The following is a 72089-nucleotide window of genomic DNA, read 5'->3' as shown; positions in this document are numbered from 1 at the left end:
GCTTAAACCAATAAAGTCTTCTTCAGACATTACTCCCAGGCTTGTATTAAGTGTTCTGTGAGCTGAAACAGTCACTGTCGCCTCGCTAATACTGGTAAGTTCAACAGCTTATCTGCTTGATCTTTATTATTCAGTTCTAGGAGGAGGCCCCCGCTAGATATTTTGGAGGCTTTGTATGTCTGTCCGATTTTATCTTTCAGGCATTTGGCTACTAGGAATGGAAAGACCTTTCTAACAAGCGTGTTGCTTTCACTGTGGACTCCATAGTATTTGGGGAAAGATGGGGCGTTGCTACGAAAGGAGAATTCGAATGGTACTTCGGTGCGGCATCTTTTCAGACGCCGATCACAGACTATAGAGGCCTGCGCTGCCATAGGAAAATGTGTTTGTTCGGCAACAGCAGCGACCGCCCACCGTGGAGCCCAACGAAGGGGACGTGGCAAATCTTGCGTGCAAGTGTGCATGACGCCAGTCATACGCCATCACTATAACCAAATATGGTGTACCCAAGGTAGGATAGCCACACAAGGTTAACCCTTGCCGCCGTGGAGAAAGGAAGTTAATGGAAGAAAGAAGAAGACAGGAAAGATCCAAAAGTGAGAGATAAAGACGAAGGTTTGAGGAGAGAGAGACAGGAAGAGGCGATTACCGATTTCCCCCGAGTGGGTCAGTCCGGGGGTGTCGTCTAGTTGAAGCAGAGGCCAAAGAGGTATGTTGCCTCCGTCGGGTTGCCTCAAAGGTCCAAACACCCGGCATCGGCTCAACCCCCAGGATCCCCCTTTCCCCGGACACGGCTGAGCCGCACACGGCTACACGCGGGAGGGTCCAAACCTCGTGTGCTCGGGTACGTGGTGTCGCAACACACCAAACGCCTGCTGACGCAGACGCCCCTGCGGGGCACCATTAGCAGTCTGCACGTCAAAGCGCAGTCAAGCCGTCGCCACTATTGGTGAAATGGCAGCAATCAAAGTGAAAATGACAGCCACTGTTGGCAGCTTGCATGCAAACACACATTCATGTAGTCGCATTGTTGATTTTGGCTAACTGGCCCAGGCAAGTAATGCGAATAAGAGAATAATTATCAACCATCATTAGCCTAGTTAGGCCCAAAATACTCAGTCAGGTAGCTATTAATTGCAGTAGTCGAGGGATCGCTTGAAAGGCACCGTTTGCAGTCTGCACATCAAATCACAGTCATGCCGCCTGCATTGTTGTATTTGTTTATCTCACCAAGCAAGTAACACCAATGTAAGCACAATTATTCACCCTGAATAGCTATGCTAGCATTGTTTGTACTAAAAGATGCTGAGAGAAGTTGAATGTTTTTTATTGAGGCAATTATTTAATTCACAAGCCATCGGCATAGCGATCGACGGCCCGGTTCAGACAATGATATTTGTGAAGTAATAAATGGTGAAAGTTGCAAAAGCTCTCAGTGCTCTGCTTTGCTGGGCTGCATTCACTGAAAAATGTCTTTGCAACGACGAAAGCGTCAGACAGGAAATGACACCCCACTGCACAACGTTATTCGTGTTGGAAATTTCTACCGTCGTATGTGATGGGCAGCAAAGCCGAATGATTACTAACATTGATTGCATGAAAAGTGCAACAGCATAGCAAGGTGTTGTTTCGCAATATGGCACCCTTTCATGCGCACTTCTGGCGAGCTGCCACATGCACTGATGCATAAACATGAACAGAGGTAAGAGGCAAAATTACTGTGCAACGCACATGACGCTCTTAAGAAAATGTATCTCTAAATCTTTCTGTTTTCATAGACTATCAAAATTTGTTTTTATCCACTTGTTTAATCACATTGCAGCAACAACACAAGAAGCAAGGACAGAAAACGCAGCGAGTATGCAGATTGAGAAGACAAGGTAGACCAGTGAGAAAGGTTTTAATGAGATGGAAGAGGCCAGCCCTGTAGTGTACAGGAGTTAGTGCTTTGAATGAGATTGGTTAATGAAAATGTGTAACGACTTTGCCGAAAGAAAACTAGCAAAAACAAATGCTTATTATAAAATAAATGGACAGAAATAAGGGGAAGCGCAAACACCATGGAAGCAGGCACGTATACACACACAAACTCGAAAACTACGAAAAACTCAAATATAAAGAAAGGTGGGAAATAAAAAAACTACAAACGCAAGAAAACATACACACATTTACAAGCAGACGCAGGTAGAGGTATTAGAGCGGGTTCACAAGCTGCTGTGCCTACCTTGTCGTATGTTTTTTTTTTAACCCTTCTCTTAACACTGTCTTGGGAATTTTTAATTGCAACATATCCCGACAATCGAAAAGGAGCGCGAAGCTATGTTGTGCGAAACCATATCGAGCGCTGGCAACACAACTTATGCGTGGCTGTGCCACAGCACGCATTCTACAGCTTGCGCGCGCGGTGAGCACTGGTGGAAAACAATCAATCGACGGTGCTACACAACGCTCGAACACCGCCGGTAGACGCTCGGCTATCTCACTGCTGACGGCGATCATTCACGCTAAGTTGACGGCGACAAATCTTTGCTTCTTTTGCAAATATTTTCTGTTCAGACGCTGATAGGTTTGTTTCATGCGCGCACGCTTTTCTCATTTCTCCCGAGAATGGTTGTGCTCCATCACTTCACCCCGTCCGACGAGACACGCAGCGACACATTGCACGAACCCAGCCGCCGCTGACAGTAGCCACCAGACTTTGGCCAACTTTTCTCGTCATAACTTCACTCGGGAGGGAAATAAAAAAAGACATGGAACAAACAGGCAGGGTGTGTGTTTGCAGCGCTCGCCGTGGGATCCTGTTTTCAGGCAAAGCGTAGCGCAGCGTCAGCGATGCTCGCTGCAATGTTTCTTCGCCGGATCATGGCTTAGAATAAACGCACGCGCCACGAATGCCACATCGTAAGCACGCATTAATATTTCCGGCATGATAGATAATCACAAACAGTTTGAGAATTCACTGTGACGAGGCGTTGACGCGCACAGCTGACGCAGCTTGGCCCAGTTCGAAGCCCGGGCGGCCATCTTCTCTGACGGCGGGGTCACCGGCCGTCCGGCACATGACGTCAGTTCAGAGGGCGCGCCCATTGGTGGATACTAGTGTGCATCCGCCTCGGAGGAGTAAACGCCCCTCTTTTTCTAAAGTTGTATCCGACTATAACTGTAATAACGACAGAAACACAGAAAGAGAAACGACATCTTCGTTGTAAAGGGAAAAAGAAACTGAATACCTGGTGGAACAGGAAGATACGAGAAGCGATCGCCGAACGACAGAAAGCATACTGAGAGCACAGGCAGGCAAAGAAGGCGCAGTTGCCGCAGTATAAGTGGCCAGTAAATGGGACATACACCGGGAGAAAAAGCCTATGGTTCAAATACTGCTGCAAGGAAAGATAATAGGTAAACGTGAACACAGGTTGTAAGAAATACGTGAGCAAAAGACGACCGCACCTAGAATATTTTAGAACTAGATAAAATTATTAGGGAGGAAGTCAACAACAATAGAACAACATACACTAGACGAATACTAAAACAAACTGGAAAGGGAAGCGGCATTAAATTCCATTCGAAAAATAATAGCCGAATATTTCCAAGGCAATGACTAGGTAGTATTTGGAGAAAAAGAAGAGCATGAAAGAGAATTAGATGGACAAGTAGCGGGTGCTGACAAATTTCAACTGGAAGAATCTCGAAGAGAAATATGCTAAACTCACCATCACAGGGCTAGACGAGATTTCCATTAAGCTGATTAATGAACTAGGACCATAAAGTAAGGACGCTCTGGTGAAAGCAGTGCAAAAAGCTTTAAAATATAGACGAATACCAAAAAGGTTGCGACAAAAGCAGAATAAAGTTAACTTATAAAGATAAGGGGGAGAAAACATAAAGTCGTATAGACGGTTGACCATCACATCGGTAGTATACAGGTTAGCTATGCAATCAGAATAAAGCGTCAAGCATGGGAAGAGAATAATGGCATTTTGAGAGAACTTCAGAATGGCTTCAGAATAGGTAGGCGTTTTTATGATAACTTATTTGTTCTTACTCCTTGCATTGAAATATCAAGCGTAGAAAACAGAACGTTATATGTGGCATTTTTAGACATTACAGGAGCGTATGAAAACGTAGACTGCAACATTTTGTTGGATATTCTGAAAGTGGAAGGCTTAGGCGATGGTTGTCTATAACTTTTGAGATAGATTTACCTGCAAAATACCGTTTTCGTTGAAAGGGGAGAGATGTGGGGCAAGGAGAAAGTTGACATCAACAAGGGACTGGGGCAGGGATGCCCTTTATCCGCACTGCTGTTTATGATTAACATGGTGATGATGGAGAGGGCACTAGAAGGATGTAATATCGGGTTTAATCTCTCATACAAACAGGTTGGTACAATCGTAGAGCAGCAGCTTCTAGGTTAGTTTTATGCGGGCGACATGGTGCTGCTAGCTAAGCAAAGCAAAGCGAAGCTTGCTAGCTAGGCAAAGTGATTTGCATCGTCTGCATAATATCTGTGGACAGGAGGAAGGCGATAAGGCAGGTCTAAAATTCAGCGTTAAAAATCAGGTGTTACGATATTAAATGGAAACAGCGAACAGACAGCGCCAATACAGGGCCAGGAAATACCTCGAGAAAAAGAATAACAACCAAAGGTCAGTGGGAAGCCTGGCATTGGGCACTCACGGGAATACTGCAATTGAAGCTGTGCAGCGTGATGTGGGCTGAACAAGTTTTTAATTAAGAGAACCTCACAGCAAAACTGATTATGAAGATCGACTGAGGAATATGGAAGAAAGTAAATGGGCTGGGAGAGTGTTCAGGTATTTGTACAGGAGTAATATTTATTCACAGTGGGGGAAAGGAACCAGGAAGCTTACCAGGAAGCTTCTGTGGCCTGTAGGGTGGGCAACACAGCAACAAATAATGTCAAGAGGAAAGTCAAAGAGGCTGAGATAATCTCATGGGTGGCGGCTATGGAAAAGATACCACTCATGAGTAACTACTTAAGAGGAAAACGCGAAATCAAGAAAGAAACAATTTATGATAGCTCAAAGGAAAACTCATTACTCTGCGAAACGAGATCAGGATGCCTTAGAACACCCACCTATAAAGCGAGATATCGAGCTATAAGGACGAGGAAGAAGCATGTGCTTGCTGCTGTAAGGCTAGGTAAACGATGCAGGATGTTTGATTAGAATGAGAAGATATCTGTCCAGCAGATAGAGTGGCAATCCAGACGTCGCGCAAATTCGGCGCTTCGAGAACAGGAAACACAAGCACAGCGCCAGTAGAGGGAAGCTAAACCCCAACTTGGAGAGTAGGAGGCCGAGCAGACACGTCGACGCTGAGAGATCACGGATCAAGGGAGAATAACTCTACCGCGAGTGCGGCCGCAGCTGCGAGGTGCGTGTGCGACTGTGGTTTGATGCAAATCTCACGCAACTGTAGAGTGTGTGCAATCCGGAACTGAAGCTGGAATCTAGCAAAATGACGACAACGAGACAAATAACTTCCATGAAAATTGCACTACATACGAGTTCGAACTTGAGAAAACGACCATCAGCTTCGCTATTTTGACAGCTTTCACTGCCTGGAACTGGCTTTATTTTGTTGCGATATTACAGCTGCTAAAGCGAAATAAAACAAATCCGTGTATTTCGAACCTTAAAATCGCAGTTTCAACACACCATAACATTGTGCATGCAAGGATGTATACAACTGTGGCTGGCTGGCTGGCATTGTACACAACAGTATTATTCTCGAAAAATCAAGTGGTTATCCCAAGATGGCACTGCAAGAACTAATTTACAATCGTTCTGGTGCTCCTGTTAACATATCACAGCTCTTTACCTTCTAAAACATCGACGCAGGGTTCTTATACTTCGGAAGACCAAGATGCTCTTTCGTAGCGCACAAACATTCATTGACTGGTGAAGTGGGTGAGAAGTCAAACTGGCGGAAATTCATGCCATGTTAAATGCCACTAACAAATCAGAGCACAAATGAAGGATTAAGAAAACTGCAAGAACTATTTACTGAGGACACTGCTTAGGGACAATGCTGTGAAGCTTCTATATTTAATTTCGCAGTGGACGCTAGGCATTTGATTTGATCGTTTATATCAGTTTATGACCCTTACTATTTCTCATGTGTAGATCCATGTATTCGATTATAGCAGTATAATTACGTTGGCGGGCTACTTACAGGTAATGGCGGCACTTATCGGCAATTGCTGACCTGACAAAAGAGAAGAGGCAAGTGGTACATACCATTCGTGTTAATGCAAAAAAGCGCTCTGGCTTTGTCATGCTTAAAACCCAGGCGCTAGGGTGCGTTACCAGATTTTGTGCAGATGGATTACAGGACAGAACCACGAGATTTGATTAATTTTGGTTGTATTTACGAACAATGTTTGAAAACGCTTCATAAGGAAAGCAAATACAGTAAACTCTCAGTTGTATGAACGTCGGTTTATCGAATATTTCAGAATAACGAACTTTTTAAAAATCCCCGGCAGTTTTCTTATAGATTCTATGCAAAAATGTTTCACTTAAACGAATTTCGGAAAAGTCAATATTTCAGTTGAACGAACTTGCTCAGAGGACCAAGGCTTATTTTTGTCACCAGCTGGAGGTCGATATCAATACTTTGTTTGAAGACTATGCACAGTGTGACAGTGCACTGATTACCTGTGCTGGACAGATGGATCTGGAGATTGTTTCCAGTGTTTGTCCTGAAGAAGAGTGCGACGAAGAGGCAACTGCCGAGCCAGTTTCAAGCCCTATAACTCTAGCTGAGGTTGTAGGGTACATTGGAAAGTTGAGAGACTCTGTCTCAACAGCAAGCTGTGCCAGAAGAAGTGTACAAAAATATTGACACTTTGGACAGTTTTGTTACTTCCTGTGCTTTAAAAGTACAAGTGCAGAAGAAAATTACAGATTTTTTTCTAAGTGAGAAAGGCAGCATTATAACTGTTATGGACCTTGTACTTGTTGATATGTACAAATTATATTTCACACATTTCTAACACTATGGATGCCATGTCTTTTGCTCCATGAATTGTACTTCAAACTTTTGACTCTGTATGCCATGCCTTATGTTGGTCTAGTGAATATTCAGTTTAGTGAACTTTCAGTTAAGTGAACTATTTCCTTCGATCCCTTGAAGTTCACTCCAGTGAGAGTTCACTGTATATGCACAGGGAAACGATGGCAGGCGTTCAATTCTTAATAGCGTTTACTCGTCCTCATTGCTTCGAAATCATCGATTCCCATTTCTTAGTGAACTAATGCCTGAAGACAGTGCCTCAGTGAGGTGTTCACTGACGCTGCGAAAAATTTGAGGACTTACTGGAGCCTGACTGGCAAAAAAAAAACATACAGGTCTTAGATGTAAAGCGATATTGAGATTTGAAAATCGCAGCCACGGTTTGTTTAGGCGCCAATGCTTCATCGTTTATTTGCACTTTTTATCAAATTACATGACATTTGATTCTAGGTACACACAACTAAAATTTGAGGAACCACTCATTTGGCAAGAATAATTATACAAAATAAGGTAAAATTAATAAGCCGGACAGCCATCAGGCGCCCATTTTTAACCTACCATTCGTGGAATAGGCATAGTAACTGTCGCCTGGGTCTGAAGAAACGGATAAAGGACCTGGTATTGTGGGTAAAAAAATCCAGGTATTAAACACATGCAAACGCGCTACATGTGGGTGCATTTACTGGAGACAAAATTCCTTATTGAAACTAAGTATCGCTTCCACATCCGAGGATATCCTGGTTTGTATAACTCGTAGGTGCAGGCATGGGAACGCACATGTCTTCTGCAATGAAACGGCTGAAAACCATTCGTCGCCAAGTTCAGTAGACACTTATTTGAGATATTGTTTGACGAGAAAATTAGAGGAAAAGGCTTCGGTAGCCTAGAAAGTTTATAGTGCTTGCAAAACTGCGCAAGTGTTTGAAATATATAAATGACACGTAATCAGCAACCGAGTCAGAAACTCCAGGTATAAACCTTTGCGCTGAGTCTAAAGTAGCACCTGAATTTTACGTGTATAATTTGATTTCTTTTCATAGTAGGTTATGAACAGATTTTTGTATTGGTGCTTTAGAAATGCCGGCGTGGTTATCTTTATAAACAGTGGTTCTAGAGCTGCACACGGTCGGGAAGAATTCAGAATTGTATGTTTTGGCCTAAGTAGGGCATCTTATGTTCTTTCTATGATCGAGGGCAGGGGTAGTCGCATAGCAAAGCTGGTGCGAATGCCCTCATACCTGTTTCAATCATTGCCCTGCCTACTTGTCAATGAACTTATGTTGAGAGCTATGTTGGACAGAGTTGAGGTAGCTCTAAAGCCGCTAGAAAGCTTACACCTTGCCCACCTATGTTTTTTTGTTGTTGTTGGTAATGAGAATCGATAGATAGTTGGATATTGCTTATTGCTCTTGCATGTCGACAACTTAACAATATTTGAAACGGTCGGCAGCACTTACGACAAAATCAGACCTAAAAGGACTATCAATGTCCCACTTCTACATTGACTAAAGCGCCTAAATATTGTCATAACGCGGGTTGCCAATCACGCGCGGAGAGTTGCGTCGTGATGATGATAATGACGATGATGATAGTGATTAGTGTTTAATGGCTCAATGTCTAATTGAGACCAAAGAGCGCCAGAACAATGTTATTACTGCTATGAGATGGTGCTATGTAAGATGGCTTTGTACACATATAAACAGCCGAGGTGAAGAGCGTGGCCTGCACTTCTATAGCATATACTAAGTGGTATACATTTTAACAAAAGACCAAGTGCCTCTCAGCAGGTTAAACATATGAAAGAACACGTCCTTCGGGGTTTTGGAATTTTGCGGTGAGCACTTGGACGCATTTTGCTATTCTGGCGCCATTCATAAGTTGTAACTAGCTGCTGCCTTACGGATTATCCAGGTTACCACGCCGGACGTGCGGGTTGACTGTGCGGGCTATAATAATTTGTTACGGCTTGAAGCGATCGACTGCCCCTTCGGGCAACCCCCAGAAAGGAAAGGCCTCATTTGTCAGGATATGTTCGTTTTACTCGATAGCACATACTCCATTTCGTATTAGCTTTGACTTTCGGAGTCAGGCCGACAAGCTTGTTATCTTTTTCTTTAGCTTTGTGCCTCTGATGTGCACACAGCAGGGCACGTTCGTGGTGGTCATCTATATTTTTAGGTCAATGACACGTGCAATGTAAAATGAACTCATCAGTATCGTAGATAGACATGCAATACATATAAGCAGCAGCTTTCCTCATTCTGTTACACATCTAGTTCATGTCTTCGTATCTCACTTATATCTTCCTGCATCTGATGGAGCCTCATAAAGAATTGTACGTTACCCATGGCTTTCGAGGCAGTGGTTTGCGAGCGCAGCAGATGACTCTGCTTCTTTGCCGAAAGCGCGATGATGTACAGCCGACCAAGCACTTGTATTCTTCTTCTTTCTCTACACGTCGTGTTCTTCTTTCTGTGGATTAAGTAACTTTCGTGGGCAACATTCTGCAAGAAATTTCTCGAAATCTGCAATATCTTATTAATTCACGTCATGATGTTGCTTTTTTATTTTAAAATATACGTGAACTATTCTTGTTCTGATATAACTTTTGTTTGTTCACAAAATGCGCCTTCGTTTCTGTTCGCTACTACCCAACCAAGCCTTGTGCAATCGCCGGTAGTTTGTTATTGTAGAAAAATAAACAAACAAACGAAAAACGAAAACAGACTAATAAACAAACATACCAGCTTCTATGTTTTTGCTCTGTAAGAATATACCGTTATGTCTATGTGCCACAAACCATACGGAATGTCATCAGCTAATAGATTTGTGCGGTTATATGGAGAAGTAGTTTCGGTTTGAGACATCAAAATAGTCTGGCGTCCTGGAATATCTCAGACCACGAGGGGTTCTATGAAAACCAATTGAAAACATGGCCTTTCAGATTCTGCTGCCTCAGAAAGCGGTTGCCGCCACCGGGAATTGAACATGTAGCATCCTTCAAAGCATCAGAAAGGTACGACGTTACCATGACTTTGAGGCAGTAGTTCTGCGGAAACCCGCAAGGTGGAGAGAAGTAATGAATAAAGAGAAAATCAGACATCCACCCGTTCGCAGCAATTGCTACAAAGAAAACCCACACGGGTTCCTCGAAAGAACAGCCTCATAGCTGAAGAAAAATTCGTCCTGGTCCGGGACTCGAACCCGGGACCAGCGCCTTTCCGGGGCAGCCGCTCTACCATCTGAGCTAACCAGGCGGCTAGCAGATAGCAGGGCGAAGTCGAATTTGTCGACAACAAGAATCAAAGGCAAGAGTTTGAGGTAGTAGTTCTGCGGAAATCCGCAGAACTTCTCTCCACCTTGCGGGTTTCCACAGAACTACTACCTCAAACTTATGCCTTTGCTTCGTGTTGTGCCCCCCTGTTCCCCTGCTCTTTGTTTTTCTATATATTGCAACAGAGACAACACTCCGGCTTAAACACTACGCTTTATTAACAGTACTAGCCGCCATTTTTCAGCTTCTCTCATTTTTTCTTTCTCCTTGCGTCCGCATATATTCACTTGCAATGGAGTAACTACGATGATAGTAATAATGAACGTGGCTTAGCCGTTCGACCTATACCCGTAACATTAAAGCGACCGTCCGTCAACTTGCCTTGGGGGTCATTGCCCCTTTCTCCGGAAATGCAGTTTACCTCGCCCTACTTCGCCGTGGCGGTCATTGCGCCCTGGCAACGACTGGCGGCAAAATTGACGACCAACATTGGCGCAATCATTCGGCTTCACAGTTTCGCAGTGCACCTAACTACCCCCAGCGGCAGTTGTGCTGGTACCACCAACGCTTTCGCGCACAAGCAAGTCGCTGCATTCAGCCCTCTTCGTAGACGGAAAACGCACCGGCCAGTCGCTAATGGCGGCCTGCAATATCAGCCCTCGAGCAAGCCGCATATTCTTCGTAGTCGACCGCATCGCCGGCAACCAGCTCCTCGCCGATACTGGAGCCGAATTACACGCGAGCCAACCGGGCAGTTACACTCCCATAGCGTAGTATGGGCTCCACTCAATACCGCTAGGTATTGGACTCCGGCGCTTGCACAGATGGGTGTTTGTGATCGCCCACGTCAACTTCGCCATCGTGGGTGCGGACTTCCTTAGCCATTTTAACCTAGAGTTCGCGATCGGCACCTAAAGGATAACGTGGCATCCCTCGACGTAATTCGCCTGCAGTCCAACCTCACCTCATCTGGAATCCATAAGTTTAGGCCGGTCTCAACGCACAACAAGATACTTGCTGAGTACCTGCAACTCACGAAGCCCTGAAATGATGCGCTGTCCGCGAAACATAAGGTAACGCACCATATAATCACCAGACGCCCACCTTTTGCCACCGGGCTGTAGAAGCTCGCCGAACGGCGGTTGGAAGTCGCCCGCCGTGAATTCGAACACATGCTAACGCCCGGCGTTATTCCCCCGTCCTACCTCCAGCAATTGGTCTTCACCTCTCCATCTCGTTAAAAAGCAGGACAGTGGCTACCATTGGCTTTGTGGTGATTACCGAGCCTTCAATGCCGTCACTACTCTGGACCAATATCCCCTATCCCACATACCTGAATCGGCGCCTGTCTCGCAGGAACCAAAATATGCAGCAGGATCGATCTGATGATGAGCGAATACGACCAAATTCCTGTGATATCCAGCGACACACCAAAGACGGCAGTCGCTACTCCATTCGGCCTATTTGAATTTCTCCGTATGCTTTGTCGTTTGAGGAATGCGGCGCAAACTTTTCAAAGGATCATGGACGAGGTTACGCGCAGACTCCCGCTCATTTTCGTCGACCTTGACGGCACTCTTGTTGCATGCCGCAGAGACGAAGACCACAAAAGCACTTTCGCCTTCTATTTGAGTGACTGGATGAACACAGCCTAAAGCCTCAGTAACGCCTTTTTGGGAGTTGAAGCTCTCGATTTTCTCGACCATACCATTTAACAACAACGCATCAAGCCGCTGTAATCACGCGTACGGGTGATCGAGGACTTCCCCTCTCCAATGTCCTTCCGAAAGTTGCGCGAGTTTCTGGGGCTCATAAATTTTCACACGTGCGTCATACGATCATGTGTGCAAGTTTCTCAGTCGCTTACCAACGTGCTGCATCGCGACTTTAAGAAAAAAAATCCTGCCTTCCACTAGGCCTCAGAGCACAAACGCTCTTTCCAGGAAGTCAAAACGCGATTGACGACTGCAGTGTTTCTGGTTCATCCATTGGCCGACACGCCAACTCGCCTTATGGCAGACGCGTCGACCTCGACAGTGGGTGTAGTACAGCTGCAGCACGATCGCACAAACTGGAGGCTGCTGGGCGTCTACTCATAGTGGCTCAAACATACGATGCTCGATAAAGCACCTTCGGGAGGGAGATGTTGGCCAACGATCGCACTGTCAAGCATTTCCGTTTTTTTAAGGCTTATAGCTTTTACGTTCTGGTCGACCACAAGCAGCTAACCTTTGTTTTAAGAACAAAAGTTGCTAGTACAGAGAACATGAACTTCAACAACTTTGTCTACGACTTTTATACGGACAGCCGCCATATCTCTTGGACCAAAAATCAGGTTGCTGACGCACTGTCGCGCATCGGCGCTGTGCCTGATAGCCCTGGGGATTTCCGAACTCTAGCGTCCGCCCAGCAAATCGACCCTGATCTACGCCAATAGCGCGAACAAGGTGCCTCGCTCCAGCTGGTGGAGGTACCGCTTCCCTGCACAGCAATATGTGTTACGTGCGACAATCGCAGGCAGCTCATCGCCCGTTCGTGTCCCATCTGTTTCGGTTGCCTATACTCGATTCGCTGCATGGGCTAAGCCTTTCCCGCATAAGAGCAAAACAGAGGCTTTTCACAGACCGCTTCGTCTGGGCAGGGATCAATAAAGGTGTTCGATGCTGGGCTAAAACCCTCCAAGGCTGCGTTGTCAAGTTGTGAAATTGACCCGGCATACGCCTTTCGGTGGTGCAGCCGTTTCCACCACCAGAAAGCCATTTCGATCTTGTGCATTTAGACTTGGGGGCTTCTTCCGCCCTGCCATGCTTTCAGGTACCTCCTCACGTGTGTCGACTGGTAAGCAAGGTGGCCTGAGGCTGCGCCTCTACAAGACATCTTGGCCGAAAGAGTGGTGGAAGCATTTGTTGCTGCCAGGGTGTCGTGGTGCGGTTGCCCTTTGGGCATTACTGACCCATGGCCGACTATTCCAAACCTCGCATTTTTCTGCCCTATTGAGAAAGTACGGCATACACCTTCATGAAACCACGGCTTGCCACACCAAATGCAACGGCGTGGTCAAGCGTATTCGCCGACAAATCGAGGCTTCATGGAACGCCACGTTCGACAGACAGCAATGGGTGGTAAGGCTGCTTCTAGTACTACTGGCGCTACGAACAACAATGAAGAATCACCTCGTAGTCAGTGCAGCCGAAATGCTTTATGGGTCAGCCATCCGCGTTCCAGGCCAGTTTTCTTGCACGCAGCAAATCACTCCACCAGCGGCCGCGCAGCACTTAGAGAGGCTGCATTCCTGGCTCGATCAGCTTCGACCTACACCCCCAGGCATCGCCGTCGGGTGGCCTGTGTGTAGTTTCCCGACAATGGACGCAAGAACGCACGTCTTTTTAGAGCGCAGCTCTTTGGCGTCCGTTCCTGGGTTTCGCGTCGTCGTCGGCGTCGTCGTCGTCGTCGGCCTCGTAACCAGCTCCGCCCCCCTTTCATCCCCCCAGCGCTAGCAGCGACCGACTGATACCGCTGGATGCCGCTGACGCCGCTAGAGAGTCAAGATAACGTGACTGCATAGAACACCGTCGCCGCCATGCAGAAAGAGTATCAGTCAAAGGCATCAGTCAGTCGCTGCTATCTCTTCCCTCCTCCCTTTATCGTGTTGTCCGCTTGCTGCGCGCGCTTCTGCCCCCATCGTTTGCCGCTGGGTGTACACGCCGCCCCCCTCCGCTTCCGCTTACTGCTGGTTGCTCTCGACGGCGGCGATGAGCCTCCGCTTCGGCGGCGCGAACTGCAGGGTCTTCTCGGCGGCGGCGATGAGCTTCTGCTTCAGCCTCGCTTACTGCTGGTTGCTCTCGACGGCGGCAATGAGCCTCCGCTTCGGCGGCGCGAACGGCAGGGTCTTCTCGGCGGCGGCGCTTAGCCTCTGCTTCCCCCACGGCTGTGACAACCTCGCGAGGCACTTGTATAGATCTCGTCTTTGAGAATCAAGCATTGGTGTACCAAGTCGAACATATATCAGTCTATTTCTCCGACCACAAAGCTTCCTTCATGACTGTCAAGAACTGTTAGTGGAGTCTTTGTTAAAGGAATACGTGTGAAAAATAAAAAAAAAATTCTGTGATAGCGCATACATGTGTTGCTCGATTTCTTTGCCTCAATCTATCCAAAAGGTGAAACAGCTTATTTGCTGCGCTCAAATTTCGCATTAGGAAGTAACGTAATCGTCGGTAAATTTTTTTTTCTGTGCGACTCTCTCAATCCACCATTGACTCCTTCCTAGGAAGGCCCCTTTCGCGTGGTCTCGTGTTCACAGAAAACCTTGAAGATGGACGTTCGTGTCAAAAAAGAGACTATATCGTCCGAGCGCTTGAACCCAGCTTATCTTGAACAATAACTCTTCATTCCTTCCTCCATTCACACCTAAGTCTCCCGCATATTAGGGGGAGGGGGTAGTCCTTGTAGCAACCTTCCGCCACTTCGCCGTGGAAGTCATTGCCCCTTGCTCCGGAAATCCAGATTACTTCGCGCTGCCCCGCCTTGGAGGCCATTGCCCCCTGCTCTTTCTTGGAAGCGAAGTGGCGATGCTCGGTTGGAGTGCCATCACTGCCACTCGGGAAATCTGTGTTTCATTTAAAATAACGCCAGTCGACTCTCCGTTCTCAAGCTGGCAAAACGTGTGTTGCTTGTCTCCACTAAACAGAGCTCCCAACGACATAATGTCCTCCTTTGGAGGCTGACTGACTGTGCCATTCACCATGAACTGTGTTGTTGGTATTGGTCAATGCACGAGACATTGTAGAAGGGTGGCTTCGGAAAACAGGTAGTGGTGGAAGGGAGAGTAGCGTAGCAAGTAAAATAGTAGAGCGTCTGCGTCAGATGCGGAAGGCAGCGCATTCGATTCCCGGTACCACCGGAAAGCCGCTGGCTTTCTTGTAGTGCGTAAAGGTGTAATACGGCCTGGCGCTCCATTGTTTATCTTGCTTCCTATCTCGAAAGGGAGCCCTGTGGAGATATGTGGTCTCAGGGGGTCCCTCGTGCCACCACATCTTGGGTGTAGTAGTCGAGCATTATCCTCCGATGTGGTAGGTAGGTAAACTAGTCAGGCGCCTAACGCTAAAATGTGCACAAGCGTGCTCCTAGCACGCTGCTCGGCAACTGTGCCAGTTTCAGACGCTTGGAAGGACACTCCATTGACGGCATATAAGTGGCTAGCATGGGGGCGCCAGGATCGCCTGCACTCATAAACAAAACATTTACGCCATTTTCGCTGTTGAATTGAAGTCTACAGATATTTCTGCAATACTATTTTCACACGAGCCGCCCAGCATACATACATCTATAGAAATATCCGCACCCTCAACCGTGAAATTGGCGTATCTGGAATATATTACGCTATTTCGATCCCTCTCTAACAACCACACATAAGTGTCACAAAATTTTCTCGGTGTTTTCACGCATATGATGGCTTCGAAATGCGAAGGTAGCTAACATATGTTTGTATACACCTGGATCTCAAGGCGAGGCTGATCAAGACTTTTGCACATCTCTGTGTCGTCTCATACGCGCGTGCTTAATGGGGCTAGAAGTAACAACTTCTAGCTTAATTATTTACAATTATATTAGAGAATGAAACATCAATAATCGCAAAACTGTTCGCTATTAATTGACATATATTCACAATTCGTCGGATCAACTTGATAGCAAGCATGAAACTAGCTGTCATTGATTTTGATAACAAATCTATTATGTAAAAAAATTGGAGGACGCTTAAGCTTCGCCTTCAAGAGTGGAACGTGATAGCGTTATCGCACCTCGTTTGCACCGCCTACTCAAACTATCTACGCGAGCCAAACGCCGCGATCGGCACGCGAAGGGCCGGGCCGCGACGCGCCATGAAGGCGGACGCGATCATGGGGCGAGTGGCGCGCCACGTGTCGGGGCAGCGCCGTACATTGAAAGGAGGGGGTCTTCTGTGTTTGCCGCACGATGGCTCTGCGTGTGCGCAGAGTGCAGAAGAAATGTAGCGGAAATGTACTTCGCTACTCGTGAAACTGCGACTTCTGTAATTTACATGGTCATAATTACCGATATACACCGCAGTATAACTTTCAACGGCACGTTTCTAAGGCAACACCGCATTCACTAGAGGCGATTTTGTCCAGTTTCGAGCGATCTTACTAGTGGCTGAGTAGTAGCGTCTCACACTCCGGATACCCTGGTTCGATTCCCACCGGCCGATCTTGCAAGAAGTTTTCTATTTATGAAGTGCCTTCCGGGATTTATTGCTCACGGCCGACGCCGACGACGCCGGCTTTTCTGCGACGCGAGCTCCTTAAGGCTCTCGCGTTAAAAAGCAGTGTAACTGTAGTTCAAGCAAGGCTATCAGTAACATTGGATATCTGCTAGCATTAGAGCATCCTTGCACCATATCTGCTTGCCCATAGAAGAGGGATAACGATAGGCACATGACTGATGATTCTTACAGCGTGACCGTGATGCCATATAAGACTGGCAATGCGTGCGAAATTTTATTCTGATACAGAGAAAATACGCGATAATTAGGCGGTTTTCATGTCGATGATCTTTTACGTACCGGTCGGGTCATACAGTTAAAACGACTCATGGTATGCATTAGATAAAATAAAGATCAGTCTATTGACTCCGGAACTGCATGAACCCGAGCGCGATTCGTTGTTTCGTACTAGCAAGCCGGTCATCTCAGGAGTGAAAAGCCGTTTAAGGGTGACGCTACTAATAAATTCCGTGTGCGATTAGGTTGTTCTTACATTTACCGAGGAATTCCGGTCGCATTGCTGATTTTGGTGGGAACTTAATTATTCCGCAGCAGTGGTAAGTCGCCTCAACATTCTGCATTTCCGGAACCGTTCTTGAATTCCTTGGTTCACGCGTTTCGATCAAGCCATGAATAAGAACAGACAACTGATTGTTTTGCCTAAAAGCTGAAGTTAATTGTCTTGTTTCCATTATTATTCGTGTAATTACTGCCTCGTGTAATGGGATAATGCATACTTCTCTGGTAAAAGTAATCCGACTGAAGTAGCTTAGAGAGCTTTAAAGTTAGCTCTGGAGCTCTAGTACCCAAACACATAAGAACGGAGATGTCGTTTTTTTCTCGTCCTATCGCGCATATTTTGGAAAGGTTCGTGTCGTTTCAAAAAAAAGTTAAAGGCGACCTAACGACTGCAAGAAGCGAATTTATATTTACGGTATCAAAGCGAAATTCTTGAAAATTGCATAACTAAAAAAAACATCAGGTGTACAGCTCTGTAACTTAGCAATGAAAAACGAACTTAAAATTATGTAAACTGCACCCAATAAGACATATTGAAGAAATTTTATGTATTTTACATAACTGTACAGCCCTAAATTAATTTTGCGTAGAAATCCTGCGACGCCCTCCATAACAATGTGACACTTTTCTGGCAGCTGTAAATTTATATACCAACTTTATGCACTTTAGATGCTCTTACATATTCCGTACACAGAATTAACTGCAACAACTATTATACTGGTCCGTTATACGGGTGTCGATTACCTACGATTACCTCCGTCGCGCAGCTTGCGCAAAGGAGGTTTATTTCATGGTTTATTTCACAAGAGGAAAAAATACGGCTATAAATTTACAGGAGCACGTCCCAGAGCACAGAAGCGTAGACGAAATCGCCATTCTGGCAGCTGGTGAAGAGCAGTTCAAGTGCGAATCAAATGCACATTTCGGAAAGACACGTTCACTTAAGGTGTTGCAATGTCAGCACACGTTTATGTGACACGGGTGTTGGCCATTGTCCCCGTAAGCCTGCTAATGTTCATTAAGTGTGTTCTCATTGCATCAGGCATCTCAGAAAAAGGAAAGACAAAAGCATGCAGATCCAGCGGAATGTTGACACCTAAACGCTGCGAAACTTGAGCGAGTTGTTAAATTAACATTATTGGGTTTTACGTGCCGAAACCGCAATCTTTTTTATGAGGTCTGCAATAGTGGGCCAAAACGGATGAATTTCGGCTGCCTGATGAACCATTAACTATAATAGTCAAAATGACAATTGCACACAAGTTCTAACCAGCCGTACATTTTGCAATAAAAGCGTAATGTTTAACAAGTATGAACTTTGTTTACAGTGGAAAAGCCGAGTCACATTGTGAGCGCACACTGGTTTTGCGGTGGTTGTCATAATGTTTATTTTTCGGGAGAGCTATGTAAACCCAGGATGCCGAATAACCTGCGGGGGAAGCCTGCTTCTCCTCATGGGCCACAGCCTACGCCACTGTACCAGCAGGGAGGCAACTGAAAGCCTTCTGCGAGCACATTTGACAAGTAGGTCTTCATTTCCGACAACAAAGTACTGGGTTTTTGAGAAGGTTAGTCAAAGTGTGAAAGGACCACGAATGTTCTTTTATTGTAGAAATAGTATTTTCTTGGGAATGCGGGCATAGCACCACAATTACATTGCCCTTCCTGGAACGAAGATTCCAGTGTTCGGAGAGTTTACAAAAAAGGGTCAGTACTTCGCTGTTATTGGCACTGAGTCGCGAACTCGTGGCATATTGCAGGACAACGCCTCGTAACTTCAGCTTAAGGAAAAAGAACGAGCCTTGCATGTGAGTGTCCTAACACAGATTAAAGCTTACAATGAATTTGGGACGGGAACTGATAACATTTTAGTGTCATAGAACACAGATGGGATTCCATTCTTTGAGCCTTTAAAGTTTTTGATCTGGCAACTATAGCTGTAGGTTAATGAACAATCATGTAAATATCGCGTCAGGCGAGTCTTGCAGGCAGGCCTGTGGTTCGGCGAGCAGAACTCTGATACGAATTGTTTTCTAAAGCCATTTATGGATGAGCTGAACCGTCTATCAAGTGCAGGCCTGAGCTGGACAAATTCAGACGGGTTCTCCAAGCGCACCCGGGTGATTCCTGGGCCGTGTGTTGGTGACATAGTTCCGCGTGCGATGATAATGAAGATGGCTCAGTTCAATAAAGCCTACAGCTGTGCTTGGTGTGAGCAAAAAGGGGAAGTTGTAGAGATGGGCGACGGTCATGTTAGAGTGTATCTCGTGGAGTCCTTAAAAGGCAAGATGAGAAGTGATGTCTCCATGAGGCATTGTACACGTGAAGCAGAGAAGAAAAAGTGCCCGAGCTCGGCGTAACGGGAAACAACATTCTTTTTTGTCTTTCATTTTTTCAAGTTTCCATCGAGTTTTGTGGTTGACTAAATGCATGCTGCATGTAGGGGCATAGACTTGTACCACCTTCAATTTGTACCTCTTATTAAGTTTCACAACAAGACCTGCCACCCTCTCGTTAATGCTATAGAATTCCTGTATGTTACCAGCTATTTCCTTATTAATCAGGAATCCGACTCCTAGTTCTCGTCTCTCCGCTGAGCCCCGGTAACACAGTACATGCCCGCTTTTTAGCACTGTATATGCTTCTTTTGTCCTCCTAAGCTCACTGAGCCCTATTATACCCCATTTACTACCCTCTAATTCCTCCAATAACACTGCTAGACTCGCCTCACTAGATAGCGTTCTAACGTTAAACGTTGCCAGGTTCAGATTCCAATGGCGGCCTGTCCGGAGCCAGGTATTCTTAGCACCCTCTGCAGCGTCACAGATCTGACCTCCGCCGTCGTCAGTGGCCGTGGTATAGCGGCTCCACAGCCACCGTAGTCCTCCACAAAGAAAGCAACAAAATCCCTATAAAGAAAAGCGTCAGACAGGGAGATACGATATCTCCAATGCTATTCACAGCATGTTTACAAGAGGTATTCAGAGGCCTGGAGTGGGAAGAATTGGGGATAAAAGTTGATGGAGAATACCTTAGCAACTTGCGATTCGCTGATGATATTGCCTTGCTTAGTAACTCAGGAGACCAATTGCAATGCATGCTCACTGACCTGGAGAGGCAAAGCAGAAGGGTGGGTCTGAAAATTAATCTGCAGAAAACTAAAGTATTGTTTAACAGGCTCGGAAGAGAACAGCAGTTTACGATAGGTAGCGAAGCACTGGAAGGAGTAAGGGAATACATCTACTTAGGGCAGGTAGTGACCACGGATCCGGATCATGAGACTGAAATAACCAGAAGAATAAGAATGGGCTGGGATGCGTTTGGCAGGCATTCTCAAATCATGAACAGCAGGTTGCCACTATCCCTCAGAAGGAAAGTGTATAACAGCTGTGTGTTACCAGTACTCACATATGGGGCAGAAACCTGGAGGCTTACGAAAAGGGTTCTGCTGAAATTGAGGACGACGCAACGAGCTATGGAAAGAAGAATGATGGGTGTGACGTTAAGGGATAAGAAAAGAGCAGATTGGGTGAGGGAACAAACGCGAGTTAATGACATCTTAGTTGAAATCAAGAAAAAGAAATGGGCATGGGCCGGACATGTAATGAGGAGGGAAGATAACCGATGGTCACTAAGGGTTGCGGACTGGATTCCAAGGGAAGGGATGCGTAGCAGGGGGCGGCAGAAAGTTAGGTGGGCGGATGACATTAAGACGTTTGCAGGGACAACATGGCCACAATTATTACATGACCGGGGTAGTTGGAGTAGTATGGGAGAGGCCTTTGCCCTGCAGTGGGCGTAACTAGGCTGATGATGATGATGATGATGATGATGATGAAATGCATGCTGTGTGCTCTGGCTTTGTACGGCGCATTGCATTCATGTAGTTCGACCATGAGAAGGTACATCCCTACAATCGTGGAGGCAGCATTTCTTGTATTGATGAGCGTCCAAGTCTACTCCAGAGAGTGTTTGAGAAGTTACGCCTTCCAAGGTCACTTGCGCGCAGAAAGTATTGGAACTCTTCAGAGTGGTACAACTGGCTCCTGTTTTTTTCGCCCGTTGTGCTAGTTCAAATTCTTCCGCAGCCTCACCATAATGACTGGCTGAAGTTTGCGTCCCTAATGTAAGTCTTTCTTGCACCAAAGTGCGCCGCGTGGTGGTCGGGGCAACACGAGAGAAACGCATGAGCACTGGCTGGCTCTGGCAGCCCGCTGGTATGGTGTAGCGAGAATAAAAAAATTAGAGAGGCTCAGTGTGTCCTCGCGAATAAAAGCCAAGAAGAAGAAAAAAACAAATAAGAACGTAGTTACCCTGGCTGGCTTCAGTCTTGACTCGGATGCTTTGACATAGGTAAAAAAATGATATTTTTTTATGTGACACGACGGCGCAAATCAACCACCACAACGCTTCGTCTCATCGGACCTCGCTACCTGCTTTGTCAACTTGTTAGATAGTTTGTTGATTGGCTTGTCTCGTTGTATGTTCCGATCTAAGACTTTAGAAAAGTCAATGCACCTTTGGCGTCAAATGTTCATAACGTCAAACCCACAAACCTCCGCACTTGAATATCTAAAGCACAACTTTGGAAATGTCAATGCACCTTTCACATGAAAAGTTTATAAGAACTTTATACCCATAAAGTTTCGGAATTGACATCCACGCGCTCCGTAGATTCCGCGGTCTCCGCGCGATTCCGCGGCGAGCCCGCTCGCTATCAAAACGCCCTTGAAAGTTTGTGCTCGGATGGGGCTGCTTGCGTTATGTGACTCCCGGTGCATGTGCGTTGCCGTGAAATCCAGCCCGAGTTCGCAATGTTCGCAATGAAATGTCTTTTCGAGCGTGAAAAAGACCTCCCCCCCCCCCACATTGTAGACAAAATCAAGAATTATTTCTGGCGCCGGGGGTTGCTTTGGTCGACGGTCCACGGACAGCGCGAAAACATTTCGGCGGCGGCGGCGGGGGGGGGGGGGGCGTCTGAAGCCCCATAAGCCGCCTCTCCCCCCTGGCTACGTCCCTGCACAGTACAGACAGATATGCCTGTTTTATATGAACAGACAGTTGTCATGTGCAGTCTATTTCACCTACACGTGCACACAAATGCACAAGTGCAAGTGCACACACAGGTAACACATAGTGCACATCCAGTTAACATCGTGCCGTAAACATAAAGGACACATACTACTGGCATAATAAAAGTCATTTCTTAGAGGTATACGTAAGGATGATTAACCTTGGGGTACACACTACGTTGGCGTCCCAGAGGACACACTACGGACTAGGAATCAAAAAGGTCACAGGGCACAATGAGAAAATATAAAGGAAACAAAGCTAATGGGCATGTTGATATGGGCTAGTGCAGTCAAACCGAAGAGGGGTGCCAGTCAAAAGATCGTTTCGGCTCGAGAGAATGAGTATATAGAAGAATCTCCCTGCATGCATACCATAAACTAGTTCCGCCCAGTACACGCTTTCTCGCTTCACAGGGCGGAATATGCGCACAATAAATTGCGAGACTCATGTCTGCGAAAACTGCCCGACAGACACGTCCGCCAACCGTCCACCGTCAGGTTTATTCCACCGGGTTGCGAACAGGTTTTTCTCAACAGTTACCTTTTCTTACACGCCGTCCGGTGGATCGGTCAGTTTTAAGGTGTAGTACTTGTGTATGGCACTTAAATAATAAAACCGGCTCTCGCAAAACGCGCATATCCTTCGCAAACTTGTGTGCGCCCGGATATTTGCGACGGACGATCACCTGTCGAATTGTCGGAACCTGCCGCGTGGAGCCTGTTGGAAAGCTATGATGAGAACACGTTGGAAATTTTGTTCGTTGCCAATCGTTGGACCAACTATATTCGGTAGGTTGAGTCAGATAATTTTATTGCGACAAGTATAGGGGTACATCAAGGTGTACTCGCAGCGTCATATCCCTGATGTGTGCACATGACAACAGTGATGGTGGCACCGAGCAGTGAGACCCGCTATATTTTTTCCTCCAACCGAAGTGTGTCTCGCGTTGCGGCGTCCTCGAATGTTGAGCCTAGCTCAACGTCCCGAAGGGCAGTTCATGCGGCGGAAGGCCATATAGAGAATAGGGATGGTCACATACCGATCCCGCGAAGGCCTTGGCGCACGGGCTCTTTTCACGCGCCGCCGCGTGTTAGGCCACGTGATCTGCCGACTTTCGGTGGCGTGTCACGGCGAAACGGCAAAGGGAGTGGCAGCACGGAGCGTTCAGTCGCGCGCGAGAGAGGCGGGGGGGTGTTTTGTTGGTAAGCGAACGTTTGCTGAGCAATAAATACACACAGTTTACACTTACTATACAAAACCGCCGTTCTGAACTACTTCCCTGTAATATTTTAATACCTCGCTACTTGCCGTCGTTGATTCGCCCTTGAGGCAAAACTGCCATCTTCTCACGCGCGCGCTTACCTGTGTAGGTGCAGCGTTACTGAAAGCCGGAGTGCCATGCACATAGCACGCAAACTTACGCAAACGTTTGTGCCTGCGTGTCGACGGCGTCTTAAGGAACTCTGGTTCTCCACATGTCCTCCTCCTCCTCACGTGGACCCCTATGGGACAAGTGCGCCCCTGCGAAAGCGCGCCAAGCGCTCTAGCTGCTTTATGGCTTTCGCAAGCCTCTCGAACTCCCGACGAAACGAGTCCGCGCTGGAGAGACAGAAAGAGACGGGGATCGACGGCGCCTTAAGGCTCCACCAGACGTACGCGTTCCAATGCGTCCGCACACGCCGCGCTGACTCGACGTCGCGTGGCGCCCGACGGAGGAAGAGGGCGCGCACCCAAACGATGCACGAGTTGCCGCGCGTAGCCGCGCGTCTCGTCGCGGCGGCGCAGTGTTGCTAGCTTGCCATGTTCAAGGCAGTCTAGCCTTCGCTTAACGGCCTCGTTAAGCAATGAGTTACATATTAGACGGTTTTAGTTTAGCGTCAGCAACTACAGCGTACGCTATACGCTATAATATAGCGTACACTAAGCAGCGCACGTTTTCTACAATTTTAGTTGACCGGCGATATCTTCGAATCTCAGAGGCCATATGCCGTTGTTGCGGCTATTTCGCGCCATTAGCGACAGGTGGCGTTGACATCTCGAACGTTTCTTTCGTTAGGCTTCGACTCGTTCGAAACGAGAAGCGATCTCGAAAACACCACGAGGTTATCCATAATACTCTGTCGTCGAAGCGGCCTGAGACTAAGCGAAAGCCGTTTACACAGTCATTTGCTACGAACGAAGTGCATTTTACAAAAGCAACGCCAAATTCAATTCGAAGCGGGCAGCCGGGACCGCCGCCATGTTTCCCGCAAACTTGCCACCCTACCTGAACGTCGCGCGAAGAGTTGTTCCGGAAGTGACGTTGGCTTGCCGTGGTCATGTGAGGTGTGTCATGCTACTGACGCGAGCGGCAGCTTCCGGCGCGGGCGCAAAAATTCTAGCGGTTGTAGGTCTCCACGCCGCCGCGCGCCGACACGCGAAACAGCCTCCGCGCCTGATGCCGTACGCGCCCAGGCGTGGTGCGGCGCGTGCGGGCGCATTGGAACGCGTACGTCTGGTTGAGCCTTTACGTAAAAGGTCGCATGCGGCGCGTCGCGCGATCCACCACTTGCTCAACGTATGGGGGCGCAGTCAGGAGGCGCAGCTGGCCATGGTTTCCTCGTATACACCAGAACACCGTGAATTCAAAGCGCGCCGCCATAATGATGAGCGCCGGTCGCGCCATCTCTCCCAAGCGCCGCGAAGTAGCAGGCCTGGGCTGCCACGCAGGGAGATGCGACCCGGCGCGAAAGCGAAACTTGGGCTTTTTAGCTGGGCGGAAGGCGTGTTTCGCGTTTTTTCTAACCTGTCATTTTGGCTGTCCCGATTCCATCAAACTTCAAGACCTCATGCAAGTCCGCAATGGCCACACTGAGTGTTGTGCAGACTGCAGAAGCGAATACATCGGGTAAGTACGCAATTATGTTTGTTCAAACCGCGTGCTATATGCTAGAACACGTGTGAGCTTTTTGGCACGTAACCTATGAAGGATTTTACAGCACTGTGTTGGTGCCATATATTATTAAAGCACGCAGAACGTTGTCCTCTGCACTTTCACTTTGGTCTTGTTTGTCACGGTCACTACTGGGTTGGCCGCGTTTGGCAACCAACTGGCTAGGTCGTTTGACTGCCTGATTAGCAGACGCCTGCCCTTCACCACCTGCACATTGAAAACAAAATAGATGTTATAGTAAGAAGGGCTGTAGTTCTTTCCCGTGCCATCACTGTTGCGAATATATAAAGTCCTCTCGAAATGAAACATCAGGCCAATTGTATCGTGCAACCACTTAAGAGTACAACATTCAGAACACAAGTCTAAAGCACTCGAACAAGCAGCATATGATGCTAAACCTGCACTCATTGGAAAATGAGGAACTACAGTAGTTATAATGTTCAACTACATGTGCAGTCAAAGCCCGTATAACAGGGCGAGCATGACAGATGCAAGTGTTGTACAGTTGCACAAACCATGACAGGGCACGTAAAATTACCATCCCTACTTAAAGCTGCATCATCAGGGACCCCTTTGGTACAAGACAACAACCGCACCTGCATTCCAAGAAATTGGCCCCACCAACTGCAGCTACCTGGTATCAGACCTGTTTCGCTCGTGCGAGGCCATATCGGATTGCTGGCGCTCCCTTTGAAAATAAAATAGTAAAAAGAAACTGGTGAGGACGAGCAAAATTTTGTTACAAAATACAACAATAATTAAGCACCTTATTTTCCTCGCCATATGAACGGAAAAAGTTTGGGCTTTGCCCCGCATAACAGCCCACACGCAGTTTAGGGCTCAGGAGGTTCAAATGAATTCGTTACGAATGACACCTGCAACACCAGCTCGCAAAGACAGGCGCGCTGCAAGAACACCTTCGGCGACGAGCAGTCGTTGTTTACGTTTTTGTGGACGCATGCTATGTGACGAGAAGGCTTCGGTTTACTTTCATTAGCAATAACGTTAGCTCACCAGCAGGGCAACATACTATTGCCTACAACTTGTCGTTCACGCTTAATGGTCATGCCGTGCACCAGCTGCAAGTATCGCTAACCGCAAACTCAACTGTTCCGCTTAACCGTCGGGAGCTCCGCCTGAATGAAAACACGGAAAGGCTTGCCTTTTTGTTATAGCCAAGGCGAAGCACCGGCGCGGGATTCTGCTCTGTAGGCTTGTTGTCCAGAAAGTGCTCGGAGCAAACCTGCGTGTTACACATATTACGTTCGTAGGGCGCGAAATTGAACGTGGCACCAAAATATACACAGATCGAATACTCACCCTTGCATTTTCACGGGGTTGGTAGTTCTTCCTATTCACTGAAGCTATCCACCGGTGGCGCAGATTGTCATTCTTCGCTGCGGATAGAAATCGGTGCAGGCTGAAAACACCACGCGGGTACGATTCCCTACATGTATTGCGCTCTTCGCAAACAGCGCTAAGCAACCTGCTCCTTTTCCGCTGGTTGTTTTGGCATCCAAACACGACGCAATGATGCCCAGATAACTTCTTCTACTTTGGATCCGCGTGAACGGGCACATTTCCGCACTTTGGAGTCCTAGAGCTGGCGCTTGTCATGTCTCCTGGTCGCCGGCGAACACACTTTGGCAGCCCAGTACAAAATGGCGCTGGTCGACCGGGCGATCCGGATGCGAGAGTATGCGTTCGGTTAGTCTGGGTGCGAGGCTAGCGTGTTCTGGTCTTATGTACTGGCTCGCGCGGCGCCATGATTGCGGTCGTCGTGGCTGCGGCGGCGGTGGGCGCCGCGTTGCGCAATCTACCGAGACTGCATGCGTGCCGGCCGTGCACACGTTCGCGTGCGTGGCCTTCTTTCTTTTTTCCCGAATGCCCTGGTGCACGCATTCTTCACCAGCCGTTCTTTGTTCAACAAGAGAGGACGCCGTTTCTCGCACCTATTTACCGTTTTCACTCCTGCGATTGTGTGCGTATACGTGCTTTCGAAACAATGGGAATCGGCAGGCTGTGTAAATTTGACTCGGGCTCGCTAGCCTCTAAATTGGCAGGATCCGCGGCTTCTTATGTCAACAGACGTGAAGCCAGCGTGTGCCCAAACTTCAAAGCTGAAATGCAGACGCGCCAGGTGGAATTCGTTCACAGGTCAAGTGCTTTCATACGGTGATGTGTGTTTTTAGTAACACATTAATAAGACGTTAAATGACGTTATGTTGGGCGTTTTATTGTGCAAACAGAACGTGGCTGCGCTTATTTTTCTTGTTTTGTACGCTGTTGCCGTCTCCGAACTGTAAAGTGTTGAAGCCTTACTCAGCTATAGGTGCTTATAGGTGAGCATAGATGCTTATAGGTGCTATAGGTGCATATTAGCTCCTTCCTCTCTGTCATGCTGTGTACCGACAGTCTGCTCAAAATTACGATGATAACGATGATCGCGAAAGGGTTGAAACTTCAGCTTGCTAGTAGATTGTTGGTAACTTTCGAGGAGCGCTGAACGACGGGGCAAGAGAGCTTTAGATTGGGGGGACACAAGCGTTGGGGCCCCGAAGTGCTTGGGGCCACAGCGCTGTGCATGCGCACGCTGTTACATAGGCATCTGCATGAGCAGCAATGCAAGGTTGTGCACTTGCGGAGTACTATGACCCCGTGCGGTAGGAGGCCCCAACGTTTCCGTCCGCCTAATCTAATGCTCTGTAAAGACATCTCACGGCCGTAGACTAACAACAAGCATTATCGTCAGCGCCCATGTATTGACTTTCTTGGCCAGTCGTTTATTGCTGTTCAAAAGTTATCAGTGATGATGATGTCGGTGATGAACATGCGGCGACAACAGGTGAGGGAATAAGAAAGAAAATATCCGGAGATAAAAAAAAATTAATTATGTGGTTTTACGTGCCAAAACCACTTTGATTATGAGGCACGCCGCAGTGGAGGACTCCGGAAATTTCGACCATCTGGGGTCCTTTAACGTGCACCTAAATCTAGGTACACGGGTGTTTTCCCTTTTCGCCCCCATTGAATTGCGCCGCCGTGGCCGGGATTCAATCCCGCGACCTCGTGATCAGCAGCCTAACACCATAGCCCGGAAATAATGTTATGATGTAGAAAATATACGTATATACCGAGCGTCTTTTCTGGCCGCAAAAATAAACAGGCAGAGTTATACTATGGAAAAGTAATGGTATCACTCTAGCTCCCGCTACAAGGGACACGGTGTGTCCTTACAACGAATACCCACCTGCAAAAAATTTCATTGTAACGGGTCGCCCTGTATAGGCGACCCGGGCGCGTGCACGTGTAAAAATCGTTGCTCGCGTGGCGGACACGAGGATTAACGACATTTTACGTGCGCTGTGAGGCGATCCTCATAACGACTCCCACGAAAAGTAGCCGGGCCAATTCTTGGTAGGAAATGATAGTGTAAATGAAACTGAATGCAAAAGCAACATTTCGAGTACTTAAAAATTGGGTGGGAAAATGGCACCGCGGTAGCTCAATTGCAAAAGCATCGCACGCGGCGTGGCATCGTTCCCCACCTGCAGCAAGTTGTTTCTTCATCAACTTTCATTTACATTAATTCTCATTTGTTTTAGTTCCTACGTACAAGTAATTTTCCTATATGTTTTCCTTCTTCTCATTGCTTCTTGTGTTTATTACGTTATGACGTATGAAACAGCTCTCCGGAGGCATGACTTCTCAGGCACGTGTCACTCTATGTGAAAGAAATAATAAATATAAATGATTACATGCAGCAGCGCCAAATGCGTGCCTTTTAATGAACGTACTAAACTTAAATGAAGAACAGAGCGGGCGCATGTCTATAGCGTGCACCGCTTTTCCATGAGCCACCCCGGATATCGCGGACAGTTTGTGGCGCCGACATTCAAAGCAGCGCCGAGTTGTCTGGGCTGTCGGGGCGCCACTCTAGCGGCTGTCGGACGCACCCGAAGAGCAAGATGGCACCCGTGGCCTTGCTCCGCACGAAGAGGAGGAAGGGCCGGTCCACCAGGAACTGGGTGGTCGGCGCCATCTTGGACACCACCTCGTTCACCAGGGCCGAGGTGCGCGTTATGTCGTTGCCCTCCTCGGACACCTGCACATATACGCGCCACCCATGGCCGCGTTGTCGTCTTAGCAGGTGTTCGATATTTCCAACAAAATTTATTAGGCGGAACTCCAGGTGGCGCTGAGATTTCACAGCTACCACGGGAACGATAGGTAGTGAATTGCTTTGTTCAATGTTCGCGATTTCGGCTTTACGTATGCATTCTGTGGGGCTATATTTTCCCGCTTTATCTTTCTAAATTCCCCCCATAGTTCCATAAACATGACAAGGTAGTGCCTTTGCCCACACGAATGATCATGACGAATCGTTGCATGATTGCAAATCACGAGGCCGTTTAAAGCCAGAAGGATGCATTTTAGGTAACTCTACATGCGTACTACTACCAATTTTAATTATTTCCTCTCATCTGAGCGCATACGTCACGATGAGCAAATGTACGTGATTTACGGTTCAGGTGTGCGTGATCTCGCCACTTCAAGCTGTGACGTCACGTACAGGCGCAGATATGGGCCATGTAGTTTTGGCTAAATTGATTTGATCAATCAATAAAAACTATGTGTTTAGCGTTAAGATTGACAAAAATTGGACAAATAATAAAGCCCTGAGAAGGTACCAACTAAGCCAAGTAGTGCTCATCAATCAATCACATCAGCGCGCGAGTCCGTAGAACTTATTTTATCGACTGGTCGGTGCATAATTCATTCAGTCAGTAGGTCAATTCGTAGGGTTTCATTTATTGCCGGAAGCGACATAGAAACAAAAAGGAAAAAAGGACAGAACACCAAATTCTAGAAGTCCAGCTCTATAAATAACAGACGCAGTAAATAAACCATTTAGCGAGTTGACCAATCAAAGTGAACATAATTGCATAGCCAATCATTGATAAATCTATCATCGAATCACTGAATCTCTTTTCGTCGTTGATTTCATTACCCTCTACCGTGGCGATAGTTATGTTACCAGAAGTTAGGCTGTGTTCCTATCTTCATCAAACCAAGTTATACAGCAGCATTTCATCTCAGTTCTCTTCAAAGACGGATTGTTGCAAACCTTGAAAAACGCCTTCGCCGGTCAAAAAGCATAGTTAATGGTGATCAAAACAGGGACTCTATATTTTCGCAGAAAAACGTGGCCATCTCCTCTAGCTTGCATTAGACAAAACCGCTTTGGCTTTGCTTAGTTTGATGAACACGTAACATCGTCTGACAATTGTCGACGCTGCGTACTGGTTCGTGACGTCATCTTTCGGAATTTTAAATGCGCTTTCGCGGCATGTGGTATTCGTTGAAGATAGTGTTACTGAGAACTGGCGGCAAGAAATATGTAATTAAGGTATTGGGACCGGTACTATTAGCATCTGGCTTGAAATGACAGGCTGTATTCTGTCGTTGCTGTTGCTTGTTGTTTATCGCCTCCGCATAATATTAAAAAAAAAGGTTAATGTCCACAGTGAAATACCATGTACATGGGAGATATGTTCCCAACATGCCTCTACGGTGACGGCCTGTATGATCTCGGTGGTGTGCAGTCCCTTGAAGCCCGAGATGTTGATGAACTGCGCCTGCTCGGGGTCGAAAGGCCGATGCGAGCCGAGCCCTTCGAGCAGGTCTCGCATCTTGTTGCGCGCCTTGAGCACGAACATGGGCAAGCCGAGGCGCACGTTCGCCCGAGGGCGCAGCAGCCGCGTCACCTCCCATAGGTTGTCGCCAGCCAGCAGGCTCTGCTGGGTGAGCCGCAGACCGTCCACCTCCGTGGGCAGGATCTGCGCTCGCAGGCACAAAGTCTAGGTCTCTATACGGACACCAGAAAGAGTAACGCTTAGAACAATTTATATACGCCTGTCACGCTGGCCCTTTCAACAGCCGTTGAGCGAAATGGTGTAATTGGGCGCATTTCAAGTCCTTGATAGGTGTTACACAGTAGCTCCAAGCGCAATCGACATCAATGCGGCAGTTGACATCAACTGCGGCTGGCGTTCACCGTTGAGACAGTCAGCTCTCATAGTGGTGGCCTCTGCTGCGGTGGGAGTGAGCTACCTATTGCCTGGTCATTCTCACTCTATCCCCCCTCCCCAAAGAAAGCTACAGAAATTCAGAGAATTGCCTCCTAATGCGTGGCACTCTTTGGCTCGGCTTGTACTTTACCTCCCAAGCAAGTTCACTCCCAGTAGCAAGTTGACCCGCTCCCAAATTTCAAGTTGGCCACGGACCCCAAATTTCAAGTTGGCCCACCCCCAAATTTTAAGTAAACCCAGCCTCAAATTCAGCCTGATCTGTCCCTATATCACCCTTAAATTCAGGTTGGCCTACTCCCATATAAGCCATAATATTTACGCTGGCCCACCCTCATATGACCCTCAAATTTAGGTTGATCCAGTCACCCATTCAAGTTGACCCACTCCAAATCTATGCATTTTCTCTGGAGCCCTAAGGATGCTTACGGAAAAAGTGTCCAGCTTTCTGCGTTACAGACATGATTTTTCAACAAAAAATTTAGGGGACGCTTAAGCTACGCCTTTAGGAGTGGAACGCGATAGCATTTAAAGATCACTGACTGCTTCTCACGCTTCTCGACAACTGCAGCTTATGTAACCGTAATGTTTACCGGGAAACGCTGGCGGCGAATGCTATGCACGAAGGCGAGCTTTCTGGTAGAAACGCGGCCTCTTGCGTGGGCACCGATGTGGCAGAGGTGAGGGCCATCTGGAGGTGTAGCGATAAACTGAGCGCACTGGTTTATGGCCCTTGATATATGCGAAATGGGTTTGTGTTTTGAGATTCCGGGTAACAGAATTGTTTTCTCGTATATTCAAATTACACTCCGACGCTTAGGTTGTATGTAAGTCGTAATTTACGTAGTTAGCTTGAGTAATTCAATCGACCCACTTGCATTCAAGCGACTCATCGAAAATATCCTTTTGTAATCTGTAGTATCTTTCTTTGTGAATAACCCCCACTCTCTCATGTAATGTCTCAACAAGGGATCTTTGATGAAATAAATAAATAAATAAATAAATAAATAAATAAATAAATAAATAAATAAATGAATAAATAAACTTCCTTGCGCCGCATAGAGGGCCTCAGTATGCATGTTTCAGATTTCGTTTTGCCGCAATGACGTCCGATGCTGGACGCCGGCCGCAGGATGCCGGCACCGGATTTTCTGTGACACGGGCCTTTGAGACTATCGCGTTAAAATTGCTGGGGTACTTGCCAAAGAATCCTACGCATTAAAACACTACGCTAAAGAGTAACTTTTGTATATAGACGGTCGTTATTTTTTTTTTCGAAATAACATAGTAGAGACAGATGTTCCTTCTTAACTGGGGCTGGCTATACTATACATATAGTGGACAACTTCGCTCACAAATCACGCTTTGCTAAACGAATATTCTCTCATTTTGGCCGTTTTGTCTCGGAAGAAAGTATGAAGTCTTTCTAGGTTGAGCATTCGCTATACACGGATGCTGCCACGTACCCGCGAGAAGGGAAGCGCACGGCCACGGCGGTAGTGGTGGTCGGCGACGGGAATCTGATCACATGTGCGACGGCAAGGGCAGCCGGCACAGCGGAGGCCGAAGAAATTGCCGTCGCGTTGGCGGCAGTAGAAGGATATAGGACAGGCAGGCCTCTAAACATCTTAACAGACTCGAAGGACGCGTACAGAAATTACACGAGGGGCAGGATTAGCAAAGCCGCACGCAGAATTCTTGGCGGAGCCAACTTCGCCGAGAGGAACGTTACGCACAAGTAAATCTGTATTCCGGCCCACGCAGGCATAGAGGGTAACGAAAGGGCAGACAGCCTAGCTCGAGAGACCACGTTCCAAGCAGAGCAGTCGCACGCCCCGGAGTATCACCCACACGCTTGTGAAGGAGGATACACAGAAATCTTAAACTTACACAGAGGGACGAGAGCCAAATATCCCCCACCTCACAAAGCTCTAACGAAGGAGGAAGCAACGAGTTGCCGCAGATTGCAGACAAACTCCTTCCCAAATTTATACATCCTAAACAAAATGTACCCAACACAATACAGAGACACCTGCCCATGGTGCGGGGCCACACCCACACTCTATCATGTCACATGGGAGTATAAACACAATCAATCATTCCACCAACACAATAACCCGAGTGCAGAGCAGTGGGAGAGTCGGCTTACCAGCTGCGATCTCACGGCCCAAAGGGCCTTAGTACAGCACGCTAGTGAGGTAGCTAGGCTCAGTGGAGATCTGGAATAGGGGCCCACCCTTGCCGCAAGATGCTCCAAGTCGCCGGCGTCCAAGAAGACGACGGAGACCTTGAGACGCTAAATCCTTGAAAGGACCATATAAAGGTTTTTTCTCTCTCTCTCTCTCGAGTGCAGTGCAGTACACCTCACTTACCGGACAAGCGCTTAACTGTATAAGCTCGAGCAGACGCTCTCAATAACGCATGACGTCATGGCAGAGCTGGTGCGCCAACTCATAGCATCCTCGACACACAGCACTCGTGCACACCGAGGCGCCCCGCAGTGTATCGCGGTTTGTCGAGGATGCCATTAGAGGGCGGCATCGCAGACCCCTATTTGGTTTTCGGTCCTGTCTCCGGCGTACACCATGGAACCTGTCACTGCACGAATGGCCGTTTCACTATTAATAAATGGCAGTTGGCTAATAAAGCTTAACTTAATATTCCTCTTTATATAATGGTCCTTACGTGTTAAAGAGGACTTCGTACGCAATGTGAGCCGGAGCGGGAACGTACTAGCATCACGGATAGCTTTCCACACTAAAGTGATTTGGTGTTGCTGTTTCATCATCATAATCTGTATCGTAATCAAAGTACGTGGCAGGGTGGCGCACCTACATGATGGCTTCCAACTAGGCCCGTCTTGCATCCTAAGCCTGCGAAAGTTGTTTCTGTTTTAAATCTCATCGCACCATCACGTGCCTCCGTCCTAGGGCGCGTTTTTCTTGTCTTGATAACCATCTTGTTACTCTAACAGCCCACTGGTGATCTGTCCTGCGCAGCAAATGGCTTTCCCGGAATATATATCGACCTAAGCTTAAAAAATCGGCTTTTACCCGTCTATATCACTGTATATGAAAATAAACCCACCTGGGAGTTTTTAACTGGTGATGTGCCTTAAACCTCCCAATCCTCGAATATTTACTCCCATGCATGGGAGCAATGCGGCGGCATTCCCTCGTTTCATTCCGTTGCCTAGATGTGGGAGGATTAAGGCGACATACCACGATTTTACTCCGCTTGAAAATCTTATTCTCCTGTGAAAGCTCTCACAGGGAGTTTTGAAAAACTCCCCTCCGCCGAAACAGGTTGGTCACGTAGAGCTTCCCATGAGGGTGTGGGTCGCGCCAGGGACCGGACGCATTCGGCTGTAGTGTCGTTCCGTGACAACTTTTCGGCAAGTTTCTTAACGCATTTCCTTCCAGGAAGTGTTATAGGCGTGCCTTAAGCTCACTGTGTCTCACCTTCAAGTACGTTAGCTGTGATCACTTTGTTGACAAAGATGAAAGCAATTGCAACGTTTTCAAGTGCGGAAAAAGGCTTAGATATACCTCGAACCTGCTCATTGACTCGTGACGTCGGCACAGGTTTCTGACTGTGTTTTCATGCTGCGTGACAGTGGCTTGTGTTCTTCAGTACGTACAATGCGACTTTTATGCCCTTGTAGGTACATACTGACAATGTCTTGTGTAATGTTTGAAAGGTCCACGTAGCAATTGCAACAGCAGCCACTGTTCGAGCGACGATTTCCGTGCTAGTCGCACATGAATGGCATACTCCAAGTTCGTTGCTGCGCTGTGTTGTCAGTGTGAAAGACCGAAGTGCAAGCAACTGTTCTTATGTATCTGCGCATGGATATCCTCGCTCAAGAAGAACGGTAGTACATAAGTATGCGTACTGTAAAGTATGCGTACTAGCTTTTTACTGAGCGATGTGAATCGAATCGTTATCGCGCATTTCGGTTTTGGTCACGTCGTTGCTTCCGATATTGCATTAACATTAGGCTCTATCCCATACATTGATTTAGAAGCATGCCTGCTGGCTCCGAGTGTGAGGATTCGCTCGACAGATCAGCGATGTAGCTCCTTTTCACAACCGAGAGAGATTACTTGGACGCTGTGCATGTAGTGCAGTCTAGAAAATGTATGACTAGGCCCTTTTCTGTGTTACGTCGGCTGCTGCGGGTCATGCTCACACGTAATGAATTCTTCCCACGCTACCACTATTTCTCAAAAATTTCATTTTGACATGAAGCTCACGCACTTACATTTTCCTTGTTTACTGTAACTAACGCAATACTTTTTGGCTGCGAACGCGGGCAGTGTGCGAAGTCACTTCAGCACTAACGGAATGACATGCTAATTTTCAAAACATTGCGCGAATAACTTTTTTTCTAGCTATTCTGAATTAACACTTTTGTGTTGATTAATGTCTTCTGTTAATTTCAGAGACGTAGATTTCGTATGATCGAGCATGTGAGTCGTGATTCTCTAAACCGCACAGCTGCGCTCGCTAGGCGGTTTCGAGGCACACAGTATCGTGGCTATACATACTGGCAGCGTTGCTTCTTTTGTGTCGCATGTACAGCCGCAATCAAAAATACGCAGCCCACGGCTCCGGACGCTGGAGCGGCTGCGGGGCCACACCGTGGCGCTGCTATCTGCATCGGGCGCTTGCTTTGAGGGACGAGACGTCCATTTGAGGGATCACCAGTCGTTTGTGCGCAAGCGCGAGTACGAGCGGGCGCGAGAGAGAAAGTCTGGGGGCTTTTTCTCCTTGAATATTACTCTACCTAGGCACTACAGAGATTTATTAGCGCGCATTGTGGGCGTTTGTCCCTAGGCTTGCCGGTATTGCGGAGTGGGGTCGAGTTTGCTTCCGCTCGGACGCTGGCTGGCAGCGCGGTAAGATAGGCGAGGCAGCGGGCGCTTTACGCCCGATTCGGGGACCGCTGTGTCAGACAGACTGTCTCGCACCTGCGGCGCTCGTGCAAAGTCAATCGTGACGGCTCATAGCTTTCTCCCGCCTTACGGTGATGTACCTCGTAAATAATATCAATGTTTCTGTGGGAGCAGTAGCGACTGTAGTAGGGCCCGCACCGCATATATAGAAAATCTAGAAAGCAGAGCGCCTTAGTAAGCGCGGTTGAACACACTGAAAGGCCGCCGCTGACGATGACTGGCTCAGGGCCAGCGCTGCAGGCGCGAGAAAGTCTATCCGACGTACCTTCAGAGGCAAAGTTCTGACTGATATTGCAGAAGTCGCGGGGCGAGGTAGTGCTAAACTTAACGTAACAAGCTGGCGGCTGGACGTACTTATATTAATTCAATCGTGTTTTTTTTTTACTAATTGCAACACCGTGCCAATATTTCGCATTATTGGCGGCGCTCCCAGGACACCACAGCGGCAACAGGGACACCACAGCGGCAACGGGGACGCCAAAGCTAGAACCTGGGCTGGTCCGTGGGTCGGAGCTCACCGAGGCCTGCGCGTGCCAGAGGTGTAAAAGATCGGCTGTCCACTATCGCGGACAGCCAATTTTTGATGCGAACACCCCTGGCACGCTTCGCCGTTCGCGGCCCCAACCCACGGACCACCCTGCTTTAAACTTTAATACCCACGCTACCCCTTGGCTGCCCTGGAGGTCCTGCGCTGCCTGCTTTATTATAACCTCAGGTGCTCTCCTGAGGCCTCCGTTTGGCGGTTACATGTGCCCTCCTGGAGCAGTGCTTGTAAAAAAGTCCAATCTAGCGTCGCGACAAAAAAAGCGATCGGCGAATTATACACCAGTCAGAATCTTGCCCCTTCAGACAGCGATCACCAAATGGGGCGTCCATGCACACTACCTCACCGCATGGGCGGCAGCGGCGGAGCGTAAACTAACTCGACCGCACTCGGCAATGCCGGCTTGTCTAGGGGTCAAACGCATGAAATCTCCTCTGTAGTGCCTAGGCAGAGTCATATATTCAAGGAGCAAAGGCCGCCAGATTTTCTCTCTCACTCGCGTTCTTACTCGCGCCTGCGCACGAACGACTGGCGATTCCTCAAATGAACGTCTCGTCTCCTACGCCCGGAGCCATGGGCTGCGCATTTTTTATTGCCATTGTACGCTGCATGTCTTTCAAAGTTCTGCATTGGGCGTTTCTGAAATGTTTATGTATGTCATGTTTTATGCGCTTTCATTGGCTTGTTTCGTTGAATTTGACGCGGTCTTGTGTGTATATATTTCGAAATTTGAGCTGTAACCTCTGCAAATAAGATTCTTCACGAAAACTAACGCGATACCTTTTTTTTATAGTCCCGTTGCACCACGACAACACTCCATCCAATGCACAGTAAAAAATTAAAAAATAGACAGAAAAGAAACTCACATTGTTCCACGCAAAAATTCCGCTCGCACGATAATACGGAGGATAATGAACTTCCAACCGGGGGCTTACTGGAGGATAAGCATTATACTCCCACCTGGGAGCTATTTCCGTTTACAGTGTGTGTAATTGTTAATGCCCGCTTAAGGTCCAAAAACAAACATTTCCTATTTATCCAGAATTAAAAAAGAAGAAACTTGCACATCCCTCACACTGTGATAATCGGTGTGATGAGAAGATTTGGTACGAGCAAGCAAAGATGAAACGGCGCGTCACGATAAGAAACTCAGCAGGTTTCGCCGACGACAGTGTGCCGTACAACCTGCCCGCAACGGTCAACGCGCCGGGATAAACCGTACCTTGCAGCAGGTAAAGTTTTATTCAGAGGCGATATTTCGGAGTGCTAACTTTCGGTGTCACTATCAATTATCCACACTATGGGCAGGATCGGGCGAGTCCCAGTCGACCACCGACAGCCTTCCTGTTCACCGAGCGCCACAAGCGCCGTGCCGAATGGGCCACGCGAAACCTCGCAATATTGATCGCATCTCTGACAGCGACAGTATATGGTATCTTCTTGAGTATGGTGACTGCTTCTACTCGGCGAGACAGATGACAAAAACACGCCAAGTCTTGGGGATGTATGCAAAATTGAAGAAATTCCGGAATTTTACGCTCCAAAACCACAATCCACAAAGCAGGGCACTCCGGTCCAATTTTGACCAGCTGGGATTCACTAACGCGTGCCGGAATCTAAGCAAACATTTTTATTATATTTTTTCACTCCTATATCGAAGTGCGCGCTGCCGCGGCGGGAATCGCACCCTCGACATCGAGCTCAGCAGTGCAACGCCATGGTGGCACTAAGCTTTACCGCGGCGGATTGGAGGTGTACGGGCGTACATAGCATCCCTCGAGTGAACCGCCACTGCTTTGCGTATCAATCCTAGAAGGAAGGTTGGGGTGCGCACTCACCAGCACCATGGAGAGGTTTCCGGTGCGGTAGGGCAGCTCGAGTGCGCGTATCCTCAGCGAGGGCACCTCGGCGTACGGGAAGCGGCCCGTGCGCGTCATCATGCGCACGTCCAGGGTGTCGGCGCGCGACACGTGGAACTTCATCATGTGCGTGGCGTTCGGGTCGAACTTGTCCTGCCAGAGGCCCTTGAAGTACACCGCGCTCACCAGCACCATGGACGAGCTGCTCGCGAAGGTCTTGCGCGTCACCACGGCGGGCACCTTGCCATTGGTCGCGTTGCTGCACCACTCGTTGATGGCGCGCACGTACGACTGCTCTGGGCTCTGCGGCGTGCGCCACACAGAAGAGCGCGGCGCTCGTCGTGGCACGCATTTTGTTTGCTGGCCGGTTGGCAACGGCTCAGCATTTGAGGGCCAGCGCAAGGCAAAACTAGGACAATGTATGTTGTTAAGGCGGCCACCTGTTGTCACAAGCTGGTACTGGTTCTCCGGCGACCTTCAACAGCGTCATGCTTGAAGGTCGAACCAGACTGACCATCTCTAAAGAGGAAAAGAACCGCGACTTCATACGGGAGGTAAGACGAAGAAGTGGACAGGACGAGCGCTAACTAGTTGTTAGTTAACGAGTTGCAAGTTACCGCTCATCCTGTCCTCTTCCTCGTCTAACGTCCCGTCTGAAGTCTCGGTTATTTTCCTCTTTAAACATGTCGGACAAGCTAGCCCAAGGTTTCCCCGTCTTGAACCAGATTGACCATCGGAGAGCGTCCGGCAGGAAGAACGAGATTATGTAAAAACAAATGACAGAAGTTTAATACATAGCCACCGGCGAGCGGTGCGCTCCAAGACAAAAAGTACAGAAACGTTCGGCGTGCGTGCTCCTCGACGCAAGGGCAGAGAAGTATCCGTGGCGTCTCGCTGGCATTCTAATAACCTACACCATACGGGCAGCCTCACTCTTTCTTGCTCCCTGGTAGGAGGCCTTGTCAGCACGCTGGTCAGCCCACACGGGGGAATACGGAGAAAAACCACTCCCTGGCCTAGAGGGGGTGGACGTAGGGCACGTCGTGTCAGCCCAATGATCAGCCCACACAGAGGAATTCAGAGAGAAGTCACCTATTAGCGTAGAGGGGTTGGACGTAGGACAAACTGGAGTAGTAGGTGCATAATGCCATCGTACGCACCCGAAGGAGAAGTCTTTCATGCTGACGAGCGGGACGAATATGAACGTCGTGTCTCAGGCGCTTGGCATCCGTTCCATTCATGGCCGCACAAGGTGAACCGTAACAATATGCATTATTTATCATGATATGCCTATTATTATAGGGCTTTACTAATCTATGATTGTGTAGGAGGTGTTGGTGCGAATCCGAGTTGGTTGTTGCCTTCTTTCAAAGGCACTGGTAACCGACCTCTGGGGCTCTATATTGTTGGGGTTTGCATGCCAATTCCATGATCATGAGGCACGCTGTAATGCAAGACCCCTAATTACCGTTCGTCGGAAAGCTTCCCAGTTCGTCGTCCTGTCAGACCAACGGTTCAAGAAAGGGCTGGCAGTGCCGTACTCGATCCGCGGACCGTCACGAAAACCTTTCCTACAACCACGCAACATCCTTCTTCCTGAGAAAGTTGCGCATGCGTTTCTCTTGTAGCTAAGTGCAAGTGAACAGTCGACGACCAGATTCCCTTTCGTGCAACTTCCTCCATTTCCACAGAAACTTACTTGCTGAGCAGTACAATCTCTAAATAATTCACCGTATCCTCATATACGTGTTATCGAAGCATGGCTTCGCATATAGGTGAGTAGTAAGAATGAAACACATTGTGTCGTTCGACAAGGATGTATCAACGCGATAGCGTTAAGCAGCCCGGGTGGCAGTAAATCTGGCGCCCCGAGTCGGAGGTCGCACTGGCAAAACTATTTTCGAACCACGTATACCCGGTCCTTCCATATGATGCAAGAAATTGAGTGAAATAATATAATTTTCAAGCTAACATACGTAGAAAAATCGTAAACTATGATTTGCACACAACGTATAGCAATATAGATCTCGGATTATAATTTTACTATACGAGAAAACATAATTATGTTACACGAAAACTCAAAGAAATCCCTTCACACACACACACACAAACCGGCCGCGGCGTCCTCCATTTCGTGCGCGCCGGCGCGGTGGGTCTCTTGGGGCCATTGAGCCTAGCATTATCTCCAGCTCGCGCTCGCCTACGCCCCATCGCGGCCCACGCAAGAGGCCGTGGTTTTACCACAGAGTTCGCCTTCTTGCATAGCGTTCGCGGCAAGCGTTTCCAGGTAAACATCACGGTTACATACGCTCCAGCTGCCGGGAAGCGTGAGAGCAGTCAGGGTTCTTTGAATGCTATCGCGTTGTACTCTTAAAGGTGAAGCTTAAGCGCCCTCCAGATTTGATTTGCGGGGTTTGACGAGCCGAAACTGCACCCTGGTTATGACGGACGCCATAGCGGTGAGCTCGACGTTTCATCTTGACCACGTGGGATGGTTTAACGCTTGCATTCTGCCCCATTCAGTAGGTAGCCGCCGCGACAAGGGAGCGAACCCGCAACATTGCGCTCGTGCCCGGTGAGCAATTCCAACGGGTTAATTCCAACAGCCATTCCAATGGACGTGGACGTACTTGCGCTACGTACGTCCACGTCCTGTCCTTCACTTAATATCGTCAGTGTAAAACTAAGCGCAACATATCCATGAAGGGTTAATTAAGGATAGACGTAGCAATATCTCGTCTCAATACCTCTGTTATTTGTATACATCGATTGAGCCGCGAAGATGCCGGTACTGCCTCTCAGTCAGAGGGAGTGTACGAATTGCGTTGCGGGCGCAGCGCCCAACGGCGCTGTACTGTGGGCTTCGTTTAATGAACTCGACGCAAGCGAGTCGATTACTGAGTCGAGCTGACCCAGCACGACCTGACCGTGTATAGCATGCCTCTTGCCAAGCGGATTGACAGAACTCGCCTGGACGCCCGCTCCCACTCCCCCCCCCCTCCCCCCTATGCCGTCCCTTTAAATAAACCCCGGCGATCGGATTTCGGGCCGGCTGACCGACCCGACCCGACTTTATCCGGTTCCTTTAAACAGAGCAATAGCTTCGTGCATACTTGGGCTCTACGACAGCGGGTCCATTCGAGAAGTTGGGCTGGTACAGACCGACTAGACTGCGTTTAGATGCATTTCGCCTAGCGGGTGGATCGAGACAGCCAGACGGCCGCGGCTCACTCAACGCATCTCGATGCTCCCTCGACCCGATCCTGCTAATGTTTACATGAACACGACAACCGGATTTCGGCCCGACTGACCGACTCGACCCAACTTTATATGCTTCGTGTAAACGTAGATGTACTTTTTGTATACGTGAACTCGACGTTATCGGGTGGATTTGAGAAGTAGGGTGGGTATAAACCAGCTCGACTATGTTTAGGTGCCTGTTTTGCCTTGCGGCTCCATCGAGAAAGCCAGACTGGCGCACTTAACCCATCTCGATGCTCCCATAACCCGATCCAGCTAATATTTACGTGAACACGACGACTGGATTTCGGCCCAGCAGGCAGACTCGGCCTCGAGGTTTCGACTTGACATTGGCATACCCGACTTCTATGGGTTCTTGTAAACGCACCTTCTGCGCTGCATACGGTCGAGACGAGTGTAAGTTGTAGCCCTCGTTAAAAGAGCGATTTCTAGTTCTGTTCAGTGTGCGCGCTGCTCACTGGAAACAGCTACAAATGCGTTCTTGTTCAACAGCGATCTGACATCTCTCAAAGCTCAACGCTGCATGAAAACTCTTCGACTTTTCAACGGAAACAGTGTGAATGTTCCGCAGCATGCTTTAAACATGGCACTCTTCTGATGCTGCACACTTTCACAACTCATAGGTAACCAACCCTCTTCACATTGAATAATTAACGCAGTGGCTTGGATGTTTTCGTTATCCTTAGTTTATTACAAAGGTGGCATTGTTATCAAAAACCTGAGGGGCAATGCCTGCATAACTTCAGCGCCAGCCGTCATGTGCTATATCCCGGCACCTGGGTTCAAATTTTGCAGTCACCAGTGGCTTGTACTTATGTTTTGTCTCTTTTTTGCAAATTTTACTCTCAATTATGTCTGTTTTCAAAAATATTAAGCATAGCCTAATTTGGGGAGGTGTTACCGTTACTTAAGGTGAAGAGCTGGTGCTATAAAAATGTGAAAAACTTTCACTTTTAAAGAAGTTAGTCCATTTATAGCGCAGTCTGCAGGTACGGCGGCACATAAAACGTGGACAAGCCGCGCGATTTGGTCGTCTCATATCCGCGCATACCTCGAAGTCCACGTTCTGCGCGGTAGTCATGTACTTGGCCTCGATGTGCGACCGGAAGGTGGCCAGCAGCGGGCAGTTGGACTGCAGGAACATCCGGTTCGCCACGTAGAACATGTGCTCCGCCGCCTCGGTCTGCACAGTTATTGATGGAGAGGCTAAGCTTTTCCGCGCAACAAAGGAATTGGAGATTTTAGCGTGTTCGGGTATGTTATCGTCTAGGGAATACTAGAACACTGCAAACGCACACTGCTGCTGCGAGACTTCACAGCAGCGACGCTGGCAACGGTAGCTCGTGGTCATTTGGCTAGCTCGCGTAATACCTGCAGAAGGCAGCCAATCGATGTCGATAAGCTCGATACTGATCGGGCTCGATGGTGATTGAAAGCCGTAAATCTCAAGGTATAACTTTTTGAATGTTATATACTTTTCTAAATAATGGAATATTGTGCCCTGTGGCACCGGTATAATATTCCGCCAAGCACTCGCGTCCCTGCTTCGCATTTAGAGAAATACTGCCTTTTTTGTTTTTCCCTGGACGAGACGCAGGTAACGCTGAAACATTTTAACGCGTTATACTGTGGCAACCAGGGGCCCGGAGAGCTGTGGTATCGATTCAGTGTGGAGGAATATGGGAACGTGGGGTTGTTACCGATATCCAAGACGTTTAACGCACACGTTTTTGTCAAATCATGCGCAAGAGATTCAGAAGAATTATAGTAGAAGTTAATGACTAAGATACAGCTTCCCATTTTCTTCACCAAGCGACCATATCCCCTTTTAACTCCTCTGTTGTCCTGGTCCAGTCGCCTTGCCCCAATTTGGCAGCAGGGGGCGGATAAATCAGGTCCCACCAAACCGTAGGTTGGTACCCTTTTTCTCCGAGGGCAACTTTGTCCGAAACACACGCACATCACTTCCCATGAACAGGGAAAGAGGAAGGTGCGGACGTGGCAGTACCTGGGTGCATGAGAAGTGATGCGAAGGAATTTACCCTGCTCCTGGCAGACCGCAACTTCTGGCCATGAGTCACGGTCAGAGATGGCTGGACGAGGTCATCGGCCCATTCACTATTATTACGTCCCTCGTGAGCGACTGTTCTCGCGTGGGTAAACGGCCGATCACAATCCTGCCTAGAGCGCGACGAAGATGCCGCCAGGGGCGCTGCTACCGGCTTTAACGTCACCGGTATAGCCATGTACACTCCATGAATGGTAGCAGTTATGTAAGGACAGGCTGAAGCTCTAATATAGGAAATCTTTCCGGTTAAGCAAGGAGCGCGCGGCGAAGCAGCGAGGCCCCTCCCGCAGGCACGTACCTTGAAGCGCTCGACGATGGCCTCGACCTCGGGCAGTGTGAGACGCAGCAGGTTGCACAGGTCCTCCTTGGTGGGGCCCTCGCAGCCCGCGACGAGCGAGGCCAGGGCGGTGGCAAGCGAGATGGGCGACACCAGCAGGTTCCACTGGACGCGCGACGGCACGTCCAGCATGGACGCCAGCAGCGACTGCGCCAGCCGGTTCAGCAACCGGCCGCAGTCCTGCACCGGCTGCAGCTCCGGCGGTGGTTCGGGAGGAGCGCCACCATCGCTGCCTGCGCCCGTATATGTCGGACATGTGGGATGTAGCTCAACATAATTCTGCGTACACAGAACTAGGTAAATTTCATTTGCAACACATTGTTGTGGATGACCAGGACAGAAAGCTGAATAAGCCGCCTGAGAGGACCGGTCACCGTTACACCTGAGCGTCGGCATAATGGTAGCTGAAAGACCAACTGCACCGTAAGCTTTGACCGCATTAAAAGCCTAGGTTTAGACATACCGCCCTCAACACGCCCTCACCACGTGATCACCAAGCGGCATAGTTTTTAGCCGTCGAGCGCGCGGGAAGTGTGGGCGAGAGGAGTGTAGATCTGGTGACCAGGACTATTCGTTACGAGGGCGTAACTAAGACGTATACTACAAAGCAAACAGCGCCTTGATAGATCTGTCCTACGAGGGTAGGGTATATTTGCCCAGAGTCAACGTGCAGATAGGCCCCAAACAGAGGGTACAAGGTGGCGCCAGATGAAGTTTGCTTGCCGAGACTAGCTGCCTGACCTGACGGTGCCTCCTGGTTTTTATCGATTATATGGACACCCCTGTTGTGAAACTTAATAAGAGGTACAAATTGAAGGTCGCACAGGTCTACGCCGCTAAATCCAGTCATGATGACCAGCAAGTCGAAAGCTTCTATAAAGACGTGGAATCGGTGATGCGTAAAGTCAAAACAAAATACACTACACTGATGGGCGACTTTAATGCCAGGGTAGGCAAGAAGCAGGCTGGAGACTAGTCAGTGCGGGAATATGGCATAGGCTCTAGGAATAGCAGGGGACAGTTATTAGTAGAGTTTACATTACAGAATAATATGCGGCTAATGCATACCTTCTTCAGCAAGCGGGATAGCCGAAAGTGGATGTGGAGGAGCCCGAATGGCTAGACTAGAAATTAAACAGACTTTATAATCTGCGCTTATCCTGGCATCATACAAGATGTGAACGTGTTCGGCAAGGTGCGCCGCAGTGACCATAGGAAGGTAAATACTCGAATTAGCCTAGACTTGAGGAGGGAAAGGGAGAAACTGGTACATAAGAAGCCGATCAATGAGTCAGATGCAATACGGAAAATAGAGGAATTCCGGATCAAGCTACAGAACCGGTATTCGGCTTTAACTCAGGGAGAGAACCTTAGTGTTGAAGCAATGAACGACAATCTTATGGGCATCATTAAGGAGTGTGCAATAGAAGTCAGTGGTAACTCCATTAGACAGGATGCCAGTAAGCTATCGCAGGAGACGAAAGATCTGATCAAGAAACGCCAAAGTATGAAGGCCTCTAGCCCTACAGAAGTTAACCGACAAGCGTAAGACAGCTGACATAAGAAACTATAATATGGATGGAATTGAACATGCTCTCAGGAACGGAGGAAGCCTAAAAGCAGTGAAGAAGAAACTAGGAATAGGCAAGAATCAGATGTATACCTTAAGAGACAAAGCTGGCAATATCACTACTAATATGGATAAGATAGTTCAAGCGTTTCAGGAGTTCTATAAAGATTTATACAGTACTAGTGGCACCCACGACCATAATGGAAGAGAGGATAGTCACATGATAGAGAAATGTGCGGAATATAACCAACCCTTATATATAGCTTTCATTGGTTACGAGAAAGCGTTTGATTCAGTCGTAACCTCAGCAGTCATTGAGGCATTGCGGAATCAGGGCGTAGACGAACCGTATGTAAATATACTGAAAGATGTCTATAGCGGCTCCACAGCCACCGTAGTCCTCCATAAAGAAAGCAACAAAATCCCAATAAAGAAAGGCGTCAGGCAGGGAGATTCGACCTCTCCAATTGTATTCACAGCGTGTTTACAGGAGGTACTCAGAGACCTGGATTGGGAAGAATTGGTGATAAGAGTTATTGGAGAATACCTTAGTGACCTGGGATTCGCTGATGATACTGCCTTGCTTTGTAACTCAGGGGACCAATTGCAATGCATGCTCACTGACCTGGAGAGGTAAGGCAGAAGGGTGGGTCTAAGAATTAATCTGCAGAAAACTAAAGTAATGTTTAACAGTCTCGGAAGAGGACAACATTTTACGATAGGTAACGATAGGACCTAAAGGTGGTAAGGGAATACATCTACTTAGGGCAAGTAGTGACCGCGGATCCGGATCATGAGACTGAAATAATGAGAAGAATATGAATGGACTGGGGTGCGTTTGGCAGACATTCTCAGATCATGAACGGCAGGTTGCCATTATCCCTCAAGAGAAAGTGTATAATAGCTGTGTCTTACCAGTAATCACGTACGAGGAAGAAACCGGGAGGCTTACGAAAAGGGTTCTATTTAAAGTGAGGACGACGCAACGAGCTATGGAAAGAAGAATGATAGGTGTAACGTTAAGGGATAAGAAAGGAGCAGATTGGGTGAGGGAAGAAACGCGAGTTAATGACATCTTAGTTGAAATCAAGAAAAAGAAATGGGGCATGGGGAGGACATGTAATGAAGAGGGAAGATAACCGATAGTCATTAAGGGTTACGAACTGGATTTCAAGGGAAGGGAAGCGTAGCAAGGGGCGGCTTAAAGTTAGGTGGTGTTAGGGTTGGCGTCTGGCACCACGTGCAGAAAGTAATTTCAACCGACCATCTCTAACCCTGCCCCTCGTCAAAATAAAGCGCGACTTCCTAATTCACCATGAGCATTTAGAGTGTCTGCCGGTCTGGCGGAAGCTCCGCAGTGTACAGGGCTCTTTTCTGTGTGTGTGTGTTTGTGTGTGTGTGGGTGAGTGGGCGGGTGTGTGTGTGTGTGGGTGTGCGAGCTTAGAGGGACCCTTTCCTCGAACAAATTCTACAGTAGAACTTCCACGAACCCGCAACGAGCAAGGGAGACGGACAGGCGTCTACAATTCCAGGAGGTGGGACGGCCTCCTCCTTGCAGCAGGCTCGGTGCGACCGGAGGAAGAGGGGCCCGCTTTCTTTGCCGATCACGTGACATCGACGGAAGCAAGATACCTCCCACGATTGTAGAGAGCCTATTTAAGGGGCTCCGAAATCCGAAATTAATTTTAAAGGCTTCATTCTCTTCTCTTCATTTTCACCAACCTTTGAATAAACCGTGCAAGTTTCGCACTAGAAATCGTCTCTCCCTGGCTTGGTCGCCATGGTCTACCGGATGCCTACAGTCCGCCGACAACGCCAAACTACCCAATTGTAACGTCGGTCCAGCTTCAATAGGCAGGCGTCCCTACAACTCGGGAGAAGTACGATACGCTACCCTGGAGTACGCAACAAACTGACTGGCAGCGATTGGGATACGCAACCCAGGAGACGCCAACTTGGACGATAACTACGAGATCGTAGCATCTTCGTCCTGGTGAGAACGTTCGGATGGAAGGTGTCTGGATTCATGACTGCCTATGGTGAGTGCACGGCTTTTCTTCACTAAGATATCACTTGGCTTTTCGTATTTTTTTGGAAAGTACAGTGCAGTGATTTTTTTTTACCGTTAACGGAAGTTTGAGTACGTCAAGGTTGTTATAGAGTGAAGAGTTAGCAGCACTAAGGGCAGCCATGAACTTGAAGGCACTTAAGAAGCCGGAATTGTTGAGCTTGGCCGAAGAGTTCGGCCTCCAAATTGCGGAATCAAAGAAAAAGCTGGAGATCATAGAAGCGATCCAAGCGATCGGGGCAGACGACGATGAACTGAAGGAACGCCTAGAGTGCATCGCAGAGAAAGAGGAAGAGCGTAAGCGCCTAGAGAAAGAGGAAAAATAAGAGCGTAAGCGCCTAGAGGGAAAAGCAGAGCGCGAGCGGGCAGCACGTGAGGCCAAAGAAGAGCGCGACCTCGAAATGAAGCGCCTACAGATTGTGCACTCGAAAGCTCAAAATTCTGAAAAACCTAGCTCAAAGGCACATGAAAGCGAGCGCAGAATCACAGGCTTGATGGCACCCTACGCAGTAGGAGGAGACATAGGTCTTTTTCTTGTACAGTTTGAGCGCACGTGTGAAAAGGCAAAATTCGCAAGAAACCCGTGGCCACAACGCTTGCTAACTTTACTGCCACGTGAGGTAGCTGATATCATCACTCGCATGGGGAAAGAAGGAGCAGAGGACTTCAATGAAGTCAAAGCGAACCTGCATAATAAGAATAGATTATCAGCAGAAGTATTCAGGCGAAATTTTAGGGATGTCGAGAAAACAAAAGGGAGTCATACACAGATTTTCCGTACACCTTGGAGGTAAACCTGAAGGAATGGATCAGAAAAGAGGGTGCTCTCGGCGATTCCGAAAAGACAATGCAGTGCGTTGCTTTAGAACAGCTCTACCGCCGGCTGCCAGCAAACATCAAGTATTGGGTTCAGGATAGACCAGGCGTAGACACTCTCACGAGAGTGGCAGATCTCGCTGTGGAGTACGTAACTCGCCGTGCGGACGAAGGTAACGAAGCTCCTAAGAAGGAGATAAATAAATACAGACCCGACAAGCCAAAGCGCTGGTCAAAGTCGAGTCGGTGTAGAACAATGGAAAGGTCAGATTGGGCGAAACATAGTGACGAGGACAGCGAGGGAGAGAAGGAACCACGCGAGCGGAGTGCAGAAAGGCAGAAGGAAAAAGCTTTCGAGACAAAGAAACCAGTAGTTTGCTACAACTGCCAGCAAACGTGGCATATCTCCCTGGGGTGTAGAAATCCCAAACTAGTAGTCACGTCACTAAGTAGTAACGTAGAAAATCTGAACTTGCTAGAACCATACATTCTAGACCTCGTGGTAAACGGCAAACCGTGTAGAGTGCTTCGCGACTCGGCAGCCACATTGGACGTGGTGCATCCGTCGTACGTAGAGGATGGCCAATACCCAGGAGAATGTGCTTCGATAAGGGAAGCCGTAGAGGCCTCCAGTGTTTGTCTCCCTGTGGCCAAGATTCGTATCGAAGGCCCTTTTGGAGTACTGGACACTGAAGCCGCCGTCTCTGCACATCTCCCGCCGCACTATCCGTATTTGTTTTCTAACAAATCAGAGGATTTGCTACGATTCAAGAGAATCGGGTTTAGTGAGGGAACAGTGCAAGCCCTAATTCGTTCCAAAGTAAAGGAGCTTGCGGCCAAGGCAGTGTATGAATGCCCAGTGGTGAAGGAAACAGGTTTGACGGAGAATTCGTCCACCAGCACGAAACAGGACGGCCCTATAGGTGATAATGCGGAAAGTGTACCAGCTAAGGAAAAGGTCAGTAAAGCAGCGGAGCCTGCAATGCCTCGCGAAGCAGAAAGCGGAAGGTTATTGCACGTAAGCCCTGCCACAATGATCGCTGAGCAGGAAATGCATAAGGCACAAAGCAATGCTAAGCATTACTATGACAAGACGGCTGGCACGTGACGCTTTAAAGTTGGGGAAAAGGTAATGATCCTGAAACCCTCGTTGAATAACCGACCTGAGGAGATGCCTGTCGACTTCCCAAAGTTAACAGCAGTGACGGAGGCAAAAGACATTCACGAGACCATTGACAAGTTAGTAGAACAGGCGGAGTTGAATCCCAATCAAAGGGCCGGTCTGAGGGAACTCGTGTTTGAGTTTAAATACGTAGTTTTAGACACGCCGGGCAGGACCACTGCGATCGTTCACGACATCGAGTTAACCTCATCGGACCGAGTTCGTTCGAAACCTGATCGCGTTTCACCTCGTTAACGTGAAGTCATGGCCGCTGAGATAAACAAGATGTTAGTGCTAGGTTTAATCGTGCCAGGAGAGAGTGATTATAACTCGCTTCTTATCTTGGTTGAGGTCCCAGGAAAGGAGCCGCGACCGTGTATCGACTAGCGCAGGCTCAATTTAATCACGAAGGACCAGTCTTACCCAATACCGCATATCGAGAAAAGGCTTGAGAAAGTGAGCAGTGCTAATTTCATCTCTACGCCCGATTTAGTCAGAGGGTATTGGCATGTTCCGTTGACCGAGAGGCAGTGGCGTAGCAACAGGGGGGGGGGGGGGGGCCGGGGGGCCGTGGGCCCCGGGTTGAAGGGGCCAGTGGGGGGGAGGGGGGGTGTCATTTACGCCTGAAGACCCCTCTTTCCGCCGGCTTGACTGGGCGCAAATTGCAAAGAATGCTCCGGTATCCAGTAGCCCGAGCTCATGCACCCGATGCTTTGCGCCGCAGAATTGTCGACTGCAGCTCTATCAACACCCCACGAAATAATTGCACGAATGTGCGGCTAAAAAATTTAATGCGCGAAATGGTCGCTAAACTACTCGCCTTAGCGGAACGTTTTATGTGGGGTGTGCTCGTGCTGTGCGTTCATGCTGGGAGCAGGAGTCGCTAAACATACAGTAAGGCGTTGTAAGGCGTTGGGGCTCTTGGGTCCCTCTTCCGTTCAGAACGCGCAGCGAAGACGAATAAAGACCGCAGCAAGAGGGCGTTCAACCAGCGCGCCCGGCGCTCGCGTTTACGGCGAAGCGTTCGTTGAGAGCGACGTTGCATAAGTGGGGCCGTCAAAAGTCGCGAATGGGATTCTCTGGATCGACTGCAGACTCGGTTCGGCCGAAGAGTTTGGCGGCGTATAACTCGACAGGCTGTAGTCGCGGGCCCGCCGCGATGTCCGGCTCGCTTTTACTTCCCCTCTCCCGCTCGCTCCGAGAAGCCGCTGCGAAACCTGCCGTTATGTTTCACGCTTTCCTTCTTACCCTCGAAATTTTCAGAAAACTGTTGTTGTTGTGTGACTTCATGTCACAAGTACAGTGTCTGTATCAGCTGCACAGAATTTTATAAAAAAGAAAAGTGAATTTTGTAAGGATATTTCCCGATCGAGATTCTATTAAGTTATGTGTTTTTGTGCTTACTAGGAACTCGGTAGCGCGAAAAATATAGCAGATAAGTAATAACCATATCCTTAATAATCCTGTAATTAGTACTTATAGAGGAAGCACTTCAATTCGAGAATTGAGGGCTCAAAGTCAAATTATTAACAAAAACTTCTTAAACAAAATCGCTTTGGGTGCTACAACATACAGCACTTTGGCACTGTGGGCGGCGCCCAGTATATAGCAGCAGCGAAAGAAATATGAAATAGTGGACCAGTGACATTGATCCCTCAATCCTCTCCATTGCGAGTGCAGGCCAACAGTAGTGCAAGCTTTCGCTGGCACGGGCTTCATCGTAGCCTTTTCTTTCTTTTTTTATGGTGACGCCAAGAATCGACGCGAAGCGTGCTCTATTCTGTTCCCAATCTTGCGGTGGTACTGCAGCTCGGATAATCACGTTTGTAAATGAAAACAAGGCTTTATTGATCAGAATGAAGAGAACTCGTAATTGTCATAGCATTGGCGCCCACGCAGCGGGTAGGCAGGTAGCGTTTTCTAATAGGGTGGGGAGATCAGCGTCACTGACAAACAATTTAATTTTCGTTTTCGTTCAGGGCTGCCCACAGAGAAAATACTGCGTACCATAGTACCTACGACGATTTTTGTGAAGTTGTTGTTGGGCAAGATATGAATGTCGGACTTCAATTTTGCAAATGTAATATTGCCGCTAAAATTGGAAATTAAAGCTTTATTATAAAGATATTTTTTTGTTACTTGTGACGTGAGTCATGTTTTCCACGATGCCGCATTTGTATTGGCTGGCAAGCCTTACAGTCTGACAGAAGATGTGCACATGGGCTTATCACACGTTATCAGTGCAGCACCCTGTGTTATTTGGCGCAGGAAAAACAGCGTGTATATTTGCTGCATTCGCGATCTCTGGGAAAGAAAGTGAAGGAGAGGGGGACCCGGGGAACGTGCGCCGTATCCAAGGCGGCTGTACTGGTGCTGAAACCCGGAAATTGTCGATATCCTCGCCTTCCTCTACTACACCAGGGGGGGGGGGGTGACAGAAGACCTATGGGCCCCGGTTGCCAGACGACCTAGCTACGCCACTGCCGAGAGGGCAAGCAGGCTTGCGGCGTTTATTTCCCCGATGGGAACCTTTCATCCTAAAGTCCTGAGCTTTCGATGGAAGAATGCGCCGTATTGCTTCTCTAGCCTTATGGACCAGATGCTACGAGGAATGGAGGACTTTGCACTTCCGTATCTCGATGATATAGCAATCTTTTCTTCATCATGGGCTGACAATATGCAACACCTGCTGTTGCGATTCGCCTGCGACACGTGGTTTTGCCGGCGCGACTGCGGCGGGGCGGCAGACATTTTTGGCCCGATCGTCGTCGCCGCAACGCTCATCGCCAGGTGTTTCCAAGCGCGACTGCGGCGATGCGACCGCATAGGGATCATCCTCGCATTCCAGTCATTGTGCCCGAAACAGGCGATGCCAAAGCAGGGACCATCCTCTCATTCCAGTCATTGTGCCCGAAACAGGCGATGCCAAAGCAGGGACCATCCTCTCATTCCAGTCATTGTGCCCGAAACAGGCGATGCCAAAGCAGGGACCATCCTCTCATTACAGTCATTGTGCCCGACCGGCTGCGCTACAACAGGGTGCTACGAGATCGTGCTCGACAGGGTGCTACGAGATCGTGCTCGTCATGGTGCTACGGCATCGCTACGACAGTGTGCGTCACCATTAGCCCATTGTACATTCACGTGCTCGTCTTTTGAGGGGTTCCTTCTTGCCCTCAACTGCGAGAGTATAAAAATAGCTGCCCCCGGACGCAAAAGGGAGGGCTCCGATTTCTTCTGTTGAGTGAAGTGCTCTCCCGTCTCTCTACTTCGGTCAAACCTGACCGCCAACTCTTTGCGATGTTAAAATAAACAAGTTGTTTCGTTGTTACCAGTCGACTCATGCTTTGCCGGGACCTTCGGATGCTTCCAGTTGTACCCCAGGCCGCCAGGCCAACGCTACCCTTGGGGCTTGCGACCCAGGTACAACCACGGGCGTCAGCGCCGAGTTCCCAACAGATCGTACCAGCAGTCCGGATCCAAACATCTGGTTGGCAGCGGTGAGATCGCCTCCGACTTCAAACAACTGTCTGCCAGCGGTGAGATCGCGACAACGGAGGCCAGCAGCGAAGAGATGCAGTTGACTGTATGCTGAGCAGCTCAACGACGATCCGGGAGCAGTGCAACGAGCCCTGTGTGACGACTGGTTGCCTGCAGCGGAACGACTGCGCTGGACTCTTGGCTGCGAGGTTTGGTGAGTGCGGGACTTTCTTCTTCTGAGCTTTGCCAGGCTTTTTGTTAGTGTCAGAAACAGAGCTGGTAATTGTGGTTGTCGTTGCTGCCGGGTTAGTTTGCGGCAAGACAATAGTAAGCAGTAGAGAAAGCAGCATTCAGAGCAGCCATGGATTTGAAGTCGTTGCGCAAACCGAAATTGTTGGAGCTTGCAAGAGAGTTGGGTCTGGATGTCTCAGACAAACTCAGAAAACCTGAACTGCTAAGGACTATTCTTGAGTTAGAGGCTGAGGATGACGAGCTGTCGGAATGCCTTGAGACTATTGAGGAGAGGTCAAAAAGACAGGAGCGCGAACTTAAAGAGCAAAAAGAGAAACAGGAGCGCGAACTTAAAGAGCAAAAAGAGAAACAGGAGCGCGAACTTAAAGAGCAGAAAGAAAAAGAAGAGCGTGACCGTCAACACGCTTTGGAAATGAAGCGTCTTGAGGTAGAGATGGAACGCGCTCGTAATGGAAGTCAGGCACACGGTGCAGGAGAACGCGTATTGTTCAAAATGACTGACCTGATGCGGCCGTTTAAGCTTGGAGAGGACATTGGTTTGTTCCTGGTTAACTTTGAGCGAACGTGCGAGAAGCAGGGGTTCTCTCGGGAAACGTGGCCACAGCGCTTGCTCACTTTGTTACCCGGCGAGGCGGCCGACGTAGTCGCTCGCTTGGATAGAGAGGAGGCAGAGGATTTCGACACCGTGAAATCGAGTCTTCTAAAAAAGTACCGGCTGTCTGCGGAGGCGTTCCGTCGGAAGTTTCGGGAAAATGAGAAAGGCAGAAGTGAGTCATATACAGAGTTTGCGTATAGGCTTATGTCGAACATGCAGGAGTGGCTCAAAGAAGAGAAAGCGTTTGGTGACCACGATAAAGTTCTGCAGTGCTTCGGGCTAGAACAGTTTTATAGTCGGTTACCGGAGAACGTGCGATACTGGGTCTTGGATAGGCCAGACGTTTGTACGGTGGCTAAAGCCGCTGAGCTAGCCGAGGAGTTTGTGACGCGTCGAGCTCGCGGAGCTAAGGACGGTCAAAAGGGTGAATTTGGCTCGAAGTTTGAGAGGCCGAAGTTCACACCCATGAGAGCAAAGGGGAACACGCGTAGTGAGGATGCAAGTGAAAGCAGTCCGACCAAACCTAAGGAGACGGCGGCAGCCGAAGCCGAACGCAGAAAGCGGTTCGAGATGAGGCAAGCGCGCGTTTGTTATACGTGCCAGAAGCCGGGTCACTTTTCGGCGCAGTGTCCGGAAACAACACCAAAAGTTGTTTTTTTTTCAATAGGCAGCACTGACGAGAACATGAAGCTTCTCGAGCCTTACATGCGAGACCTCCTCGTGAACGGGAAAGAGTGCCGAGTGCTTCGCGATTCCGCAGCTACGATGGATGTAGTTCACCCGTCTTACGTAGAACCCCATATGTTCACGGGCGAGTGCGCATGGATCAAGCAAGCCGTGGAAGCTCATAGCGTGTGTCTGCCGGTAGCAAAAGTGCTTATTGAAGGACCTTTCGGAGCGCTTGAGACAGAGGCGGCAGTGTCATCTATGCTGCCACCCCAGTACCCGTACCTATTTTCAAACAGGTCCGATCACCTCCTGCGCGAGAAGGGGCTTTTGTTTGGTGAAGCTAGTGTTCAGGCCTTAACCAGATCGAAGGTTCGGGAGCTCGCTGCAAAGGCGGTAGTTGCGGGGCCAACGTTATCAAACAACGAAAAAGGGTCAGAGGCGCAGCAAGCTGATATTCCGAGCACGCCCGAACTGAATAAACTTGAGTCTGTAACGTTAAAGGCGCCAGATACTGGAGAGGAAACGCCCGACGCGGGAAAGTTAGAAGAGCTATCTACTGATTTGCTCATCGCGCCTACGTCAGACGGACTTGATAGGTTGCTAAAAGTCAGCCGGACGGCTTTGATAGCCGAGCAAAAAAAGGATGGCAGCCTGGAAAACGTGCGCTGCAATGTCAAAGAAGGTATCGCCAGGAAAACTGCGCGTTTTGTGGAAAGAGGTGGAGTCCTGTACCGGAAGTATCTAGACCGCAGAGGAGTGGAGTTCGATCAGCTGGTCGTGCCTCAATGCTATCGTCAGGATCTGTTGCGCTTGTCACACGGGGGTTCGTGGTCCGGACACCTAGGAGTTAAGAAAACTAAGGACCGTCTCTTGCAAGAGTACTATTGGCCAGGGTGTTTTCGGGACGCAGACCATTTCGTGAGGACATGTGACACTTGTCAGCGGGTGGGCAAACCAGGGGACAAATCAAGGGCGCCGTTGAAATTGGTACCTATCATAACGGAGCCTTTTAGACGGCTCGTTATTGATACAGTGGGTCCTCTGCCGGTAACAGCCACGGGGTACAGACACATTTTGACTGTGATCTGCCCAGCGACAAAGTTCCCTGAAGCAGTGCCGCTTAAAGAACTCAGCTCAGTTGAGATAGTTAATGCACTACTGTCCATATTTGCGCGAGTTGGTTTTCCTGCGGAAATCCAATCAGATCAGGGCACAGTGTTTACTAGCGCTTTGACGACAACTTTTCTCGAAAGGTGTGGGGTAAAGCTGTTACACAGCTCAGTGTACCACCCACAGTCGAATTCCGTTGAGAAGCTCCACTCCGTCATGAAGCGCGTGTTGAGAGCGTTGTGTTTTGAACATCGAACTGACTGGGAGCTGTGTCTGCCTGGGGTGATGTTTGCTTTAAGAACCGCGCCGCATGCAGCTACGGGGTTTTCGCCAGCTGAACTGGTGTACGGTCGCTCGCTTCGATCTCCGCTTCGCATGCTTCGAGAATCATGGGAAGGTAGGGGCGACGACCCAGTCGTGGTGGAGTACGTGCTTAAGCTCCTCGAACGCTTAAGAAGGGCACAGGAGTTGTCAGGTGAAGCAATGACAAAGGCCCAGCAGAGGGCCAAGGTTTATTATGATCGGACAGCCAGGGCCCGTCGTTTTGAGGTTGGCGATGAGGTCATGATATTGCGCACATCGCTAGACAACAAACTAGACGTGCAGTGGGAGGGCCCAGCGCGAATTGTTCAGAAACTGTCGGACGTTAACTACGTGGTAAGTCTGCCAGGAAAGCGGAAAGCACAGCAAGTTTACCACTGTAATCTGCTCAAACCTTATAGACAAAGGGAAGCAGTGGTGTGCATGATGGTAAACGTTCCTGAAGAGCTTCCGGTCGAGCTTCCAGGACTAGGCTCAGTGACGAACAGGGAAGACACCGGTCAAGTCATTAGTGACCTTATCAGTAAAGCACCGCTGTCGCCCGAGCAGAAAACCGAACTACACCAGCTATTACAAGAGTTTCAAGGTCTGTTCTCTGAGAGGCCTGGTAGGACTTCTGTACTTACTCATGATATAGAACTTACCTCCACAGAGCCAGTACGATCCAAGGCGTATCGGGTGTCACCCCGCCAGAGCGATATTATGGAGGCTGAGGTAAAGAAAATGCTACAGCTCGGTGTTATTGAGGCAGGTGAGAGTGATTATACCTCCCCTTTGATTTTAGTTGAGGTACCGGGCAAGGAACCTCGTCCTTGCGTCGACTACCGCAGGCTTAATTCCATCACTAAGGATCAAATTTATCCGATCCCTAACATCGAGGAGCGCCTTGAGAAAGTTAGTAGCGCTCAGTTTATTTCCACCCTAGATCTTGTCAGGGGTTATTGGCAGGTTCCACTTACAGAAGAGGCTAGTAGGTATGCGGCGTTCATTTCACCAATGGGAACATTCCGTCCTAAAGTGTTGAGTTTTGGTTTGAAGAACGCGCCATACTGTTTTTCAAGCCTCATGGATAAAGTGTTGCGGGGACAGCAAGAATTCGCTTTACCGTATCTAGACGACGTAGCGATATTCTCCGCATCCTGGTCTGAGCATGTGGCACACTTGCGGGCAGTGCTAACCCGCCTGCGCGAAGCGGGCTTGACAGTCAAGGCTCCTATGTGCCAGTTAGCACAGGCCGAGGTTGTCTACCTCGGTCACGTGATTGGTCAGGGTCGTCGCCGCCCCTCTGAAATAAAAGTGGCCGCTGTGCGAGACTTTCCGCAACCGCGCACAAAGACCGATATTCGGTCGTTCTTAGGTGTCGCCGGCTACTATCAGAGGTACATCCCTAGGTACTCTGATATCGCGGCTCCCCTGACGGATGCTCTAAGAAAGACAGAGCCTCAAACAGTCGTCTGGGACGAAACAAAGGAAAGAGCTTTTAGCGCCCTAAAGAGTGCCCTAACAAACCAGCCTGTGCTACGATCGCCAGACTATACAAAAGGGTTCATTGTTCAGTGCGATGCTAGTGAGCGAGGCATGGGCGTTGTACTGTGCCAACGGGAAAATGGAGAAGTAGAACACCCCGTCCTGTATGCTAGTCGTAAGCTGTCCAGTCGTGAGCAGGCGTATAGCGCCACCGAGAAAGAGTGTGCGTGTCTCGTGTGGGCCGTTCAGAAATTGTCATGCTATCTAGCCGGCTCGAGGTTTATCATTGAGACGGATCACTGCCCTCTCCAATGGCTGCAGACCATCTCTCCCAAAAATGGCCGCCTCCTGCGCTGGAGCCTCGCTTTACAACAATATTCCTTTGAGGTGCGTTACAAAAAGGGGAGTCTCAACGGTAACGCCGATGGCTTAAGTCGAAGCCCCTAACGTAGGAATCAGCCTCAAAATTGTTTGTTACTGATGTTTTTCTTCCTGAGGCAGGATTTTTTTTTAACATATTGCTTTTGTTTAGTGTTTCAAAGTGATGATATGCTTTCTAGTGCAATTTTTCAATTTGTGGACGCGTTCTGAGTGATGCTAGACTACTGTAAGGAACTAGGCAGTGGTATAAAAAGGGGAAAGAGCCTGGCAGGGCTTAGTGAGGGTTGTGCCGTGCTTGCTGACTGAGCGGTTGAGTTTCAGCGTAGTTCTAACGCTTGCCGGGAACGAGAACAAAAATGTGAACTCTCCCGAAGTCACTTTGCAGTGTCCCGTGCGAACCTGAACGAGAGAACGAGGCCTTCTCTGTGCGCTGCGCTCAAGAAACGTCGAGGGACGCCCGACTTCGGTTATGTGCATCATCGAGCGACATCCCTCCGGACAGCGGATGCAGTCCCCTGTCCATCGGGATCTCCTTCCCCCGGCGGGGCGGTCTGTTGCGATTCGCCTGCGACACGTGGTTTTGCCGGCGCGACTGCGGCGGGGCGGCAGACATTTTTGGCCCGATCGTCGTCGCCGCAACGCTCATCGCCAGGTGTTTCCAAGCGCGACTGCGGCGATGCGACCGCATAGGGATCATCCTCGCATTCCAGTCATTGTGCCCGAAACAGGCGATGCCAAAGCAGGGACCATCCTCTCATTCCAGTCATTGTGCCCGAAACAGGCGATGCCAAAGCAGGGACCATCCTCTCATTACAGTCATTGTGCCCGACCGGCTGCGCTACAACAGGGTGCTACGAGATCGTGCTCGACAGGGTGCTACGAGATCGTGCTCGTCATGGTGCTACGGCATCGCTACGACAGTGTGCGTCACCATTAGCCCATTGTACATTCACGTGCTCGTCTTTTGAGGGGTTCCTTCTTGCCCTCAACTGCGAGAGTATAAAAACAGCTGCCCCCGGACGCAAAAGGGAGGGCTCCGATTTCTTCTGTTGAGTGAAGTGCTCTCCCGTCTCTCTACTTCGGTCAAACCTGACCGCCAACTCTTTGCGATGTTAAAATAAACAAGTTGTTTCGTTGTTACCAGTCGACTCATGCTTTGCCGGGACCTTCGGATGCTTCCAGTTGTACCCCAGGCCGCCAGGCCAACGCTACCCTTGGGGCTTGCGACCCAGGTACAACCACGGGCGTCAGCGCCGAGTTCCCAACAGATCGTACCAGCAGTCCGGATCCAAACACTGCGAACCGTGCTGTGTCGCCTACGAGAGGCCGGCTTAATTTTTAAGGCTCCCAAATGCCATTGAGGGCGCGCGGAGGTAGTTTATCTAGGTCACGTAATAGGGCAAGGCCATCGTCAGCCTTCCGAGTTTAAACAGACCGCAATAGACAACTTCCCGCAACCACGCAGCAAGCGGGACATTATGTCATTCCTTGGCTTGGCGGGTTATTACCAAAGATATATCCCGCGGTATTCCGAGATTGCGAGTTCTTTAACGGATGCTCTCAGAAAAACAGAACCACAAACGGTAAAGTGGGATGACGCAAAAGAAAAGGGTTTTAGTATGCTGAAGAACACACTTAACGAGTCAGCCAGTGTTGAACACGCCCGACTACTCCAAACCATTCATTCTTCAGTGTCATGCCAGCGACAGGGGTATTGGGGTGGTGCTCTGTCAAAAAAGAAATGACAAGAACGAACACCCTGTACTGTACGCCAGTAGAAACCTTTCAGTTCGTGAGGATGCATACAGTGCATCAGAAGAATAATGCGCCTGCGTAGTATGGGAAGTGCAGGAGCGGGCTTGCTATTAGCCCCGAGACCGAACTACAGGGGCGCTGCGAGCGCCGCTCGCGTGACGTCAGGGAAGGACTCGCGCCTGTCGTCTGCTACAGTTCGGGCCGTGTCGGGGCGCTTCCTGCGGTGTTTTTGTTTGTTCGCCTTCGTTCTCTCTGCTTGTATACGTATGGCGGTAATCTCAAATATATTTTTACGGCGTCTTCATTCACGAAAAATTATTCAAAGAGCTTATTTCTTAGACGACAATGCGCTCTCAAAGGCAACGCTGCAGTGCCAGCCGAAGGAGCGCAGACCAGCCCATTGCGGGTTTTTCATGCGCGGATCTACAACTGCAAATACATAGCATACAATAATCCCCCTATGGTACCATACCTGCCGTGGTGCAACAAGTACGTCACAAACGCTGGCTATATATGACCTCTGCAACAGTTACCTTGATTTTAATCCGCTAAAACAGGTTCGCTCATGACGACTGGTTCGCGGTATAATATCGAATTTTCGCATTTCTTCAAAGAAGCGCTCGGCAGTAATACGAGGACTTAACACTGCACTTTAGATTCTACAAGCACCACATGCTTCTTTAACTGCTTCTCAAAATTAGGCGGTTCTTCACGTGTTTATCTTAAGTGGCGGTAATTTGAAGTAAAGCTAATGAAGGCTCACAGCTATTTGCATAATACGAAAAGGATAATAATAATAATAATAATTTTGGGGGTTTTACGTGCCAAAACCACTTTCTGATTATGAGGCACGCCGTAGTGGAGGACTCCGAACATTTTGACCACCTGGGGTTCTTTAACGTGCACCTAAATCTAAGCACACGGGTGTTTTCGCATTTCGCCCCCATCGAAATGCGGCCGCCGTGGCCGGGATTCGATCCCGCGACCTCGTGCTCAGCAGCCCAACACCATAAGGTGGCGAAAAGGAGTGTACGAAAAGGAGTGTACCAATATATATTCCCTTTTCCGTGCTACACGTTCAACTCAATTGAGAAATTTACTGGTGCTTGTTGCTCGAGGAATATACATGACGAATCTGTTTGGCGAACAGACACAGGCTGCTCGGCTCATATTTTTTAGTGAAAGGTGCCTTTTGGACCGTATGGCTGCAGCCGGAATGAAGTCAAAGCGTCAATCATTAGTGGTATGGGACAATGTGAAGGTATCATAATTCCCCGGAGGAGGGTCAAAAAACAAGTGATATATGTAAGGCTTGTGGTGTTTTCTTTATGAAGGTTTGTTAGGTTCCCTTTTATGTACTAATGAAGCGAATAGTCCTGCGTTTGTATAATTAAACAACGCTGCATCGAGGCATGGTAAGGCAGAAAAAGCTTGAATTTTCCTTTTCTAGGCAATCTAAGCTGCGCTGTAGTCGAAAATACTTTAGCCATTCCAATTGGTGCTGTAAAAAATGCCGCTATGGTTTCAATTCGAAGTTGTAGTGAACTGATGGGTTTTGCATGCAATGCGCGCCTCGCCATACCGATAGTCGGTTGCTATCGTTGCGTGAGGGATGTGCCACATATTGTCGATAAAGGCAACTGAGGGCCACAATGAAACATTTCATCGCTTGCAATAGATTCGCTGTCAATCTTCACCACGAAACTTTTCTCTCAGGTGATTGCTACTATGGTATTTATGAATCAACTATGTAAATGCTCTACATGAGGCGCCGTTGTGTTAGCAGGCATGATCAATTCGTTTTTCGGACGCCTGTTTCAGAGAGGGGAGAAAATAACAGCAAACTTTTTCATCAGAAATGCGCGCCTCTCTCCTTTACGCGTTAATAAATGGCCATATTTCATTAGAACTCAGCAGAGTAATAAGAATCATGATGACAATTTCACTGGGCAGTGCCTTTCTAACACAGTTAACATGTTGACGCCAATTACCAAGATATTTCTTCCATGGAAGATGCAATGTCTCTCATAGCTAAATACTAAGGAAATGTTAAATGTTTAGCGAAGCATCATACACAACTCCGCGCGTTCAATTCGCAGAAATTATTTTTACGCAAAATTTATGGACAGACACGGCGCATATATGCATTGTAAAACCAGTAGACCCCTTCAGTGCTACGTAGCTTGCGATATCCAAGCCGCAAATTTTGGCGACTTAACGCTTTTGAATTAGAAACCGTGGTCCAGGCATGGCAACAGAAAGAAGCCGTCATACCTTTCAACAAGTACGGCTCGAGCCACCCATACCCCAACATACACACACGACCGGAACGAGCGCGCGCGGCAGCCGAGCGAGCCGCAGCGAGCGGCGTCCGTCCGTGACGTCACTCGCGAGACGGTGCCACTCCTAATTCTCGCCGCTAATATCGGTGGTTCAAGGTTCACCATAGAAACTGACCACTGTCCCCTCACATGGCTGCCGTCCATGTCTACGAAAAACGGTCGTCTTTTGCACTGGAGCTTGGCTCTTCAGTACACCTTCGGTATTCGCTACAAGAAGGGTAAGCTTAACGGCAATGCCAATGGTTTGAGTCGTTGCCCCTAGAGTAACGAAAGCCTCATGTTCATCCGGGTTTCCGTGGCATTTTGATGTTCGTTCATACGTTTTTCCGAATTCATACGTTTTTCCGAAGTGTAGTCGATTGTTAGCTGATTTCAATAACCACGTCTTAACGCTTTCAAGAAATGGCTGTTTTTAGTGTTCAGGGGTGGGGTCGCGCGTAAGGAATGGGATAGGTGTAGCAGGTTTCCTTTTTTTTTTAAAGCTTGGTGTGTCTTGGAGGAAGGTGGCCTTGTGCTCGCTGCATTGTGGTTGTGGGTCCGGCACTGTTCTGGAGTGATTCCTTGCCCAGGCAGGAGACGAAAAGTTGCGAGACCCGCTTGCAAGACCAATTTTACCGGACCGGATCAGGGAGAGAAGTCACAAGAGCGCCATGAGGACTGATGACCACTCCCAGGAATCTACCAGCTACGAACTAAGCGTTCGGCACGTCTAAGGGAAATTGTGCTACTGAAACGCCGATCCCTCGCACAGCGGCTGCTGGCCCCTACACGTCGGGATCTCCCCCCCCCCCCGAAGATGCTGTTACGGTTGCCGTCTGGCACCACGTGCAGAAAGGAATTTCAACCGACCATCTCACACCCTGCGTCGTCGAAATGAAGCGTGACTTCCTAATTCGCCATGACCATTTCGATAGCCTGCCGGTCTGGTGGGAGCCCCGCAGTGTGCAGGCCGATTTTGTGTGTGTGTGTGTGTGTGTGTGCGTGTGTGTGTGCGTGTGTGTGTGTGTGTGTGTGCGTGTGTGTGTGCGTGCGTGCGTGTGTGTGTGTGTGTGTGTGTGTGTGTGTGTGTGTGTGTGTGTGTGTGTGTGTGTGTGTGTGTGTGTGTGTGTGTGTGTGTGTGTGTGTGTGTTTGTGTGTGAGGGACCCTTTCCTCGAACAAATTCTACAGGAGAACTTCCACGAACCTGCAACGCGCAGGGGAGACGGACAGGCGTCTACAATTCCAGGAGGCGGGACGGCCTCCTCTTTGCAGCAGACTCGGTGCGACCGAAGGAGGAGGGGCCCTCTTTCTGTGCCTGTCACGTGACATCGACGCAAGCAAGATCCCTCCCACGATTGTAGAGAGCCTATTTAAGGAGCTCCGAAATGTACTTTTAAACACTTCATTCTCTTCTCTTCATTTTCACCAACCTTTGAATAAACCGTGCAAGTTTCGCACTAGAAATTGTCTCTCCCTTGCTTGGTCACCATGGTTTACCGGATGCCTGCAGTCCGCCGACAAGGCCACGCTACCCAATTGTAATGTCGGTCGAGCTTCAATTGGCAGGCGTCGCTACAACTCGGGAGCAATACGATACGCTACCCTGGAGTACGCAACAGTGGGCGGATGGGATTAGGAAGTCTGCAGGGACAACATGACCGCAATTAGTACATGACCGTAGTAGTTGGAGCAGTATAGGAGAGGACTTTGTCCTGCAGTGGGCGTAACCAGGCTGATGATGATGATGATGGACACTGCAGGCGAATTTCCGTCTTCGTCGGCGTAGCCATAATGTTTCGTATAAAGGAAAAACGCCACAACTTCGCGGCAGCGCGCCGTATGCTTTAGGTAGAAATTAAGGCCTGCGAGGCAGGCGGGTGTGAGATGTTGAAGGCTGCGCTCATACGCGGCGTCAGCTCCTGAGGTCAGCCCACGGTAACAACGCTGTGACGGGAACCACTGCTCCAGTCAGGGGTGATGGCGAGCGGCCACGTGTAAGGCTCGGTGTGACGCTCCCTTGGGTGTCGTCGCCGCTGACACATGGTGGCACGATTTTGCCGCGACGAAGAGCCACTCTATAGTCGTTGGTGAAACCAAAGTGTGCTATGAAAAGCATAATGCCGCGCAAGACGGGCAGTGTGGACACGATGGCTACGATATGTTGTTGGCGTAGCGTGCGTCGTCTGTATGGAAACAAGACGCTGCGTGAGCTGCATGGCGGCTGTTGCGAGTCGCGGCCAAGTGTCACTCACGCGCTGCCTCATCGCGAACTCCTGATTAGCGAGGCAGTCGCGCCACACTCCTCTCCGTTTGCAATGTGCCGCGCGAGACAGGTTGTCCGGGCCTGCTACGCTACTCAGGGCGTTCTCTTTTAAATACAAACCGTGTACCTACATAATCATATTATAAAATATTGACACGCAAAATGAAAACACGCATAGCGCTGTGCTCAAATTTCGCGTTAGGGAGAATAGCAGTTGCAGGTGATATTTTTCCTTGATGTTTAGTTAGGGCTGCTGCGATCGAAGAACTTTTGTTTGAGGCTGGGCTCGTTGTTGCTTTCCCACCGTCTCGCCACAAGAAGCTTTCACCCGCCTTTCGCTGCTGCCGCTGCCTCTTGGCCACCCGGCAGGTCCGAAGACGTCGGGCTAGCCCTGGCGCTGGCGGTTGGCTTCGTCGGCGACTGCGGCTGCTCACCCTCCGGCTGCGGCCCGAACGAAGCGGCCGTCACTGCCGATGAGGGATGCACCAGGCCATGGGACTTTCCGTCTGGGGCTGTCGGCTTCGAAGGCGATGCCATCTGCGCGGAAGAATTATTAACACATTCGCAACGTCTCCGAAAGGAACAGCGCGAAAGACGAGATGGGCGAGTCGCAAAAGGAGGCACTGACACCAACGGAGTTCATTACTGCTGAATGGCCCGTGTCCTTTTAAATAAAGCGCCACAAGCAACATTTGAAGCCACTGCGCACGCGCGCAATGTAAAATGCATTGCAGCTTTCCTATGATTTTCCTTTCGAAGATATTGATACGGGTATATAGAGATATGGATTAATAAAAATGTATTTGCATAAGCTAGCTTGGGCACACGTAGTATGGCGGATATTTTAGCCTAGTTGCACTGTGCCGTCTTCTTCGTCCCATTGATGATCATCGTCTTCGCCGGTCGTCGTTCTGCTCGTAGCACCGTGTCAACATTTATTTACTAACTAGCTCAGATGTAGATTTCAGTGCAATCAATTCGCGTCAAGAGGGAATTGCCCAGATTTTTGAAGCTGTTAAACGCCATTGCTGAAGTCGTCGGGAATTCATTCCCATAGAAGTATATAGGCAGCCGCACCAGTGAGCCAATGACACTTGCGTTCGATTGTTTGTTGTTTTTAAAGCTCTGCAAGCGTAGTGGTGTGCAGCTAGCGAGCAGTATTACACTGATGGCTCCGTAACGATAACCGACATTGACGCCTGCCTTTTCTCGCAACACAATGTCGTACCCATGTTGCCTTATTTGCAAGAGAAGACTACCGTCACGCATGACAGCCGTCGCTCAAGGCAGACGGGTATGCGTCGTGCGGCATAGTTGACCGTATATCATGGGAGATCGAATTTCATTAGGCGTGGAGGTAGGCCTTGAGAAATGAGAGTATATATTGCTGGTTCTTTCTGAAACATTGTCCGACAGATCGCATTGCTCTGACACGCAATATAATACACTCTTGAAAAGAACATAAAAGCATTTTGGATCCCGTTATGGCTCAGTTGTAACACAAAGGCCATGGCAGCAAGTTCTTTACCGACATTTATACAACGCGTCACATTAGCATGTTTATTGCGATTGCAATTATACGCGCGCAACAAGGGCGTTCGTGCCTTCGATGCCACCGCTGCCGACTTAATTTTTCTTTTTTTTCTGCCTTATATGAAATTGATAACACGTGCAAGATAGACTGGTTTGAACACTAACGAGCGTTCCCTGTAAAAACGAACCATATACTGTGCACAAAAGCCCCACATAATGCCGCAGGCACATGGTTCGACACGGCTTCCGCAATAACATGCGATGCATCTGTCACATGACTGCGTCGGCTATTCGAGCATTTTGAAAACTTGGGCGCTACAACGTAAAGCTTTTCCAAACTTTTCTATACCTACTCTGCAATCATTCCTCCACGAGTGGTCAAAACATTTTTTGAACCACTCCCCCCTTCGCCTGTCTGTCACGGAGCGTCACGGAAACCGCGATAGCTCCCCATATCATATGACGTGTACACACTGATTGTGCATGATTGGATCGAACAAAAGAAAAATGGTTATTTCTGATTCGACGCCTTTTCGCCTTTATCCCTCTGCTATCGGTCAAAAGTTTTCTGACTGCACCCACTTCACCTGCCTATTCCGCGAAGTCACAAAACCGCAAAAACTCATCGCGTCAAAGTTACGCGCACGCGTTAAAGATGCATTAATAAGCGGAACAAAACTGAATATTCTTCTGAAGAGCCACAGGCTGTCGCATTCCGAAAGGAATAAAAGATTGCTGCCGCCGATCCCTGAGACACTGGTTGCTCGCACCTGACGGAGAGCATGGGTTTACTTGCGTTTAATAAAACCTTTTCCGTGGCCGTGTAACGTTTACCAGTCCTTTCGGCATGCTTACGATCTCGCTATGCCAACTGTTCTCTGATGAGGATACGTTTTAGTGGCCTTCTTAACCTTCCGTAGCCCGCCGTGGCAATTTTCGTCTAGCCGCCGCAACCTAAGTAAGGTAAAACGGACCAATGACAGAAGCCAGCACCATCCTCTTAATCCGGTTATCTATTTTCGGTACGCTGGCTCGGCCCCATCGAAACCCTCTCCACTTCAGCGTGCTCCTCGCCTCCTGGCAGCCAATTACAAACGAAAAACCGGTCAATGTAGGCAATGTTATTCATTTTGAAAGCAAAGAAAAGTGACCTATAAACTAGGAGAGCGTTTGATTGAGCTGTTCAGGCAACGCTGCGGGTCGCCGCCCGATGCCTGTGTCGGCAGTTATGAAAGTTTGACGTCAGGAGATTGGAATAAAAACATAAATAAATAAATAAATAAGTCACACATCGGATCCCAGGCGTAATCGCGCTAGACTGCGTATGTATACCGTGTCTGTACTGCGCCGCTCATGTCGAAGTCTGTCCAGAGCTCTCGCGTGGCCTTCAAGATCGCAATGACACACCTTGCGCCGCGGTCATCTCGGAAGCCACTCTGTGGGCATAGAGGTTTTTGCAATGTTGCCTGGAGTGCAACCTAGCGCCACTGTCTATGAGAGTTTCCTAACTGCCGACGCGCGACCAAAGGGAAGGCGGCGATGTGTGTGTGCGATGCTTGTCTCGAACTTGTCTTGGCTTAAGACATGGTGCATTGCAAACATGTAACGCTTTCAATAAATCATCACAACCAGTACTTGCTACCTGTAATACATCTTTAGCTGTTGTTTACTCAGAATAAGTTTAATAAGCAGGCAAAGAAAACAAAAAAAGATGGTTGCAACGGTTTTTCCCTACAACTTTAGCGACCCGCCGCTATACTGCTCATGCTTGTCGATACCAATCACCGGTTCTCGACCCTAAATTTACCTTTAAGCAGGTCGTCAACAATATTTTTTTTTTGGCCTGTTGTATTTGGCTCAAGCTTTAAGAAAAACTCTTCAATGTTACAGTTCGTATGTTATTGAGCAATATAAAGAAATGAACCAACGTAACCATTTCTAGGCCAAGTTTTTGTTATCCTTGCCAGTTAAAGGGCTGAAGAACACGGCGTGCACGAAAATTAATCCGGAGACCTAAGGGTGCTGCCTCATAACACAGTGCGCCAACTGATTCTGGTCGTTACAAACACTTTCTGCAAAATGTGTTCGCTGTCCTATACGTCCATTAATCGAGGGAGGTGAACCCGTGGGCCACGCCCGCCACTGGTGGACTCGCCATCCGTCGCGCTAAATCTCCCTTTACAGCAGTGCGCTGTTGACTCACCCGTGTTGGTGCCTTGCGTGTGTACTGTTGAACAAGACGACCACCGCGGCCACTCCAGGCGGCAGGCCGAGACGAGCTCTGGAGTGCGTGCGTTAATGCCAATGTAGATATGTACCTCTTCTCGACTGGAGTCGGCCGGGGTAACGCGTCTCTGGCCGTATCCGTTCGACTGCGCACTGTGCGTGCCCCCGTGCACCGTCTTCTTGATGATGATGATGAACCTCTACCATGGCTCGTACCCACTAAAGGGGCTTCTCTTTGACGACGCTCATATCCTTCGAACGTGGCACGCACGAGCGAAAGGGACCCGTCGCACAAGGACAAACGAATGAGTTATTAAAGGTCTTTATGAACTTTTCTTGACGAGTGTTCCGTACAGGCAGCACACCAGACAAAAAAATATTTCTTTTTCTTACGATGTTTCGGTTCTGAGCAGGGACTGGGTTCGGGAAACACTGAATGCCAGGCAGCAAGCCTCGCGTGTTGGATTACAGCAATGACAGAGGAAGAGGAAGCTTGGCGCACTACTCCCATTCTTTTGAACCATGTAGTTCAAAATGAAATAATACATGAGAAGTGCAATAAATAAAATAAAGCGAAAAAAATTGATTTAGCCATAGCATCGGGGTCTAGCTAGCAGTTAAATTATCGGGATATCTATTCCGTCATCTTTATTGGACGTGGCTCTTCGATGTATCCTTTATGTGAGGAGTGTTATCTCAAACTTCACTGAATGAAATATGTGATTTTAAATTTGGGAATACATACGGGAAAATTCAGAAAGAAGCAAGAAATACGTTTCACGAGCTATTACGATGATATTGAGAAAATAAAAATATTTGAAATAACATGTGACGAAAAAATCTCAGCAAGGACGACTTCCCTCTAACAACGCAACCTGACAGATGTTTCTGTTACCTTATAAAATGTCTGTGTTTGCGACCTCCATTGTACATCTCGGTACTCTAAAATTTTTAACCATAATCAAAAGCGCAAGACGGCAAACACAGATCTGGAGGAATATATTTTGTGCAAGTAAACGAAAAAGGAAACGAAATAATAATGTACTGGACATAGTTAAATTCCGCCATGTTGTCAAATTTGGTAATGGCGGCATTTCGACCTAATCGGAGGCTGCCGTGAGCCTCTCCGATTGGTTCAAGATGCCGCCAATGCCAAATTCGACAACATGGCGGAAGTTGACCCATGGTTGGTTCACTGTTTTTCTTTTTCTACATAAGAACTCACGCACACTATGGTGACTAGCCGAGAGCGAGAGAGAGAGACATTTATTTATATAGCCGGCAGATTGGTGGGGGGGCCAACCCCGCCATGATGGGGGCCAGAACCCCTTAAGCTCTAGCGGCATCCTCGGCCCGCTGGACGGCCAAAAGTTGGTCTTCGGGGGCCGAGCTGAGCAACATGGTCTCCCACTGCTTCCGATCCTTAATTTTTTGGCCCTGTCGGGGCGCCCGAGGGCAGGCCCAGATAATATGATCCACGTCCGCCCTTTCTTGACCAAATTTACATTAGGCCGAATATTGGTCTGGGTAATAATGATTATAAATCACCGGATTTTGACATGTGTTTGTTGGAAGGAGGGGCCATGCCACCGACCGCTGCTTATTAATTGACTGGCGTGCAGGAGGAAAACGCACCCTCCCCAATCTGTAATGGTTAGTTAGCTCCCTGTAGCCAACCATACGGTCCCCTGTCAGCCCCAGCCGCGGAGTCCCGGTGGCTCGGCTTGTGAGTCCTCGAGCCACGGTAGCGGCCGCCTCATTGCCGGGGATGGAGGAGTGCGCAGGCGCCCACATGATATGGAGAACCCGCTGACCGCGGAAGTTTGCCAGGGTACGTTGCGATTCCGGCGAAATGCGCCGCTTTGCGTAATTTAAAATGGCGGTTTTAGAATCACTGACTATTATCGTGGTCAGTGTGGAAGCCATTGCGAGAGCAATGGCCGATTCCACAGTCACCTCGGCTCTGTTGGTTTTAATAGATCTGCTGACGTTAAGGTCACCTTCCGAGTTCACTGCAACGATAGACATATTCTGATTAGTCGTGTACTCTGCCGCGTCGACGTACACCATGTCCAGAGAGCGTTGGAATCTCCTCTGTATAACACTTGCCCTTTCCTCTCGCCTTTCCCTGTAGTGTTCGGGATGCATGTTTCTGGGTAGCGGTGGAATAATAAGCTGCTTCCTTATGTCGTGGGGAATGTCTACTTTAGTGCCACACTGTGATGCGCGTGTTACTCTAAGCTTGTTAAGTATGTGTCTGTCAGTAGGTGTTTGCGTGAGTCTTTCGTATTGCGCTATCGTATGGGTTTCCATGAGTTCTTCCAGCGTGTTGTGGACACCTAAGGCTAGGAAGCTGTCATTCGATGTGTTTATCGGCAAACCTATGGCTTGTTTGAATGACCGTCTAATGATGCCTTCGATTTTCTTCGTTTCTGCTACTTGGAGATTTAAGTAAGAGGTTACATATACTATGCGGCTAATGACAAAAGCCTGGACTAGACGTACAAGATTGTTCTCTTTCATTCCATAATGGCGAATAGCTATTCTCTTATTTAGTCTCATTGTTTGTTGTGCGTTGTTTTGTAGTATTCTGATTGTTTCCCCGTTGTGACCGTTCCCTGATACGTGGAGTCCGAGGACTCTAATGCTGTCGACAACAGGTATTTGCTTCCCATTTACAAAAAGCGTGATATTTGGTTTATCCGTAGAACTCTTACGGCCCCTGCATGTCGGTCGGTATAGAAGTAATTCTGATTTTTGCGGCGAGCATCTCATTCTTTCATCCACGACATATTTCTCAACCGTATGCATGGATGTTTGGAGAATTTCCTCAATCTTCCCGTCACTTCCACCTGTTACCCAAAGGGTGATATCATCGGCGTACAGGCTATGCTGTGATCCTTCTATATTTTCTAGTTCTGCTGGCCGGCCAATCATAGCTACATTGAAAAGAAAGGGAGATAAGACTGATCCTTGTGGTGTGCCCCGGCTTCCGAGTTTAATTTCTTTGGGTTTCACTTCACCGATTTTGATTTTGATTTGCGCAATAGGGTCAGAGAGAAAGTCTTTAACATACGCATGGGTTCGTTGCCCCATTTCAAGGCCTTGTAAGTTTTCTAAAATAGCCCTGTGGGTGATATTATCAAAGGCATTCATAAGATCAAGACCAAGGATAGCTTTGGTATCTAGTGTTTGAGGCCCCGCGTTTATTAGTTGGTGTTTGATTTGCAACATAATGTCTTGTGTAGATAGTTTTGGTCTAACCCGATCATGGTGTGCAGGAAAAGGCCATTATCGTCCATGCAATTAGACGTGTGAGGATGACGTGCTCCATTAGCTTGCCAGCACACGACGTTAACAATATAGGCCTGAGATTCTCAAGTTGAAGTTTCTTTCCCGGCTTTGAAATCATTATAACCTGGGCGGTTTTCCATTAGCATGGAATGTTACCCTGTTCCCTGCAGTTGTTAATATACTTCCGAGATAGATTCATCATCGAGATTTCTCAGGATCTTGTTGGTGATTCCATCTGGGCCTGGAGTGGATTTCGTGTTGAGCCTCATGAGCTCCGCTCAAACTTCAGCCTCGGTTATGGGGCTGTCAAGATCCGGGTTTTTCTTACCAGTATACTCATGTTGTTGTTCATTGTATTTCCTACGTATAGCCTTTGTAGTTCCTGTGAAAGTTCTTCTGCCGTGCCTTTGTATCTGTGAAATATTTTGTGTGGACTTGCTGTTTTCCGGGTCTAAAAGATAACGCAGAAGATTCCATGTTTTAGGTAGCCCTATCTCTCTCTCCATGGCGTTGCACGTGGCCTCCCAATTTTGACGGCTTAATCTATTTGCATAGTCCTCTATT

General features: G+C 48.6%; 1 protein-coding gene across 1 annotated transcript; it reads right to left on the bottom strand.

The window, feature by feature from the left end:
- Positions 1-29020: 29020 nt before the first annotated feature.
- On the bottom strand, positions 29021-65009 carry LOC142578444 (leukocyte elastase inhibitor-like). The gene is made up of 6 exons (XM_075687828.1): positions 64805-65009; positions 44203-44474; positions 42888-43019; positions 38555-38878; positions 30693-30965; positions 29021-29230 (listed from the first exon to the last, which is right to left on the bottom strand). The coding sequence occupies exons 1-6, from the start codon at positions 65007-65009 to the stop codon at positions 29021-29023; spliced, it is 1416 nt and encodes a 471-aa protein (XP_075543943.1).
- Between the last annotated feature and the right edge of the window lie 7080 nt (positions 65010-72089).

This window comes from Dermacentor variabilis, chromosome 4 (genome assembly GCF_050947875.1).
Source record: "Dermacentor variabilis isolate Ectoservices chromosome 4, ASM5094787v1, whole genome shotgun sequence".
Taxonomy (NCBI): Eukaryota; Metazoa; Arthropoda; class Arachnida; order Ixodida; family Ixodidae; genus Dermacentor; species Dermacentor variabilis.
The sequence above is the reverse complement of the archived record's forward strand: the minus strand, read 5'-3'. Positions and strand labels throughout refer to the sequence as shown.

Bases quoted from the DNA above. Each gene is read 5' to 3' on its own strand.
- LOC142578444 (XM_075687828.1), bottom strand. From the start codon at position 65,009: ATGGCATCGCCTTCGAAGCCGACAGCCCCAGACGGAAAGTCCCATGGC. The intron at 38,879-42,887 runs GTATGCGCGGAT...CGCACGCCGCAG, and splicing joins CGCAGAACGTGGACTTCGAG to AGCCCAGAGCAGTCGTACGT. The intron at 29,231-30,692 runs GCATGTTGGGAA...GTATATGTGCAG, and splicing joins TACAGGCCGTCACCGTAGAG to GTGTCCGAGGAGGGCAACGA.